The sequence below is a fragment of the Triticum aestivum genome, chromosome 1A (genome assembly GCF_018294505.1).
Source record: "Triticum aestivum cultivar Chinese Spring chromosome 1A, IWGSC CS RefSeq v2.1, whole genome shotgun sequence".
In the NCBI taxonomy this organism is placed as follows: domain Eukaryota; kingdom Viridiplantae; phylum Streptophyta; class Magnoliopsida; order Poales; family Poaceae; genus Triticum; species Triticum aestivum.
The window spans coordinates 231273981-231346069 of record NC_057794.1 but is presented as its reverse complement, the minus strand read 5'-3'; the positions used below and the strand labels follow the sequence as shown (position 1 = coordinate 231346069).

General features: G+C 44.8%; 1 long non-coding RNA gene across 3 annotated transcripts; it reads right to left on the bottom strand.

Annotated features, from left to right (window-relative positions):
- Positions 1-24496: 24496 nt before the first annotated feature.
- LOC123043916 (uncharacterized) lies at positions 24497-28344 on the bottom strand. 3 transcript variants are annotated; one of them, XR_006419724.1, is made up of 3 exons: positions 27688-28344; positions 24926-27319; positions 24497-24746 (listed from the first exon to the last, which is right to left on the bottom strand). It is a non-coding gene; the product is annotated as an uncharacterized lncRNA (long non-coding RNA). The 3 variants fall into 3 exon arrangements; XR_006419723.1 differs by having other exon boundaries at positions 24497-26209; positions 27184-27319; XR_006419722.1 differs by having other exon boundaries at positions 24497-27319.
- Between the last annotated feature and the right edge of the window lie 43745 nt (positions 28345-72089).

Sequence of the window (72089 nt, the reverse complement as noted above, 5' to 3'; positions counted from 1 at the left end):
TCCTTCACAACAAGAGATGTCTCCAAGTTAAAAGAGCATGGACAACTGCCTCCAACTCGAGGTCATGACTGGGGTAGTTCTTTTCGTTGGGCTTCAACTGGCGAGAGGTATAGGCCACAACTTTCTTCTCTTGCATCAACCCTGCACCAAGACCTTGAAGGGAAGCATCACAAAAAACCTCGGGCGGTTTGGATTCATCAGGAGGAGTCAGAACTAGAGCAGTGACTAACTTCTCTTTCAGGGTGTTGAAAGCGATGTCACATTCAGGCGACCAGACATACTTCACATGCTTCTGGAGAAGGTTGGAAAGAGGCTTCGCGATCTTAGAGAAGTTCTCAACGAACCTTCGACAATAGCTTGCGAGCCCAAGGAAGCTACGGAGTTGCTTCACATTCTGAGGTGGTTCCCAATTCACAATTGCGGGCACCTTCTCAGGATTAATAGCTATGCCCTTAGCGGAGATGATATGCCCAAGGTAGAGAACCTCATCGAGCCAAAACTCGGACTTAGAAAACTTCGCATAGAACTGATGTTCTCTGAGTTTATCGAGCACCAATCTCAAGTGCTTGGCATGATCCTCCTTGTTCTTGGAAAAGACCAAAATGTCATCGAGGTAGACCAAGATGAAGTCATTTGTGTAGGCGTTGAAGATGAAGTTCATCATGCGAGAGAATGTTGGGGGAGTGTTGACAAGGCCGAAAGACATGACCGTGTATTCATATGAACCATAGCTTGTTCTGAATGCTGTCTTGGAGATATCTTCTTCAAGAATGCGAATCTGATGATAGCCCATACGGAGATCAAGCTTGGAGAATACTTGAGCACCTTCGAGTTGTTAAAACAACTCGTTGATGTTGGGAAGTGGGTACTTGTTCTTTATGGTCTTCTTGTTCAATGGACGGTAGTCGACACAAAGTCGGTCCATTCCATCCTTCTTCTTGACAAAAAGAACACCACAACCCCATGGAGAAGAACTTGGTCGGATGAGACCCATACGCTCTTGAATATCGAGTTGCTTCTTCAGCTCCTTCAACTCTTCAGGTCCAAGATTGTAAGGATGTTTGCAAACAGGTTCCGTGCCAGGCTCAAGATCGATGACGAATTCAACTGCCCAGTGCGGAGGCATTCCTGGAAGCTCTTCTGGAAAGAAGACTTGATATTCGCAAACGACTAGAATCTGAGAGATGGCATCGAGCTCGCCCTTCTCATTGAGAGAAAACAGTCGGATGGTATCATCACGAGCGGCAAAGACGGTTACATCCTCAAACGAATGTGTCAATTGAATCTGCCTGGCAGCACAATCAAGATGAGCCTTGTGCTTAGAAATCCAATCCATTCCGAGAATAAGATCAATATCCAAGTTACCAAGGACCACTGGAGAGGATAGAAATTTATAGTCGCCCAACGTGATAGAGACATCGGGAGCAACCAAACTAGAAGTCATAAGCTTTCCGGGAGAAACAACTTGCATGACTTTGGGCATAACCTCAGTGTCAACATTGTGCTTCGATGCAAATGGGAAAGACAAGAAAGAATGCGATGCACCAATATCAAAAAGTACTTTTGCGGGAACATCGTTAACAGGAAGGTTACCCATAATCACATCTGACGAGTCCTCTGCCTGAGCTGCGTTCATCAAGTTAACCTTGGCGTGCTTGGGATTATGCTTGACCACTGCGGTGCTAGCAGATCTCACAGGAGGAGGAGGAGGAAGACGCCTCTGATTGAAGCATTAGTTGGCATAGTGACCCTTCTGCTGACACTTGTTGCACGTGACCTCTGAAAGAGGACGGTGATACAGAGCACTTGATCTTGCAGCTTGAGACGAAGTCTTGTTCTGAAAGCCTGGGTTGGGTGGGTGGGAAGATCCATTGCCACCTTTGCTCTTCTGTTGATAAGGCTGGCGGAACGGAGGAGGAGGAGGCAACCAATACTTTTGCTGCTTAGTTACCACCTGAGTTGAGGAAGAAGGAGTTGCATCCCTGACTCGTTTCTTGGAAGCATCACACTTGAGTTGAGCAATCTCTTGTTTCAGTGCCATGTTGTAAATCTCATCGTACTTCTGTGGCTCGAAAAGCACAAGAGCTAGTTGAAGATCTTCTCTGAGGCCACCTCTGAACTGATAAATCATGCTCTTCTCGTCGGGGACGTCCTTCTTGGCAAAACGAGTGAGCTTCTGGAACATGATGTTATACTGGTAAACAGCCAAGCTGCCTTGCTTCAGATTGCGGAACTCCTCACGCTTGCTCTCAACAACACTCTGAGGAATGTGATGAGCTCTGAAGTCTTGACGGAATTCATCCCAGGTAATCACACAACCTCCTCTGGAATCTTTGTATTGCTGATACCATTCTGCAGCTTGGTCTTTGAGTTGGAACGAGGCAAACTTGACAAAGTCCTCATGCCTGACGTTGCTGCACTCGAAATGCTTGCAGATATCCACGAGCCAATCATCAGCGTCTGTTGCCTCGACATAGTTACTGAAGGTCTTTGGCTGGATAGCGAGGAACTGGCTGAGTGTAGCAAACTGATTCTGATTGTTGCCATGGCCTTGATTCCCTTGGTTGCGCTCTTGCAAAAGTTGCATGATCAGTTGCATGTTTGCATTGGTAGCGGCCATCACAGCTTGCCATGCCTCCGGAGGTGGAGGTGGTGGTGGCGGATCAGGATTCGAACGCGTAGGAGGAGCCATCCTGAAGAGGGTGACATCCGTTAGCATCTTGACAGACATATATTCAAGCTGAATCAAATGGATCTAAATTGCAACATATAGTCTTAACATCCAAACAAAATGAACGAATGCATTCCAATTGAAATGGCCACACTTCCATAAATTGAGAAGCCACTTAGATAGAGGTAGAAAAATAAAACAACAAGGTACGGACAAGAACAAATACTTGGTGAGGATTACCCAATCACAAACCAAATATCCGCGGAAGAAATACTAGAGCTACAAGAATTCCCACCTATGAAACTCCTGAACCTTTCTGGTTATGCAATCAGGTGTTGGGGATACAGGGGAAGCATAATATCTCACCCAAAGCTAGCAAATCCTACATCCAGCTGTATCCATCCTTCAACACATAACCAAGAAACCTTTGGAAATCATTTACCTCAACCTTCGAAAAGCATCCGTTATACGAGTTATGGCGATACTCCCGAACTCCCACCCTAGTATTGGGTGGCGTCGAGGTTATCTCACCAACAACTGCATAAAAGAGATTTTCGATGTCGGCGAAACTCAGGTATTCCAGAATTGCAACGATAAAATTGTGACGACAACACCTCGGAGCTCAACTCCCGGGGACACTGCCACAACCCCTAAATGTCAGGAGGCACCAAGAACAATGTTCTTGTCACAAAACCATCGGAACGATTCCAAGATACCCGCGTGATCCTAAATTTTTTAGTGAAATTTGAGAAGAGAAGAGTCAAAACTCTACGTCAAGATGCCTCACCAGAGCGATGAAGGGACTGCGGAGTAAAAAGAATCCTACTCTCCGATATATATAATCCTAAATGACTCAACACATTTTTCTAGACTCAACAACGCCAATGATTTGATCAAGCAGGGGGCTCCTAAGGTCGGGGAAGGCTCTGATTACCAACTTGTAACGCCCACGATGCGGCTATAACTCCCACGTGTCGAATCATGACTTGGAGGCATAACCGCATTGTAAGCAATGTCACAAGTGAGGTAATCTTCACAACAACCCATGTAATGAATAAGGAAAAGAGATACATAGTTGGCTTACACTCGCCACGTCACACAATAGCATAAATATCATTACATTCATCCAGATACAATCATGGTCCGACTACGGAACCAAAATAAAGAACAACCCCAAATGCGACAAAGTCCCCGATCGCCCCAACTTGGCACCACTACTTATCGTCTGGAAAGGAAATGTAGTATCGTCCTGAGTCCTCATCGAACTCCCACTTGAGCTCAGTCGAATCACCTGGAGCGGTATCATCGGTCCCTGCATCTGGTTTTGAAGTAATCTGTGAGTCACGGGGACTCAGCAATCTCACACCCTCGCGATCAAGACTATTTAAGCTTATAGGAAGGGTAAAAGGTATGAGGTGGAGCTGTAGCAAGCGACTAGCATATATGGTGGCTAACATACGCAAATGAGAGCGAGAAGAGAAGGCAAAGGCATGGTCGAGAAACTATGATCAAGAAGTGATCCTAGAACAACCTACGTTCAAGCATAACTCGAGACCGTGTTCTCTTCCCGGACTCCACCGAAAAGAGACCATCACGGCCACACACTCTGTCGATTCATTTTAATTAAGTTAAGTTTAAAGATATCTACAACCGGACATTAACAAATTCCCATCTGCCCATAACCGCGGGCACGGCTTTCGAAAGTTCAAGTCCCTGCAGGGGAGTCCCAACTTAGCCCATCACAAGCTCTCACGGTCAACGAAGGATATTCCTTCTCCCAAGACAATCCGATCAGACTCGGAATCCCGGTTACAAGGCATCTCGACAATGGTAAAACTAAACCAGCAAAACCGCCCGAATGTGCCGACAAATCCCGATAGGAGCTGCACATATCTCGTTCTCAGGGCACACTCAGATGAGACATCCTATGAGTAAAACCAACCCTCAAGTTGCCTCGAGGTGGCCCCGCAGTCTACTCAGTTCGGACCAACACTTAGAGGAGCACTGGCCCAGGGGGGGTTAAAATAAAGATGACCCTTGGGCTCCGGAAACCAAAGGGAAAAGAGGCTAGGTGGCAAATGGTAAAACCAAGGTTGGGCATTGCTGGAGGAGTTTTATTCAAGGCGAACTGTCAAGGGGTTCCCATTATAACCCAACCGTGTAAGGTACGCAAGATCAAGGAACATAACACCGGTATGAGGAAACTAGGGAGGAAAGAGTGGAACAAAACACCAGGCATAAGGCCGAGCCTTCCACCCTTTACCAAGTGTATAGGTGCATTAAAATAGACAAGATAATATAATGATATCCCAACAATAAACATGCTCCAACAAGGAACAAACTCCAATCTTCACCTGCAACTAGCAACACTATAAGAGGGGCTGAGCAAAGCGGTAACATAGCCAAACAATGGTTTGCTAGGACAAGGTGGGTTAGAGGTTTGACATGGCAATATGGGAGGAATGATAAGCAAGGTGGTAGGTATCGTAGCATAGGCATAACAAAAGAGTGAGCATCTAGCAAGTAAAGATAGAAGTGATTTCGAGGGTATGGTCATCTTGCCTGCAAAGTTCTCCGAGTTGACGTTAGCTTGATCCTCGTAAACGTACTCAACGGGCTCCTCGATCACGTACTCGTCTCCCGGCTCTACCCAAATCAAGAACACGAGCAAAAAGGGAGACACAATCAACCACGTGCAATGCACAAGCAACATGATGTGAAACATGTCATGATATGTGGGATGCGATATGCGATGCATATGCATGTTTTGGAAAGGAAAGATGGAACCTGGCCTCAACTTGGAAAACCAAGAGTGCCACTGGAAAGAGGAGTTGATTTCGGTCGAAATCGATATAAAGATCACCGGAATCGGATGCACGGTTTGCAAATGGCAAGCAAAACAAATATGGCACCGATCTACGATTAACAACATGAGGCCATCTAAATGCATCAAGAACAACATGCTACAGCACTCTAACATAACAACAAAATACATGGCAGGGATCCACTCAAGATTCTTGTCAAAAGATGAACACTGAGCTACGGCTAATTCACTTAATAGCAGGTTCAAACAAGCATGGCAAAAGTGCAAAAGATAACATGTTACAGACTTAGTGAAATTAACATCATGCCAGGAATTTAACATCAGGAAGCAATGTTTAGAGCACGATAACAACATGCTACAGGAACATATCATGGCAAGGCAAGGCATGGCATGAAGCTACTCAAAGCATACAACAAAAGTCCCTTACCGACCATAAGCCAAAAGGGATCCGAAAATACAATGGCAACCATGTGAACATAGCAATTAACGTTAACAGATTCAGACTTAGTGAAAAATTGGAACATGGCAAAACAGATATTAAGTAGGCATGTTTACGAGCTCGATGCACTCACCACAAAGCATTGCATGATAAACTAAGCATACACCCAGCAAATAGACATGGCATAGAAGCTAAACATGGCAAGAACAACAACATAGCATGCATGGATCAACAACAACAAGCTCGGCAAAAATGCTTAACATGTAAACATTCTGCCAGGAACATTTTATAGCAAAAGTAGAGCTCGATTGACTCAAGCTAGGGTGCTCCATAATTGCAAACAAAGGCATGGATGGATAGAGCACCACAATATCTACAAAACATCCTTACTGATCACGCTCAAAAGAGGCATGGATCACTCGGTAGCAACAAGAATACATGGCATAAAAATAATGACAGGACAGACTTAGAATATTTCGAAGTCCCTGAAATCAGCAACATTACGAGAGCTACTTTGCATGCTTGTGCTAGTCACCACAGAGATCACAAAAATGCATGGCATACACCCCTGTAAAGATGGCATGGCATACTTCAAAACTCGTGTGGGGCTCAAGTTCATAGGAGGGGCACATTAATCATGGCAAAAATGACAAATGAGCAATTGCTGATAAGAATCTGAAACTAACAGAAACTAGCACTCTTCCAATAGCATTTAGGGCATCAAGATGAGCTCAAATGAACATGATGCAATGATATGAAATGAAGTACTCGTCGAGACGAACATTTTGATATGCTACACGTCCAAAACGGAGCCATGGATGCAGAGTTATGCCATGATGAAATATGCATAAAAACTAGGGTTAGGGTAAAAGTCAACTGATCCAGATCCAGATCCAGATCGCACGCGTCTCAAGGTGCTCGCCGGAGAGTCGTCGGAATCGGACTTGGGGGCGCCGAAGTTGACAAGGAAGAGGTGGGGTGGCTGGATCCGGGCGGAGAGGGCGGCGGAGGAGTGCGGTGGAGGTCGGCGCCGGCTCGGGCGGCGAGGGGGGCTTGCCGCAGTCGGAGCTCTCCTCCGGTCGGCAAGGAACGCGGCGGCCGGCCGGGGCGAAGTGCGGCGGCGCGGGGCGCGCGGTAGGTGGCGGCGGGCGACGTGGGCCGCGGGGGCCGGTTCCGGGCTCGGCGGGCCGCGGCGGTGGGAGGTGGCCGGCGTGCCACGTGTCGCGTCTTGGCTGGCTGGGCGTGGTTGTCCGGCGCGCGGAGAGGAAGGGGGCTAGGTTAGGGTGCGAAATGACCCGGGATTTTCGGAGGGGAGGCTATATTTATAGGTAGAGGGAGCTAGGAGGCTCCAAATTGAGCACGGTTTTCGGCCACGCGATCGTGATCGAACGATCTAGATGATGGAGGAGGTTTAGGTGGGTTTTGGGCCTCTTTGGAGAGGTGTTGGGCTGAAACACACACGAGGCCTTTTCGGTCCCTCGGTTAACCGTTGGAGTATCAAACGAAGTCCAAATGGCACGAAACTTGACAGGCGGTCTACCGGTAGTAAACCAAGGTTGCTTGGGAAGTCTCGGTCCAATCCGAAAACGTTTAACACCCGCACACGAAAAGAGGTAGAAAGGGGCACCGGAGGACATAGGAGCGCCGGAATGCAAAACGGACAACGGGGAAAATGCTCGGATACATGAGACGAACACGTATGCAAATGCAATGCACAAGATGACATGATATGAGATGCATGACAAAGACAAAAGCGACACGAAGACAAAAACCCGACAATGAGGAAATAACACAACTTAGTGCCGGAAATGGCAAGAGTTGGAATACAAATATGGCAAGTTACATACGGGGTGTTACATTATGGTTAATGCTTGCTTATGAGATTTTCCGTTTCTTGGTTGGTCGCCTCTCAATCTTCTGCTAGCCTTCATTTTGCACTAAGTATGATGTCTACTTGTGCATCCAAAATCCTTTAAACCAGTTTTGCCACATGAGTCCACTATATCTACCTATATGCGGTATTCTTTTGCCGTTCTAAGAAAATTTGCATGTGCCATCACTAATTTTCAAAATAAACTTCTCTTTTGTGTGTTCGTTTCGCTCGCGGAGCGGTGAGGGGTGGCTAATATTTTCCATGCTAGATGTGTTATTCTCAAGATGAGTGTTTATTCACTTGTCATTTCACGAGAAGAAGGCAAAGGTATTAGAGATGCCCAGTCCCGAAATAAAAAAATGAATTTACTTTATGTTGTCACATAATAAATTCCTTGGAAAGTGTTGGTATGGAGGGCAACCGTGGATACGGCTAGCGATGGAAAGTGAAAGTATGGTGGAAAAAGGAATAAACTTTATTTTCTGTTTTGTAACCGCCTATGATATATCAAAGCATGGAAAGTATTGGGAACCCTAAGTCATTTTTGTTGGTGGGATGGATACACCACCCAAAAATTTTTTATCTCTAAGTTTTTCGCTTTGAGCTCTGGCACATCTGCAAATCCCTACTTCCCTCTGCGAAGGGAGCTTTCTTTTACTTTATGCAATTTTTATTTTGAATTTGAGTCTTCATCTTCTCTTATAAAAGCACCAACTAGGAGGCAATATGATCGTACTTGATTATTGGGTGTAGCTAATATGCGAGTGGTGTTTCATGAATGGATCAACGATTGAGCATGACGGGCTAGGGATAACTTATTTTAGCGTTGGTATTTTGAAAGACATGGTTGCTTGTTGATATGCTTGAGTATTTAAATTATCATGTCAAAACTAGACTATTGCTTTGAATAATATAAACTCCAAATGTCCATGTTATAAAGAAATATGATATGACATGTTAGGCAGCATTCCACATCAAAAATTCTATTTTTATCACGTACCTACTCGAGGACGAGTAGGAATTAAGCTTGGGGATGCTGATACGTCTCCAACGTATCTATAATTTTTGATATGACATGTTAGGCAGCATTCCACATAAAAAATTCTATTTTTATCACGTACCTACTCGAGGACGAGTAGGACTTAAGCTTGGGGATGCTGATACGTCTCCAACGTATCTATAATTTTTGATTGTTCCATGCTATTATATTATCAATCTTGGATGTTTTATAATCATTTTATAGTCATTTTATATCATTTTTTGGTACTAACCTATTGACACAGTGCCAAGTGCCAGTTGTTGTTTTCCCATGTTTTTAACATTGCAGAAAATCAATACCAAACGAAGTCCAAACATGACGAAACTTTAAAGAGATTTTTTTGGACCAGAAGGAACATAATGGGCCCTGGCTGCGCTTGGGGGTGCTCCGAGGACAACACAACCCACCAGGGTGCGCCAGGAGGTCCAAGCGCACCCTGGTGGGTTGTGCCCACCTTGGGTGCCCCTCGGACTGCCTCTTTGCTCTATAAATACCCCAATATTCCCAAAACCCTAGGGGAGTCGATGAAATATTCATCCTGCCGCCCAGAGTCCAGAACCACCAGATCCAATCTAGACACCATCCTGGATGGGGTTCACCATCTCCATTGGTGGCTCTCCGATGATGCGTGAGTAGTTCTTTGTAGACCTTCGGCTCCGTACGTAGTTAGTAGCTAGATGGCTTCCTCTCTCTATCTCTTGATTCTCAATACAATGGTCTCTTGGAGATCAAAATGGTGTAACTGTTTTTGTGGTGTGTTTGTTGGGATCGATGAACTTTGAGTTTATGATCAGATCTATCCTTTTATATCCATGAAAGTATTTGAATTTCTTTGATCTCTTTTATGCATGATTGCTAATAGCCTCATATTTCTTCTCCGATATTTGGGTTTTATTTGGATAACTTGATCTATTTATCTTGCAATGGGAAGAGGTGCTTTGTAGTGGGTTCGATCTTACGGTGCTTGATCCCAGTGACAGAAGGGAACCGACATGTATGTATCATTGCTACTGAGCATAAAACTATGGGGTCTATCTCTACATAGATAGATCTTATCTACATCATGTCATCGTTCTTATTGCATTACTCCATTTTTCCATGAACTTAATACACTAGATGCATGCTGGATAGCGGTCGATGTGTGGAGTAATAGTAGTAGATGCAGGCAGGAGTCAGTCTACTAATCTTGGACGTGATGCCTATGTAATGATCATTGCCTGGATATCTTCATGAGTATTTTAAGTTCTATCAATTGCCCAACAGTAATTTGTTCACCCACCATTTGCTATTTTTCTCAAGAGAAGCCACTAGTGAAACCTACGGCCCTCGGGTCTCTTTCTTATATATTTTCCTTTGCGATATACTTTTATTTGCCTTTTATTTTCAGGTATATTAATCCAAAAATACTTTGTTGCACTTTATTTTATTTGCGATCTATTTATTCAATCTATTACAACTTTCTCCCATCCACGCACCAATTTCTGGCGCCGTTACCCGAAAGGGATTGACAACCCCTTTAACACGTCAGGTTGCGAGTGGTTGTTATTTGTGTGCAGGGGCTGTTTACATTGTGTTGCTTGGTTCTCCTATTGGTTCGATAACCTCGGTTTCATATCTAAGGGAAATACCTACCACCGCTGTGCTGCAGCATCCCTTCCTCTTTGGGGAAATACCGACGTAGCTTCAAGCGACATCAAACACCATATGATCTGACTATATATATTAACAAAGCCCGCAATACATCAAGATGGTGACATCTCAAGAACATGAGAGAGAGAGAGAGAGAGATTAAAAACATAGCTACTAGTACAAACCCTCAGTCCTGAAGGTGGACTACTCCCTCCTCATCGTGGTGGCCGCCGGGATTGTGAAGATGGCCACCGACTGATGATTTCCCCCTCCGGCAGGGTGCCGGAACGGGGTCTAGATTGGTTTCCAGTGGCTATAGAGCCTTGCGGCAGCGGAACTTCTAATCTAGAGTTACCCCGAGGGTTTTTGGAATATTTGGTGATTTATAGGACAAAGAGGGGGTGCGAGAGGCCACCGAGGTGGGCACAACCCACCTGGGCGCGCCTGGGCCCCCAGGCGCACCTTGGTGGGTTGTGCCCCCTTGGGGCACCCCCCCAGGTGCTGCTCTGGCCCAATGGATGTCTTCTGGTCCATAAAAATCCACAAAAAGTTTCGCGGTGTTTGGAATCCATTTGATATTGATTTCCTGCGATGTAAAAAACAAGCAAAAACAGCAACTGGCACTGGGCACTGGGTCAATAGGTTAGTACCAAAAAATTATATAAAGTTGCTACAAAATGATTGTAAAACATCCAAGAATGATAATATAACAACATGAATACTTCATAAATTATAGATACGTTGGAGACGTATCAAGGAGTAGGGGGAATTTCGTGGCCCCTTTTAGGAGGGGTCCCAAACTAACCTTAACTTTGTTTCCCCATAGATACGGACTCTAAAAACAGCCTATCACTACTAGGAAAAGGCCTACTAGTGGCGCAGCAGTTTTGCCTACTAATGGCGCACTACTGGTGCGCCACTAGTACCACGCCACTAGTATTTTTTACTAATGGCGCACCACTGGTGCGCCATTAGTATACCAGATACTAATGGCGCACCTGTAGTGCGCCATTACTAACACAAGGGGAAAACACTAAGGGAAACAGAAGAGAATCACTCAAACCAACGAGATTAGGTCACACATATGCTAGATCCTCGAAACACAAAAGGAGATACAAGATCCACGATCAACAAGGGATGATACAAAGTTAACCAGTTCTTCTCTGAGAGGAGGTCTTGAGGTCTTCCCGTTAGGGGTCTTGAATCCAAGTGGATCTTCTCCGAAGAGCCGACGGTCCCTCGCGATGGAGTAGATCCGGATGGATGAGCGAGGCTCTATCTCACATATGAGCTATCACAACGCCAACCCTAAAATGTAGGTGGGAGAAGAGTATATATAGTCTCGGGGGCAAAATGGTACATGGGCCTCGGTCCAAGTCACTGCCGCAGGTAGGGCCGGAAGTTCCAGGTGAGGCCGGAAGGTCCGGGCGCCGGAGGTTCCGAGCCAGGTTCCGGGGAGGGTCTGGCCTAAACAGAGGGTTGGCACAGGAGGAGCAGGGCTGGCGTCCGGTGGCCAGAAGGTTCGGGTGAGCCAGAGGTTCCGGGGGCCGGAAGGTCCGGGCCTAGTTTCGGGCAGGTTCCGGGCTAACCAGAAAGTGGACACGTCCGGGCCGGTCGGTGTCGTCAGAGGCTGGAAGTTCTGGGTCGGCCGGAGGTTCCGGGGGCCGAAAGTTCCGGGCTCTAGCCGGACGTTCTGAGCTGGACAAAGAGTTGATGCATGTCTCTTCTTCTTTAGCTCTCGGCTCCATGTCTTGTGCATTGTACCTGATCACACATAGCGTCTCGGACTTAGGCAATAGCCATGTCTCACTCGAAGGAGGGGAAAACTCAAGTAGGAGTGATGTCAGCTCGGATTGAATAGCACGAGCTCTTGCTCTTGTCATGGGGTCAATTGGATCTTGGATAGTCGAGGTAGTGTCCATGGGGATGGTCGTAGGATGCTATGTCATCTCCCCCTCCCCTTGGAAAAGATCCAACCTCGGATCGATATCCTCATCACCATGGTACGGGGAGAGATCTTTGACGTTGAAGATGTCGCTCACGGGTACTTGTCGCGTGGGATGTCGATCTTGTAGGCGTTGTTGTTGTAGCGCTCAAGCACCTTGGAGGGTCCATAGGCTCGTGGTAGAAGTTTGGACTTGCGTTGTGTATGACGCCTCGGTCAAATTGCCATGGTCATCCAAGAAGTAGGTGGAAAACGGACATAGGAACAACATCACACTCCAAAGTGTCTTCGTATGCTCCAATTTTGAAGGAGACTTGGACAATGTGCTCGACTTTCATCTTGACCAATTGGAGCTTGGAACATAGTTCTTCACTTGCTAAGTTATGGCAACTCCCTCCATCGATGATGACCTTCACTAACCTTCCATTGATGTCGGCCTTGGTGTGGAAGATATGACATCTTTGGTCTTTGTCTTGTTGATGGTGAAGCGTCAAGACCTTGGAGAAACAAGAGCGGGGCTCGGATCTTCATCACAAAAGACTTGATCATCTTCATCTTCGTTCACTTGCCGGTGCATGGCCACTTGCTCAAGGGCTTCCATTTCCTCTTCACTCATGGAGTCATATGTACCATCATCATTGAAGATCATGGTGCGCTTGTTGGTACGCTCAAAGGACTTGTGGCCTCGGCTGCCGCATGTGAAGCATTTGAAGGAACTTGTCTTGATGGTCTCATCGGTTGGGTTAGATGATGATGAAGCTCTTTTCTTGATGTTGCTTGTAGTAGGAGGACGACTTGAGGTTGTTGAAGTTTTCTTGTAACTTCACTTGTCGCCGTTGCTTGTAGATGGCTTGGTTGAGATAGAAGTTGTGGGAGTTGTTGAAGCTTGGGTGTTGGAGAAGCTGTAGCTCTTGGAAGAGTACTTGGCATACTTGAAGTCATCTTGCACTTGCCGTTCTGCCTTGGTAGCTTGATGCACTAGCTCGATGAGGTTCGAGTATGGTTGGAAGTCGGCGATCTTCTTGATAGGATGATTGAGTCCATTCAAGAAACGTGCCATAGTTTGCTCATCATCTTCTGCGACATTGGCTCTTATCATGGCAATCTCCATTTCTTTGTAGTGTTCTTCAACGCTCTTTGTTCCTTGTTTGAGAAGTTGGAGGTTCCTTAAGAGGTCGTGGTTGTAGTAGGTTGGCACAAAACGTGCTCTCATGACATCCTTCATTTGGGCCCAAGTAATGATGGGTGGTTCACCTCTTGTCTCACGTCGCTCAATGACTTGTTCCCACCAAATGAGGATGTAATCTTGGAACTCAAGGGATGCCATCGCGATCTTCTTCTCATCCACATAGTTGTGCAAACGAAAGATCTTATCGACCTTCAATGCCCATGAAAGGTACTCTTCGGGATCATTTCTTCCGGAAAACTTGGGCATGGTGAACTTTAGCTTGCCGTAGCGTTGCTCTTCATTGTGTTGGGGTCGGGGATGATGATGCCCTTGACATGGAGGGTTCTCAACCTCATGTTGCTCTTCATTGTCTTCTTGCTCTTTGTGAACTTCATGTTTTTCTTGAGCTTGTGGAGGAGCTTGTCGAGCTTGTGTGGGAGCTTATCGAGCTTGTGGAGGAGCTTGTTGAGCTTGTGGGGGAGCTTGAGGAACTTGACGATGCGCTCTTGATTGATGAATTCTCTCTTGAACTTCTTCGCGAAGCGCTTCTTGTTGCTCACGAGCTTGTCAGTTGTGCGTGGCTATGGCTCAACTTGAATCTCGGAGGGCACGTTGCGCCTCAAGTGCTTGATTTTCTCGTTGTTGTTGTTCTTGATGTTGTTCCTCGACATCTTGTGTATCTTGGTTTTGTTGCGCTCGCTCTTCCTCGTCTTGTTGGTGTTGGCGTTGCCGCTCTTGTGCTTGCGTGAAAGTAGCTTGGTTTTGACGGTGTCGATGCTGTTGAGCGCGAGCTTACTCTTGAGTCGTAGTCGTGTAGAGGATTGCGGTTTTCTTGACGTTCTTGGAGTACTTGAGTTGGAGATGGTGTCGTCAGAGTGTCGACTTGAGAGGCTCCGTCTTGAGTAGAACGAAGTGGTAGAAGAGCGGTTGACCAACAAAGCACGAATCTCGTCCATTCTTGCGCCATTCTTTTGTTTGTGTTCGTTGAGCTTGTTGTCGAAGTAGTCTCTTGTACGTTGCTCGGAGAGTCACAAGTCGGTGGCGAGGTTGTCGATGCGTTCATTCATTGCTTGTTGCTCTTGATGCAAAGCTTGTTGTGCGCCAAATAGGTGGCTCTTTGTGACGTAGGCGGACATATCGTCGTCTTGCTCGATGAAGAGTGGGTTGGTAGAAGTACTTGGACTATCCATCATTGCAAGCAAATATGTGAGTGGGAGAAAGAGAAGAACTTATACCAAATGTACCTTGACCAATGTTGAAGATGGATCAATGATCACTCAAATGTGGAACAAGGAAATATCACAATTGGTACCAATTCTTGTCGGTTTCTCACACCTACACAAGTAAAAGCTTATAGTGGAGCTCGATTAGGATGGTGGCACAAAATTTGATGCAATTGTTAGTGAGCCTCAATAATGTTGGAAAAGATTCACATATTTGCAAATGCAACAAGTAGACCAATAGTAAGATATGGTACATGGAAACTCACACACGGATAGAAAAATGGGGTCGCGCAACCAAGGAATGAGCCAAAATGTGGAATCCACGAAAATACTCTTGTTGCACAACACTAGAGAGACGCTGGCACGATTGCACCATAGGCGGATACAAGACTTGTGCACAACCTACTAAGAAAAAATGTAACAACTTCTATACCAAGTATGCTATATGTATGGTATTCCGATGATATGATCCAAGATGATCTAGTATGACAATCTTAATGTAGTATGATGCTATGTTTCTTGCTTATAAGCTCTTTGCTTATCTTTCCTCTTTTGCTTGAAAGCTTGGATGGCTCTTTCTCTTTTGAGCTCTTTTCTCATGCAATACTTCACAAACCAATATAGCAATTGTGTATGCTTATGACAACCTTGTGACACAAGAGATGATACCAAGATATGCACCACAATGGTATGGTATGTATGCAATGGGAGCTATGATCACTAATGTGCACAAGTAACGTTGCCGGCAATACTCAAAGGCTAGTATCGATAGGAAAGGTACGCAAAATGGTCTATGGGGTTATCAATGCAATGGCAAGAATGTACAATAATGAGATATCACGATACCAAGATGATACTCAAAGTGGTCGTCATTGATGACAAGTCTATGGCGAAGATGAGCAGCGGTGATGTCGATGTTGAACCATTCCTAGTTAGCCGAAACACCCTAGGAAACGATGAACCACAACTCAAATTCACAAAACCAAATGTGTCAAAATTTGTCAGAGTGCGGAGCAGGTAAGCGATGGTGGTTGCAGAAAGCGATGGTGGTTTGCAAGTGCGTATGTGGAATGTGGAAATGATAATGTGGATGATATGGTGGAGGCCCTAGGCAAAGATGTCAAAATGACAAAAAAATTATGGTGTCCAAATGTGTTGGAACCTATCTATGTGGATTGGGGATGTCAATAGCTATCCAACGAGCTAAAGAACGTAAAAATCCGAGTCCGGAAGTGAAAGTTATGGTCAAAACTGTCAATCAACCGGGGCTAGAACTGGGAGGGGCGGTTGTACCGCTCCAGGAGCATCCTGGAGTTCCAGATTTGGCTGGCAGAAGTATCAGGTTATGGGGGAGCGGTTGTACCTCTTTCGTTGGGAAAAATTCTCAGATATAGATCGGGGATGAACTTGGGGCGGAAATGGATGATTTCGGTGGCCAAATTATGAAGATTTTGAGGATGGAAGGTGGGGAAACTTGTGGGGAAGCTAGATCTACCTGCTACACACGAAATCCATGGATCAAATCCAACAAAACTTCATCACACCAACAAATAACAAAAAACAATTGGGGCTATTTTTGGTGGGGATTTTTGAATTTAGGACGAAAACAAACAAAAGAAGGCTAGAAAACAAAGAGGAAAGCTCCAAAATCGTGATCAACGTGGCTCATGATACCAAGATGATGTAGGGTGAACCCTATGTGGCCGATCTTTCATGAAAGAAGCGGATTCCTCGATGAACACAAAGAGCACAAGGGAGAAACAAGGAGGGAAACACAAGAGAATCACTCAAACCAACGAGATTAGGTCACACATATGCTAGATCCTCGAAACACAAAAGGAGATACAAGTTCCACGATCAACAAGGGACGATACAAAGGTAACCGGTTCTTCTCCGAGAGGAGGTCTTGAGGTCTTCCCGTTAGGGGTCTTGAATCCAAGTGGATCTTCTCTGAAGAGGTGACGGTCCCTCGCGATGGAGTACATCCGGATGGATGAGCGAGGCTCTATCTCACATATGAGCTATCACAACGCTAACCCTAAAATGTAGGTCGGAGAAGAGTGTATATAGTCTCGGGGGCGAAAGGGTACATGGGCCTCGGTCCAAGTAACTGCGCGCAGGCAGGGCCGGAAGTTCCGGGCGAGGCCGGAAGGTCCGGGAGCCGGAGGTTCCAGGCCAGGTTCCGGGGAGGGTCCGGCCTAACCAGAGAGTTGGCACGGGAGGAGCAGGGCTGGCGTCCGGTGGCCGGAAGGTCCGGGCGAGCCGGAGGTTCCGAGGGCCGGAAGGTCCGGGCCTGGTTCCGGGCTAACCAGAAAGTGGACACGCCCGGGCCGGTCGGTGTCGTCGGAGGCCAGAAGTTTCGGGTCAGCCGGAGGTTCCGGGGGCCGCAAGTTCCGGGCTGGACAGAGAGTTGACGCTTGTCTCTTCTTCTTCAGCTCTCGGCTCTATGGCTTGTGCGTTGTACCTGATCACACATAGCGTCTCGAACTTAGGCAGTAGCCATGTCTCACTCAAAGGAGGGGAAAACTCAAGTAGGAGTGATGTCACCTCATATTGAATAGCACGAGCTCTTGCTCTTTTCATGGGGCCACTTGGAGCTTGGATAGTCGAGGTAGTGTCCATGGGGCTGGCCATAGGATGCTCCGCATCATAACATCTTGATATTCAGTTTCTGTGTGTACAGTGAGCATTGATCTCTGGGTTCATTGTACACGTGCATTCAATGATCACAACTTATGAGTCGGGGTCCCCACAGCGGTGGGTGTGACAATGGTATTGATGTCCTCATCAACGTTGCTTAGTTCCAAAGGTGTGGTTGCCACGCACAAGTGTGTGACATGAGATGTACCCAGGTTCGGGGCCCTCTGTGGGAGGTAACACCCCTAGTCCTGGCGAATGGATGACATGCACTAGGTTATAGGTTTGCTCCTGGAGCTATTTGGGTGGAGGAGGAAGAAGGGGCGAGGCCTATGTCTTGCCTCTCTAGTGAGTGGAAATATGTGTGTGTGGTACTAATGATCACATCCCTGTGAAGGAAAGGCTCCTGGGGGGGGTCTTACTACCTACCCCCCAAGGATACAATGGTAAAGTTACATAGGCGAGGGGCCCTGGTGTCATCCTATGGGAGCCGGCGGTTGGGGCTGCCGGGTCCGTTGGGTCCGGTCTTGCCAAATACGTCGGGCGCGTGTCCGGCCAGTTGCCCGACACCGCGGCACGTCGGGTCTTGCGTCATGAGGTGGCTGGCGCCGCCTAGCTACAGGGTTGCAAAGCCCGGCCACCGCCCACCCCTGACGGGGGCGTAGGGCACACTGTAGCCACGCCCGCTCAGGCTGGCGTAAAGGGGGAGCACTATTGCCATGCTTAACTTGTCATTGGAAGTTATCTTCTTATGGCTAGCTGGCATGCGCCAGCCGGCTGGGCCGGGTAGCCATACCCGGCCGACTCGCGCTGGGGAGCCGGCAGGTAGGCCAGCCGGATTGAGGGGCCTGGTGTGCCCCGATGTTTTAAAAGGGGATCCGGGTTCCGTTGCCTGCCCAGGGGCATACCCCCGACAATGTTCAGTCTTATGAAATTATTGATAAAAGTGGGTTTGGAGGGGTCATGACTTTTGTTAATGTTAATCCCACTATCTCGGAAGATTATAAATGTTTTATGCATGTGGCTCATAAAGAGAATATTGTTTATGATAGCTATATTGTTGAATTTGAGTATGGTCCTACATGTAATAATTACAAAGAGGAAAATATGGTTGTAGAAATTTTCACGTTACTAAATCACCTTTCTTTGTGTTGGAATTATTAGTGCTTCCTTCTTCTTGTTTGCATATGCTAGAAATTTCTTGTCTTGATAATTTGTTTTCCTATAAAATCCCTATGCATAGGAAGTATGTTAGACTTAAAATGTATTCCTCACATATTTTATGATTCTCTCTTTGTGCTTCCATTCTTGTCTTTTATGTGAGCATCATTAATATCCCAAGCCTATCTTAATGGCTATAAACAAAGAGCTTGTTGGGAGACAACCTATTTTTTTGGTGTGCACACAATTATGCTACTGTTATGGTTGTGTTTTTGTGTTTAAATTAGTTTTTGTACCAAGTAAAGCCTTTGGGATGATTGGATGATAGTTGCTTTGATTCTGTGAGAAAACAAAAAAAATTGCGCTCAGTAACAAAATTATTTAAATTCACCGGGGCCTGATAAAATTCTGAAATTTTTACACATGATTGATAACAAATTTCCCATGTTGTCCTAATTTTTCAGAATGTTTGGAGTTACAGTAGTATGGTCATTGTTTGAATCATTACATATTGTTCTATTTTCGACAGATTCTATTTTCATTGCATTGTTTGCTTGGTTTGATGAATCTGTGGATTGTATCGTGGGGGTATAAGCCATGGGGGAGTTAGAATACAGTAGGTATTATGTGTTGGGGAACGCAGTAATTTCAAAAAAGAATCCTACGCACACGCAAGATCCATCTAGGTGATTCATAGCAACGAGAGGGGAGAGTGTTGTCTACGTACCCTCGTAGACCGTAAGCGGAAGCGTTATGACAACGCGGTTGATGTAGTTGTACGTCTTCACAATACAACCGATCCTAGCACCGAAGGTACGATACCTCCGCGATCTTCACACGTTCAGCTCGGTGACGTCCCATGAACTCTAGATCTAGCTGAGTGTCGGGGGAGAGCTTCGTCAGCACGACGGCGTGATGATGGTGATGATGAAGTTACCAACGCAGGGCTTCGCCTAAGCACTACAACGGTATGAACGAGGTGGAAATCTGTGGAGGGGGGCACCGCACACGGCTAAGAGATCAACTTGTGTGTCTATGGGGTGCCCCTTCCCTCGTATATAAAGGACTGGAGAAGGGAGGGTTGGCCCTCTCTATGGCGCGCCCTAGGGGGAGTCCTAATCCCACCAGGAGTAGGATTGCCCCCTTTCCCTAGTAGGAGTAGGAGAGAAGGAAGGGAGAAGAGAGAAGGAATGAAGGGGGGCCGGGCCCCCACCCAATTCGGAATGGGCTAGGGGGCCGCGCCCTCCACCTTGCCCTTCCTCTCCTCTATTACACTAAGGCCCAATAAGGCCCATATACTCCCCGAGGGGTTCTGGTAACCCCCCGGTGCTCCGGTAAATGCCCGAACTCACCCGGAACCATTCCGATGTCCAAACATAGGCTTCCAATATATTGATCTTTATGTCTCGACCATTCCGAGACTCCTCGTCATGTCCATGATCATATCCAGGACTCTGAACTACCTTCGGTACATCAAAACACATAAACTCATAATACCGATCATCACAGAACGTTAAGCGTGCAGACCCTACGGGTTTGAGAACTATGTAGACATGACCGAGACTCATCTCCGGTCAATAACCAATAGCGGAACCTAGATGCTCATATTGGTTCCTACATATTCTACAAAGATCTTTATCGGTCAAACCGCATAACAACATACCTTGTTCCCTTTGTCATCGGTATGTTACTTGCCCGAGATTCGGTCGTCGGTATCTCAATACCTAGTTCAATCTCGTTACCGGCAAGTCTCTTTACTCGTTTCGTAATGCAACATCCCGTAACTAACTCATTAGTCACGTTGCTTGCAAGGCTTATAGTGATGTGCATTACCGAGAGGGCCAGAGATACCTCTCCGATACACGGAGTGACAAATCCTAATCTCGATCTATGCCAACTCAATAAACACCATCGGAGACACCTGTAGAGCATCTTTATAGTCACCAAGTTACGTTGTGACGTTTGATAGCACACTAAGTGTTCCTCCGGTATTCGGGAGTTGCATAATCTCATAGTCATAGGAACATGTATAAGTAATGGAGAAAGCAATAGCAGTAAACTAAACGATCAAAGTGCTAAGCTAACGGATGGGTCAAGTCAATCACATCATTCTCTAATGATGTGATCCCGTTCATCAAATGACAACTTTTTATCCATGGCTAGGAAACTTAACCATCTTTGATCAACGAGCTAGTCAGGTAGAGGCATACTAGTGACACTCTGTTAGTCTATGTATTCACACATGTACTAAGTTTCTGGTTAATTCAATTCTAGCATGAATAATAAACATTTATCATGATATAAGGAAATATAAATAACAAATTTATTATTGCCCCTAGGGCATATTTCCTTCAGTCTCCCACTTGCACTTGAGTCAATAATCTAGATTACATTGTAATGATTCTAACACCTGAATGAAGATGGTTAAGTTTCCTAGCCATGGATAAAGATGGTTAAGTTTCCTAGCTCGTTGATCAAAGATGGTTAAGTTTTTATTCGGACTCCTCTGTAATGAGATGCTCCACCCATGTCTCGGGGAATATCTCAAGGAAAGAATCATTGCAAGTGGCTCTATCCAGCCTTACCTGAATGTTCTCCCCACCGTCTCGTTTATTATCCCACGTATATGGGTATCCCACAAAGCCCAAGTCAGCCAGCCCGCTCTCTGCCAGACAGTCCCGGAAGTCCTCCATCTGATTGAAGTTTCTCTGGTTCCCGCCTATTTGATCCGTCTGGAAAAGAGCCTCATTAAAATCCCCCGCGCATAACCACGGAAGGTTGTCTTGCCTTATGAGGTATCTTATTTCATCCCATGATTTTTGGCGTAGCTCGGTCTTGGGCTCACCGTAGAAACCAGTGAATCTACAAGTTTTGCCCTCCCAAGATAACTCAGCATCAATGAAATATTGGCACCAAGGCCTCACCTTTACCTCAATATGCTCTCTCCACCACAAGGCTAGTCCTCCGCTCCTCCCCACACAGTCCACCGCTACACCACTCTTGAACCCAAGGCTCCACTTCAATTTCTCCATCGCCCTAGATTTCTTTTTTGTTTCACAAAGGAACACCACCGCTGGGTTGTGCGACCTAATAAGGTCCCGAAGCTCGCCAACTATCGAGGTAAACCCCAACCCTCGACAGTTCCAGGCTAACAGATTCATGGTGACCGGCGGCCCTGCATCGCGGGGTCCGCCCTATCATTATTCTCAGAGATACGGTCAAACACACTCGACGTCTTGCGCCTTGCCTCGCGAATGAACGCATCATTTGATGTCTGTCTGTCAGGGTCATCTTTGGCCACCCAAATCTGCTTCGGTCCCCTCTTTCTGCTCTCCTGCTCCCCCCTTGGGTTACTCCTGTAGTGGCATCCATAATCATAATCAGGACGCGGCTTCCTCACATACGTACCCCTTCTCTTGTCTCTAGGATCCCGAGCCCTGGAGCCAGTGCCCCCATCTCGGTTCTCCCTGTAGTATGACTCCTGCTGATCATAACCGTGCCGCACATCATCCTTGCCCTTCCGCTGCCACTCTCGGTCATATTTAGCATTGCCTTGTTGCTGATCAAAGAGTTTATTCCGAAGCTCTCTCTCCCTCCTTTGTTCTAAACCATGGCGCAAATCATTCTCCTGGGGTGGATCAGACTTTGCATTTCTCTTATGAGGGCTAGTTACCTCCGTTTCACCCGTGGCCCGGCCATGACCCTCGCCAGTGCGATTGTCCGCCGTTCCATTCAAATCACCAAATAAGTTCCGCTTGACTGGGACCTTTGTCTTCTTATTGCCCGAGCGCCCCACATCTGCACTTCCTTTGCCCTTGAAATCCATATTTCCACTACTACTGCTCCCTCCCGCTCCAAGTGAGCTTTCCTTTATATTACTATTTCTGCCAACAGAAACCCTAAGCCATTCACCCCATTGGGGTGATGAGTCCACCTGAGGGTCACATCTCGCCCCTACATGCACCAACCGTCCACACTCGAAACAGAAGTGTGGTATTTTTTCATAGTGAAAGTTGAACCAGGTCCGGGCCTTGTCGTCCCGTGAGGTCCTAAGATAGAATCCTCTGACAAGTGGTTAAAAAACTAAGATTTTCGCCCGAACCCTTAGTTCATTTCCTCTTGCACGGCCCTCCTTATCCATGTCTACCTTTACCACCTCACCCGACCAGTTACCCAGCGCCTTCCCAAAGACTTATGTCCTTCTGTCCGGTGGCAGATCGATGACCCTAACCCATACGTCTATCTTGTCAAAAATCATCTCAGAGGGGCGTTTATCACCTTCATACTCCTTCATAATCAAAACATTGAAATCATACTGCCACAGCCCATTATTCAAAGCATGGCGCCAATCCCCCTCACATCCAAACTGCACTTCAAACACGTTTGAGCCCAGCTCTCTAAACTTTGCTTCCTTGTGTAGTCCCCAAGCCCTGTGCATAGTCTTCTCTAGAACACTTCTCACAAGCGGTCTCGAGGAACATACTTTGCCTACTGCCAGCCACTTGGGTGATTTGGCCACTGGTTCATCCTCCTCAAAAACAATGCCTTCCGCTTCCTTATCCAACAAAACCATTCCTCCCAATCTGGCCGAAAGACTCGACATGGGATCCGAGGTCCTGCTCTCGATTGGAGATTCAGATGCATCCCTACTCGCCGTGCCTCCCGATCTGCGCGCCACCGGTGTGGGTCTCTCCTTCCCCGTGGCCGCTCCGGCCGCGTGCGAGGCTCCCACCTTCGTCTGGTTCATCGATCCCCCTGCTCCCATCGGTTGAACAGGTGCCCTCTTTGGAGTAGCCGCCGCCGTCGATGGAGCAGATGCCATCTTCCCCGGATTTTCCTCGTCTTTCCCGAAGCCTTCTCCGCCATCAGCTCTGCCCCCTGGTGGAGAAGCAAACTTCGCCGGTCGGTGTACTGGATTGCGTCGTCGCCGTCCAGTCCACCACCGTATCTTCACCACCCCCGCACACGAAACCCTAACCCTAGCACAGGTTCGCAATCGCCAAGCAATCGCCTTCTTGTCGCCTTAGCGAATCGTTACGTGGTGGACCCTTCCTGTCGAAGTTCTCTCTCTAGATTGTTGGGATAGAAGAGAGAGAGAAAAAGAGATATGCACGTCAATCAGAGAGAGTTGGTTGTTTCCATGTTTGGACTTTGGATGAAAAATAAAGAGACCAGTTGACACATGAGGGAGAAAGACATTGAGGCGGAAACGAAAGAAAAGAGAGATCAACCACATACCAAATATTTGGAGATATCATACATGCTAGTACAAATTCCCGTACGTTGCACCGGACAAAATATTAAACATAACTTGCTCCATACGCCATTATGCAACACTTTTTAATTCAACTTTTGCAAACGTTAGAAATAAGGTTATTTCCTTTTGGACCATAAAATTTGGACGTATCCTAGCAATATTTGTCCTAACCCATTTCAGCTCCCCGATGAAAGAGTAGTTGTCTATTGAATGTCTATTGAATAGTCTTTCAATCAATTTTATTTTGTGTTATTCAGAAAAACATGAATATATATTTATTTTGAGAAGGTGTATTTTATTTTCAAGAATACTTTTTAAAATGGAATCATTTTTATGGTGACGAACATTTTTTTTTGGAATATTATATTTTTTTTGTAATTTATTTTGCACTATTTTTTGGGCTTGACCCATTGAAAGACTTGACCGACACACACAAGCACTACATGCTATTCTAAGAAATTTTCTGTTTATATAGAAACTCAATCTGCACTTGTTATAGTAAAAGCGAAAGAGGAAACACATAAAACCAATGACAAACAACTATGTATAATATAACTATGGATCAAGACAGTACATGGCACAGTAGTGCTTGCAATTTCCACAATATTATCATTTCAGAACCCACAAACATCAAATTTTAAAGCACTCCATTAACTCTTATAATTGGCAACCCCAAAAATGTATATCCTTCGAAGCTCCAAAAAAATTTACATGTGGTGAAGAACTTCTTAAGTGATGTCTTAAGTACAAACCAAACTCCAGCTTTGCTTTCTAAAAAAAAACTTCGAGCTCTACATGTTCATTGTCTCCCTGCTCACCGCCTATTAACTGTTGGCTGCTAGAATTCTCTTTGACAAATCACCTCCACCGATTGGGCTCCCTACACAAGCATATTGGTAGGAAAACAATATTAGTTATGCGTTTAGATGTCAAAAATGGAATCAGAAATTTGAGTCATTTGACATTTCGAGATGAATTGTACTATTTGACATACCAATTTTACTTTGGATTTTCCTGATTATAATTTATGAAAGTACACATAATAAATCAAATAAATACCTTGTGGGAGATAATCATATGTCTCATCGACTTTGATCTCTTTATGTGAATCTGGTTCCTTGACATCATGTAATGAAAAAACATGAGATGATGTCGAGCTAGATGGGGATGGAGGTGATGCCAATGGATCACGATCTCTCTAATTATCTGATTCGGGCACAATCGATTCAAGACATAGTTGGTGACATAGGTGATGGCTCCAGAAATACCTGATTCGGAATATTTTGTTTTTTTGAAGATTAATGTACAGACTAAACTTGGAATTTTTGAGGAGTACGAGTTTCACTATGCAATTCACTGCCGAGGCTAGCAAATGGATGCTAGCAGGAATTCTCTGTTTTCTTCTACCACATGCCAAGCCTCCTGACACGTATGACAAGTGTACCATTATTTTGAGAAAGATGCAAGGTATCACTCTAGCATCATGTCCAAGAATTACTGTAACCAAGTTCAAGCCACCATGTTCAGGTATATGTAGTCAGCAACATGAAATTTCTTGGTTCAATCCTTGGCTAGTAGCACCAATTTTTCAGAAAAAATAAACTGAAACAAGGGCTTGTATTGCTGATTAGCTGAAACGTAATGCAAAATAAATCAAAAAACAGAGGAAGTAGTTGGTTTAATGCCTCCAGCAAAGTAAAAGTCAGAAGGCCACGTGTCATGATTCTTTAGACGGCTACTGAAACATATGAATTAAAAATAAGCCATTAAAGTTTTTGTTGTTTAAGCTATTATAAAGTAACATCTCAGCATTTAACTCCGTGTTAGCTATTTGATGCTAATGTGAGCATGATATGGCCGAAACTCTTTCTTTTCTGGAATTGTATGGCCAGAAGATGAGCAATGATCCATACACCACTATATGTGCTAGTGAACCAATGAGTGGATGTAGATACGCACATGCAGCCATGCATGTCCCAAACTGAAACGCAAGTCATTAGTCTTTTTTTACGCATCAATCTAGGCATCTAGGTTTTGCATCAGGGTTGCTTGTAAGTTGCAATGAATTTGAGAACTGAAGATTCAATGGGAAGCACATGAACATACAGAGAACTAAGGGGGGAAACAGAATCTGAAGAGCAATCGGAAGTAGCGCCAATTTTTCACAAATAGCAAACTGAAACAGGGTCTTGTATCACTGATTAACTTTCAAGGCGAGACATACCTCTGGTGTAGCCACCTCAGACGATGGACGGCTCGACGGATGTTCTTCTTTCGCCGGTGGACCTGACATTGGACGGCTCGTCGGATGATTTTCCTCCGCCGGCGACATTCGACGTTACTCTGAAAGTTGCAATGCGACATGATTTGATGGAGATTCTGGTCGAGGGACGCATCATGATGGTCGAGGATCCTTCCCCTCCATATTTCCACATCTGAGAAACATTTTGATAATAGTTGTGGCCACGGTAATCTTTTTATTCCACCTTTGGGTCTCTTTGATTCAAAATCTTTTCATGGAAAATTCAGAGGGTTGAGTTCATATGCTTGTTTTTCTATGGGCCGCACCTATTTGTATGAGTGAATTAATCCTATTGGAAGAGTTGTACAAATTCTTTTGCACTACATTTCTTTGGAATTTTTTTATTTGACACTAACCTCTTGGAACGACCCTTCATTTTCTTTTAGAGCATCTAACTAAAATAGCTCGCTTGCAGATTTAATGAACAATCAAATGAGAAAATGCCACATCTGAACCAAAGGATCACATACTGTAAGGGGGTCATGTGATGGCATTGAATGGAACTAAATTTTGCCGTGCATACAGAGCAGATGTTTGTTCGTGCATTCGGGAAAGCAAGTCCGGTCATGGGGCAATGAAGATGGATGATGCTAAGAGGAAAATAGATCAACGGGGACAAAAATTAATGGCAAAGCATTCTCAGTGGAAAAGTGTCAGAAAAAACAAAGAATTGAACCAGAACAAAAGTTAACTATGCATGTAGTGTCTTCCCAAGCATTCACATGCATAGCTGAAAATGCAGTGTGAGTAAAAACTTGCCAAATGCGAATGATCCATAAAAAATATGTATTGGTTGAACTATATGATAAAACACACATCTTAAAATATATTTTTTCTCGACATGCATACATATTGTCCTGAATGTAGATGCTCCTAAAGAAATCCTGACATGAACATCCATGTCGATGGTCCTAAAGAAATCTTTGCAGCAGCAGAACTTGTCATGCAAAATTCAGACAGGGACAACTTCTCGCCTACACACACATGCACATTGTCTGTTTGGGTGATTCATTACCTCATAGTGAAGGAGCGAAGTGGCTTTTGATCTCATCAGAGAGAGGATGGTGGACGAGCTTCAGTAGCAGACGGCCGTTCAGACATCGCTAAGATCTCCCGTTGCTAACTTTCATTGCTTTCCTGACCCCATGATTCTGAATATGCATGCCATAGCAGAAAGTAATATGTTCAGTACAGGTGAACTAAATCAACACATCTATATTTTTGAGGTATAACGCAACTCTATGTTTAGTTAAGGTTGCTGCTCCTTTCCTATGATATTTAATTTATTTCTGAGATATAAGCATATGGCTTACTAAGTCTGAAGTGTGAACTGTTGCCACCTCTTGGGCAGGAACCACAACACAACATAGAGCAAAATAATTCTACTGTGTTTTTCAGATCGTAAGCTTCAAGAGTAGCTTCAGAACCAAATTCATTTTCAATGAAACGCTCCAGCAAGAGAAATTCACTTGTTCAGAAACAAAAGAATGAGCAAAAGTTAGAACACAGACACGCATACCTGTAGGCGCTTCAGCCGTGTACGGGAGAGCTCATAATTCTTTGCTCCAAGGAAGGAAAGCAGTGGTGACCGTGCCCAAGGCAGAGGATATCAGGATGTGGTCGTGATGCCCCTGGCCGAACTACTGTCAACCTCAGGTGACGTAGATTGGTCCTTGATATAGATGAATGAGATGTTCATAGAGGTCCTAGCTGGCGGCGAGCGAGAGGCTGAAGGTGCGGCCTCCATGGCCGCTGCCCATGGCGTGCACAAGGTTGAGGTCGGTCATGGCGGCGGTCGGCCATCAATCTGGCAGCTTGGCAGAAGGCGACCATGAGTTCTCGGTAGGTGCTGGTGGGCAGTGCAGGCGGGGCGGCACAAAAATAGGAGCTTCAGGAGGAGGCGCAACGCTCGCCCCATGGACGGCCGGCGATGGACCCAAGCTGGGCAAAAGGAGAGGGCAATGGATCGGGGCAAGCTTGGGTGGTCGCTGCTGACCATAGGGCGGAGAGAGAACGAGGGGAACAGAGTGGAAAGAGGAGGAAGGCGGGCTGAGGGGTAGCGCCGGCGTGGCCCTCATCGGCGGCGGCCGGTCTCGGGCGGGAGACGCGGAGTCGGGTGGTTGGGATGGGGCGTCTCTCGCGTGTGGCGGCGCAGAGGCAAAGTTGGGGAGGAATACCCTAGCGAATCATTTTTTTACTTTGGCGGATGGACTGTGGGTTTAATACCTAAAAAGCACAAGGACCTTTGTGTAAAAAGGCCATAACGGTGAACCCCCCAGACTCAACGCGTGCTTTATTATTATTAGGAAAAGACCAGTAGTAGTGCTCCTTTGGCTTGTTGCTACGCCGCTCATATTTTTTCGTTGCAACTTGAGTACTTGGTTGCCAGCGCACGTGAATTCCTTTGTGTGTTAGGCTCACGTCTCTAGTATGTTCTGGCGTAGGACCAACACTCAATTATTTTGAACGAGTTTTCAGCTTGCATTAATTAACGTGATTGTAGCATTTTTTTCCACATACATAAAGCCACGCAGCTCCGCATATTTCTACACCGTGTATACATACGTTCACCTGGCAATCGCTTTACCCAACTTTTCGAGCTATTTGACATCATCGGTTGCTGATCACCGTCTGTTGTATGGTAAGAACTTGCAAGACTTTGATTTTTGCTCTACTGTGAGCGTTTTACCATGACATGCCAGTAGTTCATAGGAACGTTATTGTTGGATTTTGTTTCTTGTTTCTACTAATCATGGCAGGTTCGAGAGTCAGTTGGGCTTCATCAATCATGGGAGACGTGCCATCACCTCAAAGAATACAACCACCATCACAAGAGGTACAAAGAAATCAAAATGCGCACAAATAGTTTCTTGTTTCCATGCCACCTTTTAATGGTTGTTTTTAAGCCTGATTTGTATATTGAATGGGACTTCCAAATAAATGATATATTTGCTTCCCACATTTTTTCTGAACATAAAAAATTTAAGGTCGCGGTTGGTACTTTCACTGGTTTTGCTACTGTTTGGTTGAGTGAACATTGTCAGTTATACCTTGATTATGTACCTACTACTTGGGATGATTTAAAACTTGTTATGAGATATAAATTTGTCAATGTTTATTATACTCATGGCATGATTAAAAAAACTACAATATTTAAAATAAGGTAGTGACACTGTAACAAAATATTATGATAATTTACGAACTACCTTGTTGCACTCCTTTTTAGAATAAAGTAAAGATGATTTTATGGATAGATTTTGGGGAGGATTAAACCATGATATTCAGCAGATATTAATTCATGAAGAGTGTTATCCTATGGACCATTTGTTTCGTCTTGCTTCTAAAGCTGAATAGGAAATAAAACGGCGTGTTGTCCATAATGAGAATAAGCACAAGGTGCATATTTCAAGCGATGATATGGTTGTTCCTTCAACTACTAGGCGTACTATGACAACCACATCCGTTGTTGTGAGGACTACATCACCTCCACCATGTGACACATCACCTCCGAGAGTGCCTACATCATTTGAGTTGATCATAAGAGGTAATGACAAAGGTACCGATCTTCCACCTCCACATGAGTATGATGAATGCCTTGTCCATTTAAAGGAACTATGCGATTAGCTACCCACTACTTTGATCACACCAGCTATTTTAGAGGACTATGTTCATGATTTGACTTCGCCATGTGATCAAACAATTTTGAGTGAACCCATTGAATTAACTATTGACGTGAAGGAACCATCTGAATCAGGGTATAAATCAGATTTGGATCAAATACGTTTGAAAATAGTTGTTCTAATGTTTAATCATTTTGATATGACCTCTAAACTTGGTGATGGTTCATCAAGGTTGGGATGGTTTAATTTTAGTGATGAGCATTGCCAATATTTTATTATGATTAAGAGCTTCACTTATATGTGCAAAATGAGTTCAATATTTTCATGCCTTTGACTTCTTGTGTTAATATATTGGCTTTATATTTCATGAATTTTGAAGGGTGCTCTTGTATAACCGTGTCACATGTGCCACAACTGGGATCAGTAAAAATGAATGACATATACATATACAATATGTACACCTTGCCTCTTTTGTTAGCCATATTTTAGATTAAGCAACCCGAGGACGGCTTTGTTTTCAAGAAGGGGAGGATGATGAGGACATGGCTAGCACAGTTACACCCACAACCCCTACTACTATACCTATTGGACCAATTAGTAGAGCTCATGCACGCCAGTTAAATTATCAGGTACTTCCGCTTCTTGGTAATGTTTCTAATGTTCATGAGAATGTGATGCTGCCTAACTTAGATATATTTGTGTTGGTTACAGTAGAAGCACCTAGTATGGACAAGAAGAATGAACACTGGAGCATGATCAAGCTTTGTGATGAAGGTGCATGCGAAGGGAACATGAATTGTGTTTCTGGTGGAGATTTCCGTACTTTGAAGCCACTGTGATGACATACAAGAAGATGGACGAAATATACAAGATGGCATTTCATAAATTTCGTCCATAGCTTATTATTGGTGTTGCGCCACCTTATTTGTGGGCAAGGCCCATGTAATTTCGAAATACTACTTGATAGGCTATTTTTAGAGTCTGTATTATAGGGGAAACGACTCAGGAGGTGTTTTAGTCCCACCTTGCCAAGGGTGGACAAAATCCCCTCTCTTTTCCCCTATAAATACAACCCTTAAGGCATCCTTTAGACCGGGGTTTTATTTAGTTTAAAGTTAGCCACTGCTGCAACTTCATGAACTTCGTTTGTGTTCAACGACAAGACCAAGAACGCTTTTAGAACCCCACTTTTATCAGTACTTCATATATACTCGCAATATTCAGATTGCTTTATCATATTCTTGCTTGTTCTTCGATTGCTTGTCGGAATAGACCTTCTTGGTCAGGTTGATCGTGCTCTAGCGTGGTCAATAACCTCTTGAAGTTGGTTTAGTGATTGCTAAGGCGCAACGTCGTGCAAGTTTGTAGTCGGATCATCAAAGTCGTCTCCACCAAATTGATAGTTATCATCTCATCGAAAGAGTGGGACCCTCGCCTCTATCAGTAGGCATGTATTCCCTATATGTTCTTGCGATAAGAACTTGCATGCCATCTTTTTTCCTACCCTCCCGTGGCAGCGGGGTCCATAAGGAAACTAAGGGATATTAAGGCCTCCTTTTAATAGAGAACCGGAACAAAGTATTAACACATAGTGAATACATGAACACCTCAAACTACGGTAATCACCAGAAAGATTCCCAATTATTGTCACCTTGGGGTATGCGGAGCATAACACATGGTAGGTGCATACAACTTGCAAGATCATATCAAGAATACAAATACATTCATGAAAACATAAAAGGGTTCAAATATGAAATCATCGCAATCGGGCCCTCATGACCAGCATTAAGCATAATAAAGTCATAGCAACATCAATCTCAGAACATAGTGGATACTAGGGATCAAGCCCTAACAAAACTAACTTGATTACATGATAAATCTCATCCAACTCCTCACCGTCCAAAAAGCCTACGAAGGAATTACTCACTCCTGGTGGTGAGCATCATCAAATTGGTGATGGAGGATGATTGATGATGACGAAGACGGAAGATCCCCCTCTTCGGAGCCCCGAACAGACTCCAGATTTGGCCTCCCGATGAAGAACAAGAGGTGGCAGCGGCTTTGTATTGTAAAACGCGGTGAAGCTTCCTCTCTTATTTTTTCTCGGGAAATAGGAATTTATAGTGCTGAGATTAGGGTCAACGGAGCCACGTGGGACCCACAATGCACCAAGGGGCGCCCTGGTGCCTCGTGGGCACCTGGTGGCCCCCTCCAGTGGGTATTTTCTCTAGTATTTTCTATTTATTCCATAAAAATCTCCAAAGAATTTTGTCCAATTCCGAGAACTTTTATTCTGCACAAAAACAACATCATGGTAGTTCTGCTGAAAACAGCGTTAGTCCGGGTTAGCTTCATTGAAATCATGCAAATTAGAGTCCAAAACAAGAGCAAAAGTGTTTGGAAAAGTAGATACGATGGAGACATATCAACTCCCCCAAGCTTAACTCATTGCTTGTCCTCAAGCAATTCAGCTGACAAACTGAAAGTGATAAAGAAAAACTTTTACAAACTCTTTTGTTCTTGTATCTATGTATATGCTTAAATAATACCCAGGTTTTCAGCAAAGATATAACTAACCATGCAAATGATTATATTCACTCATATCAATGGCATAATCAACTAGCGAGCAATAATAAAACATCTTAAATGCAAACACTTCGTAAAAACAATCATGATATAATATGATAACATCGTATCTTGCTAGCCCTTTGTGAGACCGCAAAACATAAATGCAGAGCACCTCCAAAGTTCAAGCAACGACTAAACATTGTAATTCATAGTAGACAAGATTCAATCATGATGCACACACCATTAATTATACATAATGCATGAGAATGACAATAGTGCTCTCAGGACTGGTGCTTGTTTGAGAAGGTGATGTCTAAACAATAAAAGTAAAATAACATAAAAGTAAATAGATAGGCCCTTCGTAGAGGGAAGCGGGGATTTGTATAGGTGTCAGAGCTCAGAGCTTAAATCAGAGATAAATATAATTTTTGGAGGTATAACTTTCCTGTAAATGTTACGACTGAGAATTTTCAATATCTTCCATGCTAAACAAATTAGCAATGGTTCCCAAGTGGTAAAAGTAAAGTTTACTCCCCCTCCACGAACAAACACAAGTCATGGCTAGCCGAATCCTTGGATGCCCTCCATACTAACAATTTTTCGGGGGAGTTTGTTTTATTATTTTGCAATTTTAATCATGGGACTGGGCATCCCGATTACCAGCCGCTCTCATGCAAGGACATGTGAATAAACACTTATCATGAGAATAACTCACTTAGCATGGAACATACTGATTGCCCCATGTCACTCCATGAGCGGTACGGGCAGACAAAACAGATGTTCATTTGAATATTTAGAGGTGGCACATGCAAATTTAGTTGGAACGACAGAGTAATACCGCATATAGGTAGGTATAGTGGACTCATCTGGAATAACTTTGGTTTAAGGATTTTGACACTCAAGCGGTATTCTTGCTTAGTACAGGCAAAGGCTAGCAAATAGGTTGAGAAGCGACCAACTAAGAGAGCGAAAACGGTCATAATCATGCACTATGAATAATTAACATTGAATACTATCATGAGTAGGATATAAGCACCATGAACATAAGTATCATGGAGGCTATGTTGGTTTTGAATCAACTACATGCATGAACTTGTGCCAAGCCAAGCCACTTGAAATGTTCAAAGGAGGATACTATATCATCATACTACATCACAATCATTTTAATGCATGTTGATACCCAAGATAAATCATTATCCACTCCTAGCTACTTAAGCATGGCATGAGCAACTATAATCTCTAATTGTCATCATAAACATGCTGAATCAAGGATACCAAGTTAAACATATTTACAAAAACAAAAACAAGTCGAGTTCATACCTGCTTTTCCTTGCCACGGTCACTTCATCAAATATCGTCATTATTGCCTTTCACTTGCATGACCGAATGATATGAAAATAATAATAGTGCAAGACTACCGTGGACTAAGCTGGAATCTGCAAACATTTTATTCAAAGGAGAAGACAAAATAATATGGGCTCTTTGTTAGATCAATGATAATGCATATGAGAGCCACTCCAAATTTTCATCATGGTCTTCTCCTCGTAATGACTCAACAAAAGAAAAGAATTTCAGAGAAACACACTAAAATATTTTTGAAGTTTTTGATTTTTTTCTTGAAGAAAGCAAATTACCGAAGGAGAAACAAAAACGAGAAAAACTATTTGCACGGGAAAGCTCCCAACTAAAAGAAGAAACGAGAAATATTTTTGGGTTTTCTTTTAATACTACAACTAATTAAACTAGAAAGAAAAACTGAAAAGAAGTGAGAAATGTTTTTGGATTTTCTCAAATTTTTCAAACACATAAGAAGAAAGCGAGAAAATAAAACTAACATGGATTATACAATGAAAGAGGATGAATACCGACAACTGTAATGAAATGTGTGAGCATGCATATAATGTCGGTGGGAAAATGTACTCCCCGAAGCTTAGGCTTTTGCCTAGCTTGGTAATCACCATCACTGGTTTGGGTAACAATCAAAGTGGTAGCTCATGGAGGCTCTTTGTGCCTCCTCATCTGCCTGGCGAGTGGCTTCTAATGCTGCGTTGTGCTCACATGCCTCACTCTCGTAAATGTATATCTTTGTTTACTCTGAATACCAAAGAGAGCTGGTGCATGCAAGATAACAGATATAATGTGTTTTTGTTGAACATTAGCTTATATTCATAATCCAGAGCTATATACTTAACAAACTGATGGTGTTGCATTGCATCAAAGTCTAGATTGTCAGGTAAGATAGGATCATTGGGAATAGGTGAAACTCCTAGGCTTGCAACTACGCGAGATGCATAAATTCCTCCATAAAAATGACCACTCCTTGCGTTGCGTTGCAACCTCCGTGCAACAACCGCTCCAAGATTATATCATTTAATGACTATTAAATCAGTATGTATGAGGCTCAAAATAGGAGCACATAGTGTACTGCAGTCCTGTTTACCCATGATGCATTTGCCATTAAATAGTGCAAAGTAACGGATAGAGGGAAATTCTATATTTTTTATTCCAGCTTGCGTAACTCCCCTATCCTCACCACAGCAAAGGCTACTCCAGAACATCTCATAATCAAATTTTGGTGGTTCATATAATGAACCACAATATGGAATTTTGCATGCATAAGAGAATTCTTCTGGAGGGATATTATAAGCTCGGTCATATAAGTAAAACAAAACTCTAGAAGTGTCACATCCCTAGCTCTAGTATGCTCTGAGCTAGCTAGTCATGTGTTGCATCATGTTTAAATTCAAATGAAATTTGAATTGAGGAATTTTCAAAGCCTCAAAAACCTTTTAAAAATGATCAACATTAAAATCTTCTCAAAGAAGCCCAAGAAAATGTTCCTGTTAAACCTTGAAAAATATTGGCAAGAATAAAATTCAAACCAATATTTTTGGAGGCTTTAAAATAATTGTTTTGGGCCTTTGAATTAAATTAATAACATATTTGAGTTGGACTTATTTCTGTTATATAAGAGATACAGTTCAAATAATTTTTGTAAGTTTTCATGTGGCCTCGGACAAGTTTCCTGAGCTCACATAAAAATTTACAGAAAGTTCTAAATGATTTGATGCTTCAAATCAAATCAAACAAATTATAGAAAATAGAAAAACAGAACAAAAATAGATATAAGACAGAGAGGGAAACCTTACCTGGGCCTCACTTGTGCTGGCCCAGCCCACCTGGCTCGGTGCCAGTCATCCCTAACCTCTGCCAGTAGGCAGAAGAGGGACAACGCACGGCGCGCGCGCGGGCGCCGCGCCACCAGGCTGCCTATCTATGTCGCCTAGCCACCGCGACGTCTCGCGTCCTCTCCTCAGTGCCGCCTCGAACCCCCTCGCTCTCTCCCTCTCCCCCGTTCCCCTCCTCTGTCTCGCTCTCTCACGCCGACCGAGCACGCCCGTCATCACTGTCGCCGTCCATCGTGGCTACCGAGACCCCCTCGTCCAACCACCGTATCCCCGAGCTCCGCCGTCCCGCTCTTCCTCTCCTCGTCGACGCACGCAACTCCAGGAGCAGCAGAACGCCGCCTCTGTCGTCTTCATCACCGCTTCTGTCCGGTGATCCCCGTGGTCGATTCGCCATCACAAACGCCTCCCCGAGTCCGTTGAGACCGCCGACGAACTCACTGTGAGCACCTGCCCCTAACACCCCTCCTCTATGCCCCGGTTGCGCCCCCTAGCCGCCATCTCCACCAAGCCCGAGCGCTCTGCTCCGCCGGCGACACCGCCGTCGTGGCCATAGCCACGCGGGCTCGAAACCGAGCGTGTCACTGCATTTGCCACACTCCCAGGAGGCCATAGCCCCTCTCCGCGCCCCTGTTGTGCATCCCAGTGCCGAACCCGAGCACGCTCGAGCTCCGGCCGCTGCGGCCGAGCTCCCCGCCGTTGCCTCCGGCCGCCCCAGGCCCGGCTGGCGCCACCGTGTGACGCGCGCTTGCCTGGGCTCTCGAACGACCCCAACCACACTGTGAACAGGGCCGCAGAGCCCGTTCCCGCGGCCCTCCGCCGCGTCTGGTCAACGCCAGCGGCTAAACGCCGATGGTTTAGCCCTGGTTGACCAGGGGTTTGACCCCGCTGACCAGGAGGTTTAACCTCCCCTGTGTTACTGACGCGTGGGCCACCCCCACTGACACTTTTAATTAGTATGAGTTTAACACTAATTAACTTAGGTTAGTTAGTTAGTCACTAACACGCGGGCCCCGCCCTGCTAATTAACCTAGGGTTAGGACTAACAACAATTAGTTAGTCTAATGCCACTGACACGCGGGACCCACTGGTCAGATTTGACCAGGAACGGTCATGTTGACTTGCTGACGTCACACCGACATCATGCTGACGTAGTAATTGCTTTTCTGGTTTTCTTATTCAGAAATGATTTAGAAATTCCAGAAAATAGTTAAAACTTCTCAAAATCATAGAGAATCAACCGTAACTCCAAATGAAATAATTTATATATGAAAAATTATCAGAAAAATCCAATCTATCCATTTATGCTATTTGCATGCATGTTTGAGCAAGTTAACTTCACTATTTAGGATGAAACATGATTAGGGCAAATTTGAAAATAGGTTTGGAGTTGGAATTTGATGTAGTTTTGAATTCCACTTCAATTAAAATGACTTTCTATTGCATTAGCCCAAATCACAGCATATTGCCATGTCATGATCATGCATCATATTGTTGCATTGCATTGATTGTGTTTCCTCTCTATTGCCGGTATTTGTCCCCCTTCAGTAGATGTTGTTCCGGCGATGAGTTCGATGACACTGACGAAGAGATATACTTCTTCGGAAGTGCCAGGCAAGCAAAACCCCCTTGTTCTTTCCGATACAATCCCACTCTCTCGCTCCTGCTCTCTTTTACTGCATTAGGACAACAACGTTTCAACTGTTACATGCTGCGGCAGCTGAACCCCTTTCCTCTGCATGACCTGTCATTGCCACAGTAAATAGATGAAACCCACTAGCATGAGTAGGAGTTGTTTGAGCCCTGATGTGCCTACTCATTCATGTTTGTTTGTCATGCCTACTACTGCTTAGAGTTGAGTTAGGTCTGATTCATCGGGATTGAATTGGAATGTGGTGAACATGTCCTACTGTTGAGAGCTAAGTGTGTGAACACGATTTGGTAAAGGTAGCGGTGAGAGGCTAGGTAGGAGTACATGGTGGGTTGTATCATTGCAGCCGTCCTTAGGAACTGAGTTCTGTGTTTGTGATCCATGAACATCTACTATCACGCATTGGAATGCTTAAGTGCCCCTCTCGACTTATTAATCAACCTGATCTCTGTCCAGGAGTTGCAACTAGTTTCTGGTGTGTGTAGGTAGTGTTAGTAGTCTACCAAGTGGCACCCGGTACGGGTGGGCTTGGGACAGACTAGGGACAGTGGCACGGTGTACCAAGTGGCACCCGAATGGTGGGCTTGGGAACCCTGCTCACATCGTTTGGGGCCGTGAGCGACACCCCGGCCGGATCTCCTTGCGGATGGAACCCGAATAGGCGATAAACCTGGACTAGAGACTTGTTGGTTAGTCAGGTCGTGGCCAACTCCCTTGCCCGGCTTTCGCTTGAAGGTTGCCGAGGTACATGACGTGTACAGGGCGATAAGTGGCGAGAGCGTGTGTGAAGAAGTACACCCCTGCAGGGTTATCATTATCTATTCGAATAGCCGGATTCCTCGGATATTGAAACTTGGACCCCTTGCATAGTTCATAAACAAGTGAAAGTGGATACTCTAAAATGCGCAAGATAAGCATGAGTGCTATGGATGGCCTTCTTGTAGGGAGACGGGAGCGGATCCATGGTGGTGTATTGATATGGTGAATATGTCGACTCGTGTGCGCCACCCCAAAAGAGTTACTCGCAGTCGTAGTATAGGATAGCCACTGAGTCAAAGCTGGCTTGTTGCAGTCAAACTCCACCACCCCCTTTATTGATACCGATGCATATGTAGTTAGTTTTGATGTAAGTCTTGCTGGGTACATTTGTACTCACGTTTGCTTATTTTATGTTTTGCAGAGAGACTTCACTCTCGCTAGTAGTTCCACGTGGAGTTCGACGTTTAGCTTGTTACCTCAGCTACAATCTTGTACCCTTGGGAGGGTCTTGTAGATAGTCAGGCTCATCAGCCTTCTTCATTTTTAGCTGTCTGTACTCAGACAAGTTAAGCTTCCGCATGTTCTTTGACTTGTATGCTCTGAATGTTGGGTCATGAGACCCATGTTTGTAATATCTCGCTCCTTGGAGCCTAATGAATAAATACTCGAGTCGTAGAGTTATGTTGTGATGCCATGTTGTATTTACACATATCGAGCATATTGTGTGTATGATTGAAATGCTTGGTATGTGTGGGATCCGACAACCTAGTTGTTTATCCTTGGTAGCCTCTCTTATGGGGAAATGTAGTCTTGTGCTTCCATGAGCCATAGTAGTCCACTACAGCCCAGTTCACCGGAGTCCTGCTAGCCCAGCACTAATGCTCCGGAGCACTTGACTGGCCGACATGTGATTCACTTCGTTCCTGTGTCTGTCCCTTCGGGGAAATGTCACGCGGTGACATCCGGAGTCCTGCCTAGCCCGCTACAGCCCGGGTTCCCGGAGTCCTGTTAGCCCAGTGCTACAGCCCGAATTCACACACTGCTGACCGACATGCTCGATGTTGATTCATGTATGCCTGTCCCCGTAAGTTAGTGCCACTTTGGGTTCACGACTAGTCATGTCAGCCTGAGTTCTCTATCATATGGATGCTAGCGACACTATCATATACGTGAGCCAAAAGGCGCAAACGGTTCCGGGCCATGGTAAGGCGACACCCGTGGGAATACCATGCGTGAGGCCGCAAAGTTATATGAGGTGTTACAGGCTAGATCGGCGTGACTTAGAATCGGGATCCTGACAACTTTGGTATCAGAGCCTGATTGACTGTAGGATTACCAAGCCAAGTTGGTCAAAGTCGTGTCTAGAAATGCTTTAGTTATGTAAGGGAATTGATTGTGCAAGGGAACGTAAGGCTCTTTTTACTCCTTATCCTCATGATCTTCTGATCTGAGTCATCTTATCTTTTCTACGGGGTTAAGAACTAGGCTTCTCTTCTATCTCTCAGGATGACGTGTTACTAAACCGTAGTTGCCTAGGATTGTTGAATTTAAGCCTCAGTTCAGTTCCTACTACTTCCATATGTTCATAGCTGGCCTCAGAACCTTGATAGTGTGATGTTGAGTGGTTATGCCACCATTTTTGGAGGATGTCTCAAATCATTTTGAGCAATTACAGCCGTTATGCTGTCCGAGTCATCCCAGGTCTCTAAATAGTCTGATGCACTTGCAAATCTTTCCTCCATGTTCCCGTTGTATTTTGGGCCAGATTAAGCACACTAATCGGTGTGTTGAGGTACTCTGTTGCCTTGATGTGTATGTTGGAGTTAGTATTATGACCCTAGGTGTCCTCGAGAATTTAGCAATGCTTTCGTATCCCCAGTGTGATGATTCTGGCCATCATTCTTGAAAGCATCCCGTGATGCCATTTAGTAGTAGATATTCTATTTCTGGGTTCTTAAGCCCAAGATTCACCCTACTTGCTTCATGTTGGTAGTGTTGCTAGTTCCTTTAGGATATTAGTAACCTTGCGATAGTCCTCGAGGTTTGTGGTATTTCCTTCTTCCAAATACCATGAAGTGCTTGTGGCAGAAGTTCTTTTGAACCAAAAGATCACAACCAGAGTGCTCTTGATGAGTTCTCCGTTCTACATTGTGACTCTGCCAGTACTACCTTTCTGCATGGGTTATCCGGAAGAAATATGTTGAACTCGTTTGGCATACTAATCTATGCATCCACAACTCAGAAAGTTATTACGTTCCTTTGAGTTGTCCCTCTCTTTAGTTGTATCATGATCTCTGTCTATCAATTGATAGTTAAGAGCATGTCTTGCATTCATGCTCATCGATACCTCTTATTCTTGTGGTCTGTCAAGCCATTCTATTCTGGAATGACTAGGAGAAACAAACTCCAGTACCTCATCCATATTTAGGATTGGTCAAAGCAGTTGTATTCCGCAGGTCAAAATGCCAATCCAGTTTTTGATTCTGTTCTACCCTGAAGTATTGCCCTCTTGATGTCAGGAATGTCATGAGAATTGCACCAACTCTTATGAATTCTTGATGCAGTGATACTTCTCGCCATCATCATTCGTTCCTCGGTTCTGTGTTGTTGCAACCGGAATACCGACAAGTGAACTGTGATGTGTGAAATCAATACTCCTAGCAACCCCGTTGCTTGGTGGTTAATGGACGGTAATCTCATTCTTGGTGTGTTGATTATGGAATCATCGTTCTAAGATTGATCATGCTACCTAGTCCATTTTCCTGGTGCACTCTTCGATCAAGAGTTGGGATTATGTCTATCCTTGCTTATTTGATCATATAATCTTGCCTAAAGAGCAAGATTGATCTCGAGCTTAGTAACATGTCGGTGGTTCGTAATTTTCCTAATATCTTCTCGGAAGTATTACCAAGTTGTCACCTGACTGCTATGTGGAGTTCGTGATCAAGTTGGTTTTTCCATAAACCACTCTTTCTCTAAGAATTTGTGTTGGATACCCCTGAGCTAGTTGGTTAAGCCAAACAACAACTTGGAGAGTTGGAAGATAAAAGCTTGCCTAACTTAGTTCGTTCCAAAAGGATATCCATGTGTTTGTGTGTTAGTTGAAGAAAGATGATATCTTCATCGATTGGTCCCTGTGATCAGTTGTTGGACCTATTGTGTTATCAAAACTTTGATTTGAGTATGGGCTATCACCAAATCAAATCAGTACCAACGATGTCATAATGTTGTCTTACTTGTGGTTGATCCCTCAAGCATACATCATTACATCTTTTGGCCTGATCAATGCTATCATATTGTTCACATAACCATGTAACCCCATCTTATGGAAATCTTGATAAATTATTGTTGAGCCCATCGACAATGTCTTTATCTCCTCCATGATTCATGTTGAACATTAAGCTAGTGTTGGAGACTTTTGGAAGCATTTCTTCATGCTAGCTCATGAAGCATATGTTCGGATGAAAGAAGTGACTTCCCCGAATACATGTGCACTTGATGCAAGTTGACGCCATGAATTCGAGAAAGTCAATGTTGCTTCCTCTGGAATCATCCCAAATCAGTCATGCATAAGTGCGAAGTATTCTATGGTTTGTAGATTAATTACCTCCACTCCATATGTATTCCCTAGCACACCAAGCCACTAACTGATTTGTTCAAGGAGAAGAAGTTCCTTCATAAGAGCTAATCATATGACTTATGCAAGGACTTTGTTATCCGCGATGATGGTTCCTCACCTGAACTTTGGTAGTGTTTTATTGTAAGACCACTCTGTGGTCATGCTTTGGACAACATGTTCACATGTGTGTAGAAGAACCAGCTCATGTTTTGGAGCTTGCTATCGTAGTTCATCTCCCCATAGTCTCGAAATGTTATCTCGTCGACTTATGTTGCAACCTTTCCTTTTCAGACATGTTGTTTGAAATATTCTGTTACCAACCAGATCTGAATCTCAGGCAGATATGATGGTTGGAACATTCCCACCATTTGCATCTTGTTCCCAGCTTGCACCCCATTGTGCCAATCCTACCATGGGTTGCCTCTCGATAATTACTACTCAGGATTATCTTCAAGGTGGACTTACCATGGGTTCCATCTGTCTCCGATGTTAAGTCGAAATCATCCATTGCGTTGTCTTCAACAAGGTAGCCCACATCATTCATTCTAGCCCGAATATGTCGTTCCCTTGAACTCCGTCAAATGATCATTTGTGAATTGCCTTAGGCTGGTATGAAGAGTTTCAATGATCTCTGAATCAAAACTAATTCTTTTTGCCACTTAAGGGAATAATTTTACGAGTCACCTCTCCCAAGGTGCCCCGTTATGGGATCATGGTAATTGTTTCCTCACTACTTTGAAACCCTCGACAAATTGTTTCTTCCGTCCCTCCTGATGCATGTTTTTCCTCTCAGCTCCAGAGATGTTTCTACGTCTCATCCCGTGAGTTGATCTTGTGATCATTAAGATGATCCTAAGTTGCTCGAACCTCAAGAAGATAGATTCTTCTAAAATTCTCCCTTTCTTCTCGTTGTCATGTTGGATATAGATGAAGTTCTCAAAGCAAAGACGTCAAGGTCAATATGAAGCAATGAATCAACATCCTTGAGAAGGACATCTGGATCATGAAGATTGTGTTAGCTTGTGTCGCTCTATCTTTTTACCTCACGACTTGAATCTCGGGACAAGATTCTTGTTTAGTGGGGGTGAGTTGTCACATCCCTAGTTCTAGTATGCTCTGAGCTAGCTAGTCATGTGTTGCATCATGTTTAAATTCAAATGAAATTTGAATTGAGGAATTTTCAAAGCCTCAGAAACCTTTTAGAAATGATCAACATTAAAATCTTCTCAAAGAAGCCCGAGAAAATGTTCCTGTTAAACCTTGAAAAATATTGGCAAGAATAAAATTCAAACCAATATTTTTGGAGGCTTTAAAATAATTATTTTGGGCCTTTGAATTAAATTAATAACATATTTGAGTTTGACTTATTTCTGTTATATAAGAGATAAAGTTCAAATATTTTTTGTAAGTTTGCATGTGGCCTTGGACAAGTTTCCTGAGCTCACATAAAAATTTACATAAAGTTCTAAATGATTTGATGCTTCAAATCAAATCAAACAAATTATAGAAAATAGAAAAACAGAACAAAAATAGATATAAGACAGATAGGGAAACCTTACCTGGGCCTCACCTGTGCTGGCCCAGCCCACCTGGCTCGGTGCCAGTCATACCTAACCTCTGCCAGTAGGCAGAGGAGGGACAGCGCACGGCGCGCGCGCCGGCGCCGCGCCACCAGGCTGCCTACCTATGTCGCCTAGCCACCGCGACGTCTCGCGTCCTCTCCTCGGCGCCGCCTCGAACCCCCTCGCTCTCTCCCTCTCCCCCATTCCCCTCCTCTGTCTCGCTCTCTCACACCGACCGAGCACGCCCGTCACCACCGTCGCCGTCCACCGTGGCTACCGAGACCCCCTCGTCCAACCACCGTATCCCTGAGCTCCGCCGTCCCGCTCTTCCTCTCCTCATCGACGCACACAACTCTAGGAGCAGCAGAATGCCGCCTCCATCGTCTTCATCACCGCTTCTGTCCTGTGATCCCCGTGGTCGATCCGCCGTCGCAAACGCCTCCCCGAGCCCGTTGAGACCGCCGACGAACTCACTGTGAGCACCTGCCCCTAACCCCCCTCCTCTACGCCCCGGTTGCGCCCCCTAGCCGCCATCTCCACCGAGCCCGAGCGCTCTGCTCCGCCGGTGACGCCGCCGTCGTGGCCATAGCCATGCGGTCTCGAAACCGAGTGTGTCACTGCGTTTGCCACACTCCCAGGAGGCCGTAGCCCCTCTCCGTGCCCCTGTTGTGCATCCCAGCGCCGAACCCGAGCACGCTCGAGCTCCGGCCGTCGCGGCCGAGCTCCCCGCCGTCGCCTCCGGCCGCCCCAGGCCCGGCTGGCGCCACCGTCCGACGCGTGCTGGTCTGGGCTCTCGAACGAGCCCAACCACACTGCGAACGGGGCCCCAGAGCCCGTTCCCGCGGCCCTCCGCCGCATTTGGTCATCGCCGGCGGCTAAATGCCGGTGGTTTAGCCCCGGTTGACCAGGGGTTTGACCCCGCTGACCAGGAGGTTTAACCTCCACTGTGTCACTGACGCGTGGGCCACCCCCACTAACACTTTTAATTAGTATGAGTTTAACACTAATTAACTTAGGTTAGTTAGTTAGTCACTGACACGTGGGCCCCGCCCTGCTAATTAACCTAGGGTTAGGACTAACAACAATTAGTTAGTCTAATGCCACTGACACGCAGGACCCACTGGTCAGATTTGACCAGGAACGGTCATGTTGACTTGCTGACGTCACACCGACATCATGCTGACGTAGTAAATGCTTTTCTGGTTTTTCTTATTCAGAAATGATTTAGATATTCCAGAAAATAGTTAAAACTTCTAAAAATCATAGAAAATCAACCGTAACTCCAAATGAAATAATTTATATATGGAAAATTATCAGAAAAATCCAATCTATCCATTTATGCTATTTACATGTATGTTTGAGCAAGTTAACCTCACTGTTTAGGATGAAACATGATTAGGGCAAATTTGAAAATAGGTTTGGAGTTGGAATTTGATGTAGTTTTGAAGTCCACTTCAATTAAAATGACTTTCTGTTGCATTAGCCCAAATCGCAGCATATTGCCATGTCATGATCATGCATCATATTGTTGCATTGCATTGATTGTGTTTCCTCTCTATTGCCGGTATTTGTCCCCCTTCAGTAGATGTTGTTCTGGCGATGAGTTCGATGACACTGACGAAGAGATATACTATCTTCGGAAGTGCCAGGCAAGCAAAACCCCCTTGTTCTTTCCGATACAATCCCACTCTCTCGCTCCTGCTCTCCTTTACTGCATTAGGACAACAACGTTTCAACTGTTACATGCTGCGGTAGCTGAACCCCTTTCCTCTGCATGACCTGTCATTGCCACAGTAAATAGATGAAACCCACTAGCATGAGTAGGAGTTGTTTGAGCCCTGATGTGCCTACTCATTCATGTTTGTTTGTCATGCCTGCTACTACTTAGAGTTGAGTCAGGTCTGATTCATTGGGGATGTATTGGAATGTGGTGAACATGTCCTACTGTTGAGAGCTAAGTGTGTGAACACGATTTGGTAAAGGTAGCGGTGAGTGGCCATGTAGGAGTACATGGTGGGTTGTCTCATTGCAGCCATCCTTAGGAACTGATTTCTGTGTTTGTGATCCATGAACAGCTACTACCACGCATTGGAATGCTTAAGTGCCCCTCTCGACTTATTAATCAACCTGATCTCTGTCCAGGAGTTGCAACTAGTTTCTGGTGTTTGTAGGTAGTGTTAGTAGTCTACCAAGTGGCACCCGGTACAGGTGGGCTTGGGACAGACTAGGCACAATGGCACGGTGTACCAAGTGGCACCCGAATGGTGGGCTTGGGAACCCTGCTCACATCGTTTGGGGCCGTGAGCGACACCCCGGCCGGATCTCCTTGCGGATGGAACCTGAATAGGCGATAAACCTGGACTAGAGACTTGTTGGTTAGTCAGGTCATGGCCGACTCCCACGCCCGACTTCCGCTTGAAGGTTGCCGAGGTACATGACGTGTACAGGGCGATAAGTGGCGAGAGCGTGTGTGAAGAAGTACACCCCTGCAGGGTTATCATTATCTATTCGAATAGTCGATTCCTCGGATATGGAAACTTGGACCCCTTGCATAGTTCATAAACAAGTGAAAGTGGATACTCTAAATGCGCAAGATAAGCGTGAGTGCTATGGATGGCCTTCTCGTAGGGAGACGGGAGCGGATCCATAGTGGTGTATTGATATGGTGAATATGTGGACTCGTGTGCGCCACCCCAAAAGAGTTACTCGCAGTCGTAGTATAGGATAGCCACTGAGTCAAAGCTGGCTTGCTGCAGTCAAACTCGACCACCCCCTTTATTGATACCGATGCATATGTAGTTAGTTCTGATGTAAGTCTTGCTGGGTACATTTGTACTCACGTTTGCTTATTTTATGTTTTGCAGAGAGACTTCAGTCTCGCTAGTAGTTCCACATGGACTTCGATGTTTAGCTTCTTACCGCAGCTACGATCTTGTACCCTTGGGAGGGTCTTGTAGATAGTCAGGCTCCTCAGCCTTCTTCATTTTTAGCTGTCTGTACTCAGACAAGTTAAGCTTACGCATGTGCGTTGACTTGTATGCTCTGAATGTTGGGTCATGAGACCCATGTTTGTAATATCTCGCTCCTCGGAGCCTAATGAATAAATACTCGAGTCGTAGAGTTATGTTGTGATGCCATGTTGTATTTACACATATCGAGCATATTGTGTGTATGATTGAAATGCTTGGTATGTGTGGGATCCGACAACCTAGTTGTTTATCCTTGGTAGCCTCTCTTATGTGGAAATGTAGTCTTGTGCTTCCATGAGCCATAGTAGTCCGCTACAGCCTGGTTCACCGGAGTCCTGCTAGCCCAGCACTACTGCTCCGGAGCACTTGACTGGCCGGCATGTGATTCACTTCGTTCCTGTGTCTGTCCCTTCAGGGAAATGTCACGCGGTGACATCCGGAGTCCTGCCTAGCCTGCTACAGCCCGGGTTCCCGGAGTCCTGTTAGCCCAGTGCTACAACCCGGATTCACACGCTGCTGACCGACATGCTCGATGTTGATTCATGTATGCATGTCCCCGTAAGTTAGTGCCACTTTGGGTTCACGACTAGTCATGTCGGCCCGGGTTCTCTGTCATATGGATGCTAGCGACACTATCATATACGTGAGCCAAAAGGCGCAAACGGTCCCGGGCCATGGTAAGGCGACACCCGTGGGAATACCGTGTGTGAGGCCGCAAAGTGATATGAGGTGTTACAGGCTAGATCGGTGTGACTTAGAATCGGGGTCCTGACAAGAAGTGCGAGGATGAAACTCAAACTTTTTAGTGAATGAGAGGGTAAGGTTGTAGTGCTGTGTGCACTTATCTACGATGAAGGGAGCGATCTTAGTGTTATGAATATATTCATCAAATTCTTCTTTAATACTCGCGCCTATCATGAACTCGTCGCATGGCTACCTACATGATTTGGTATCGGATACCCGCACCGAGCTTGCCCTTGGTTCAACATAAGCATGTCGTATCGAGCTCTCACTCAACGATCCCTCCGAGGATCTCCTCCTCGAAGAACTTGTTGTGGGGTGGAGATCCTAAGTGGAGATCTTTCACGAATTTTAGGGATATCCACGAAGAATGCGAAGAACACGAAGAACAAGAGGGGAAATCACACTCAAGAACAAGTCCAATCACACATCCACTAGACCAACAAACACATGAGATTCACAAGGTACAATAATAATCAAAGGGAAACAACATACAGGGTAAAGTTCATCTCAAATCCAAAGGGGATGGGGTCTTGATGATCTAGATAGATCCTTCCCTCAAGGGGGTCTTGAATCCCTAAGGATCTTCTCCAATGGAGGTCTTGAATTCCAATGGAGTCTCCTCTCTCTCTCAAGAGGAATCCCACAAGGGGAGGTACATGAGCTAAGCTCTAATGTCTAGATCTATTCCTAGATATCTCCAAATGGAGGAGGAGTATATATAGGTCCAAGGCATGAAGAGATAAGGAGGGACGAAATGGGGATACATGAGCAAAGCCTAACAGCCACATGCAGGAGGCCCTGTGCACATGGGGTATGTCGAGCCCATACGCACGGGGTGTCCAGCGACCTGACTCCTTAGCTCGTGCGCATGGGCTTGTACCGTGGGCACGGGGGTCCCATGTGCATGGGGTCCAGGGGCCCATGCACATGGGGTGTCCGGAAGCTCGCAACATGTCGGATGCCCTTCGGTGCAGGTGGATCCTCGCCTTCTCCTTGATGACTCCTTCCCCGTTTCCAGGCTTCTCTCATGGATGGTATAGGCGCTCGCTTATGGATGACCTCCTCCATGGCATGTTCATCATTGGGCTCAAACCTATATAGGCACATGGTAGGATAGTCAAGTAGTATACCATCCTCAAGGGAACTAAGAGGACACACATTAAGGATGGAATTCACCTTAGTGTGATTGAAGCAGGAGTTGGGCATGTCTCTTAGCAATGGGACTCTTGACATAGTGATGTCCATAGGATGGTCCACATCAGAACTCCTCCTAAAGAGGTTCATTTTTGTACGAACAAAATTCTGAAATTTTTTGCCACAAAATGATGTCACAAAACATCACAAGATTGGTAGCAACTATTCATATGGATGTCTAGAGGCTATATCAATCATTCAAACTACTTAGAACTTAAAGAATTCAACATGCAAGCTCATTTTCAGTAGCACCAAGAGCAACTAATTATGCAAAATATAACCACTAGAGCAAACACTAATTGGAGCAATGGAGGAGTCACATACCAAGTAGCAGTCCCCCAAAACTATTTTGGAAACGAAGGTTCGAGTAAAGAGATCAAAAATCTTAGGTTTCGGTGCAAGAACACGGGATAGAGAGGTATCAAGAATTTTTTCTAGAGGTAAGAGACGAAGTTAGCCAGAGGAATAAGTAGGGGGTCCCTGTGGGGCCCACAAGCCACCAGGGCCCTCTCACGGGGGTGGGCGTGCCCTGGTGCCTCGTGGGCACGTGGGGCATCCCCCTGGGATGCTTTCAGTGCCAAAAATTCTTAAATATTCTATAAAAATTCATGTAAATTTGTTATACCATTTTGAGCACTTTCCTTTTTGGGCACTTTTTATTGCACGTATAATTCAAAAAACAGGATAATTATGGCATTTTATTGCATTTAACTAAAAATAATAGAAAACAAAAAGTGGGTACAAATGGTTGTGCTTACTAAATTGATCGACCACATGCCCCTAAAAAAGAAACCATTAATAAGGTTGAACAAGTCTTATTAACAAACTATTTCTAAGTAACATGAAACCGAAGAATCTTAGTAAAACACTAGGTTACCTTTATGGGGATATGCATCTCCCCAATTATAAGTGTTCCATATTTCTTTTTGATAGTAGGAAGAGGGAGTTGAATACTTCCAATAGTAATTGTTGGAGTATTATAAATAACATGAATACCATTTACATGAAATTGTTTCTTTGGAAAGTCTATTGTAGGTTCATTACCATTGATATGAGAAGTGACCTTGATTTTGTTGCAATCGATAACAACCACTACAATATTCAAAAAGGGTCTACCATGGATAATCGACATGTTGTCGTCCTCGGGCATATCAAGTATAACAAAGTCTGTTAAGATAGTAACATTTGCAACTACAACAAGAACATCCTCACAAACACCGATAGGTATGGCAGTTCATTTGTCATCCATTTGCAACGATATTTTAGTTGGAGGGAGTTTATTCAAATCAAGCCTTTTATATAAAGAGAAAGGCATAACACTAATGCCGGCTCCTAAATCACATAAAGCAGTTTTGACATGATTTCTTTCAATGGAGCATGGTATAGTTGGTATTCCTGGATCTCCTAGTTTCTTAGGTATTCCATCCTTAAAAGAATAGTTCGCAAGCATGGTGTAAATTTCAGCTTCAGGTATTTTTCTTTTATTAGTGACAATATCTTTCACATATTTAGCATATGGGGCCATCTTTAAAATATCAGTCAAACGGGTACGCAAAAAGATTGGCCTAAGCATTTCAGCAAAGCGTTCAAATTCTTCCTCATCCTTATTCATAGATGCTTTAGGAGGAAAGGGCATGTGTTTTTTGAACCCATGGTTCTATTGTAGGGTGGAACCCTAAGATGGATCTTTTCGCACTCGGAGGGGGAAAAGGGATGAACACCAAGAACACAAAGAGGAATTTACTCCAACAAAACCCAATCACACATCCACCAGAATTGCAAACACATAGATCCACAAGAATACAAGCACAATCAAAGGAAACAAGCACTAGGTAAAGTTCTTCCCACTCCTAGGAGATGAGGTCTTGATGATAGTCTTCTGTAAGAGGAGGCCTTGAAATCCACAAGTCGATCCTTTCCAAAGAGGTCTTGGACTCCAAGAGAAGGGTACAGATGAGCAAAGCTCTCTCAATGTCTATCCAATACTTCTCTAACCCTAAACATGACCCTAGGTATGCATTATATAGGTAAGGGGGCAAGGGGGACGAAGTGGAGTCCCAAAACAACAGCCCTCAGCCGACCATCCTGATGGTCCCATGCGCATGGGGTGCTTCAGCGGCCCAGGCCCGTGTGTACGAGGTCTGGAGCCTGTGCACACGGGGGTGCGTGTCTCATTTCTAGAAGCCTCCTGGGTGGCCCGTGCCCATGGGTCTCAGGGGGCATGTGGGCACGGGGTCGCCTGATAGGTGCAGAACTGGTGCTTCATTGGTTCCCGTCCTTCCTCGTGGCCTTGGGGTGCTCCTCCTCTTCCTTTGTGGTGTTCCTCAGCAATTTGGTGGCATAGGTCTTCATACCTAAGAACACATAGCATGTTTTGGTGAGGTAGCAACAAATTTTCGTTCATGTCCATATCTATCTCAAGTAAGAGTGAGTTCACCTTGTTCCCGATAGCACGTGCTCGAGCTCGAGCTCTTGTCATTGGTCCATGTGCTACTTGATGCATTGGTGTAGAGTCCACGGGGATGATGGAAGGATGCTGCGCATCATCTCTCTCCTTGGGAGATATCCATCCACGGATCGTGATCTTCATCACCATGGTATGGGGCCAAGTCCTTGACGTTGAAGATGTCGCTTACATTGTACTTGTCACGTGCGATGGCGATCTTGTAGGCGTTGTCATTGTAGCGTGCTAACACCTTGAATGGTCCATCGACTCGTGGTAGTAGCTTGGATTTGCGCTCGTTGGGGAATCAGTCCTTGCGGAGATGAAGTCATACTAGGTCACCCGGTTGGAACACCATTTGTGTCTTGTTGATGTTGAGCTTGGTGGCGAGTCATTGTACTTGCCACTCTATCGTGGACCTTGTATTTTCATGCATATTCTTGGGAAAGCGTGCCCTTGCACTCGAGTCCATGTTCGCGTGTTCTTGTAGTGGGAGAGGTAGAATGTCCAAAGCGGACAATGGGTTGAAGCTGTAGACGACCTCAAAGGGCGATTTGCCGGTAGTATAGTGTCTTGCTCAGTTGTAGGTGTACTCGGCGATGGGTAAGCACTCCTCCCACTCCTTGATGTTCGTCTTGATCAACATGCATAGGAGAGTAGATAGCGTCCGGTTGGTGACTTTTGTTTGGCCGTCGGTTTGGGGATGATAGGCCATCGAGAATAGTACCTTGATGCTGAGCTTGGCGCATAGGGTCTTCCAAAAGTAGCTTAGGAACTTGATGTCACGGTCCAACACTATGGTCCTTGGAACTCAATGCAACCTCAAGATTTCCCTACAAAGAATATTTGCAACATGTGAAGCATCGTCTATCTTATTGCATGGGTTGAAATGTGCAATTTTAGAGAATCTCTCCACAACAACAAATACGGAATCCTTTCCATTTTGAGTCCTAGGCAAACCAAGCACGAAATGAATACTAATATATTCCCATGGTTGATATGGAATTGGAAGTGGCATATGTAAACCATGAGATTGAGCTTTTGACTTAGCTTTGCGGCATGAAGAGCATCGGTTTGTGAAACATGCAACATCGTGGAACATATTTGGCCAAAAGTACTTGAAGGAGAGTGTGGCAAAGGTCTTGTCACACCTGAAATGTCCCATAAGTCCTCCACCACGAGGCCCTTCCAAAAGTAACAAACAAAGATAAAACTCGGGTATACAAAGTTTGTTAGCGCGCATAAGGTAGCCATTCTTGAGATACTAGTTCTCTCAAAAAGTGTTAGCAAGACATTTGGCATAAGGAATCGCAACATAGGATCATGTGCATAAAGATCTTTAACATGCTCAAAGCCAATAACATTCAACTCAAGTTGAGTAACTAACATGCACTTGCTGGAAAGAGTGTCCGCCATAACATTTTCTTTACCCTTCATGTACTTGATGACATAAGGAAAAGATTCAATATATTCACACCATTTAACATGCCATTTATTCAACTTGGTTTGACCTTTAAGGTACTTTAGTGTCTCATGATCAGTATGTATGATAAATTCATGTGGGCGAAGATAATGCTCCCAAACATGCAATAGTCCCGCTAAAGCATACAATCTTTGTCGTAAATGGGATAGTTAAGTTGAGCTCCAGTCACTAAAGTATGCAATGGGTCGCTTTTCTTGCATCAAAACTCCACCAATACCATTACCACTAGCATCACAATGGATATCAAAAGTTTTGTTGAAGTTTGGCAAGGCAAGAATTGGAGCATGTGTAAGCATAGATTTGTGCTCACCAAATGCGGTAGATTGAGATGGTCCCCAAACAAAGGGTGCATTCTTCTTACTCAAAGAATGCAACAGGGAAGCAATGGTGCTAAAGTATTTCACAAAGCAACGATAAAAACCGGCTAGAGCAAGGACTACGCACTTGTTGCAAATTAGTGGGTTGTGGCCAAGTTTTAATTGCTTGAATTTTAGACTCATCAACATGAACACCCTTTGAAGACACAACAAAGCCCAAGAAAACGATCTTGTCAACACCAAAAGTGCATGGTTCCATATTGGCATAAAGTTTCTCTTTTCTAAGAGTTTGCAAAACGGCCCTAAGATGAGTAACATGATCGTTGAGGGATTTCCTAAACACAAGAATATTGATACATCTCCAATGTATCTATAATTTATGAAGTATTCATCCATGTGTACAACTATTTTATATGGTTTTGGTATGATTTGGATGGAGCTAACCCGGAGTAACGCTGTTTTTAGCAGAACTACCGTGGTGTTGTGTTTTGTCCAGAAGTAAAAGTTCTCCAAATGCAATGAAACTTTTTGATGTTTTTTTGCAACAAAAGAGGCACTACAAGCTTCGTGGGAGGGCCAGAAGAGCCATGAGGAGGGCACAAGACACCTGGGCACGCCAGGAGGCCCAGGCGCGCCCAGGTGGGTTATGCCCACTTCGAGGCCCATCTTCGTGTGATTCTAACGCTAAAAAATCCTATAAATAGAGAAACCATAAAAAATAACCCTAGATCAAAAGTTATGTCGCCCCAAGCCTCTGTAGCCACGAAAAAGCAATCTTAAACCCCATTTCGGCACTCCGCCGGAGGGGGAAAACATTACCGGTGGCCATCTTCATCATCCCGACAGCCACCATGATGAGGATGGAGTAGTCCACCCTCGGGGCTAAGGGTTTGTACTAGTAGCTATGTGTTTAATCTCTCTCTCCCTCTCTCTCTTGTATTCTTGAGATGTCATGATCTTGATGTATCACGGGCTTTGTTAATATAGTTGGATCGTATGGTGTTTCCCCCTCTCTATCTTGTTGTGAATTGAGTTTTCCCTTTGAGATTTCATTTTATCGGATTGAATACTTTTGTGGATTTGATAGCACTTGATGAGGACATGACTACCTTGGATACAACCAAAAATATTGCATACATATATATTTGTCAGGTGATTTATAATGCAAACTAGGCAATAATTTATTTATGTCATCCAGGACAAAAATACTTCACAAACTTTTGTGTCATGTCTAATTGCAGGTGTATTGGACATTTGTACAATACACATATGAAGATAAGGGGAAAAGAGAAGTTTAGGTGATGTCCAAAAAGTCCTCTCACGTCACTTTTGGGCTAAGAGAAGATAGAGTCCAAGTCTCTCACGTTCTGAATTCAGATTCAGAATGCACAGACATACCTAACTCAAAATGCCAAGAACTTTTTCATATGGACTCCGAGTTGGGGTAATTCTTTTTTGTTGGAAAGTAGATTCCATGCTCTTTCCAACCCAATTGGATTCACCTTGAAATTCGTCCGGAGCATTGAGTTATCAATGAAACAGTCTGATGTTGCAGCAGAATCCAAGTCAAACTACAAGTCCAAAGGTGTTACATCACCTCCACTTGGGACCATGAGCCTTGTACGACCTAGGGTTAGTTTTGGTTGCCTTGGGACATTCTCCCACCTCCTTGGCCGCCACCTCTTGCTCCTATATAAGTAGATCCATCTAAAAGCTTTTTTCATTGGGTTTTGTTTAGATTAAAAGTTCGCCATAGCTGCAACCTCGCGTACTTCATTTGTGTTCAATGACCAGACCAAGGCATCATAGAACCCCACTTTCATCAATAAAGCTTTTCTCTTATATTCGTAATATCCAGATTGCAATAACAGTTTCTTGCTTGTTCTTTGTTTGCTTGCTGGAAATAGACCCTCCTGGCCAGGTTGATCGTGCTTCGGTGTGGTAAATAATCCCTCAGAAGTTGGTTTAGCGATTGCCAAGGCACGACGTCTCGCACGTTCATAGTCGGATCGTCAAGGTCGACTCCCACAAAAAACGATAGCTATCTCATCAAAACATTGGGACACCCTCGCCTCTATCAAGTGCTATCAGTTTTCAGGTTGCTCAGTGTGAATTTCCAATTTTCCATAGATTAGATTTATTTTCTTGCCTATTGTCCAAGAAAAAGCCACACAAAAAAAGTTAGATATGTTTATCCTTTGTCCAAGCCAGTCTGAGCCTTTGCAATTTTCTTTTCATTGTTTGCATTATTGAATTATCAGTTGCATCATTGTGTGGAGTTGCTGATCTTAGTGTCTAGTTCGTTTAGAGTTTCGAGTTCTGTTCACATTAGTCACGCCACCGCTGCATCACTATTCCTTCCGCTGTCCACCATCCCATCCATCAATTTCCACCACGTGCTACCCATCTTTCATTGTCATAATCATAGTTGAGGTCGTTCACATCTTCGATTGATCCAATCTGCATCTTATCTAGTTTGTTCTAGAAAGAGGGAGAGAGAAAAAAAGAGAGAGAGAAAAAGGTTAAAAAAAGTCAGAGAAAAAAGGAGGAAAAAGAAAAAGAAAAAAGTGTGAGGAAAAAAAGAGAGAATAAAAAAACAAAATTTGGATCAATCCAGAGTCAATCTCGTAGCTGAATTCGGATTGGAATCTGTTTGTGCACTGTTCAGTATAACAGACATATCTTCCTCATACGAAATCCGTTTTGACCACATGAGTTCTCGAATTAAATCTAGCGATGAGCCGCATCTAAATAGTTGTAGAAGCTTGTTCAATATTTGACACCTCAAAATCGGCTTCTAAATAGGTCTTTTTGCCCTTCGAAGTTCGCGAACACAACTTGTTCTAGTTTTTCAGGCCAGTTGTAGAATTTTTTTGACTCCTCTATCAACTCAGAATTGAGTGATTCTTTTTGCCTTGGAAAGCTTGAGTCAGTGCCATTCTTGAGAAAAATTATCAGAAAATTGGCACAAACGTCTCCAGAGGAAAGTTGTTGTTGGTATATCCTGCTTGGCAGTTGTTTCACATCATTATCTTTACAGCAATTGTGAACTTCACTTTTATTTTGCTGTCCAAAGCTACTTAATATCCTTTATTGACGCTAGTTGTGCTACGCCGTGACCTCATTAGTGTTCCAGGCTCATGTCTCTAGTCCGATCTAGGCTAGGACCATCACAGTACCGTCATTGAGCATTTATTCAACATTGCATCTCTGAATTGATTATTGCTAATCTTTTGCTATCATATATTTAAGCCTTCCAAGATCCACATATTTCTACACCGTGTATACATATGTTCGCCTAGAAATCGCTTTACTCAATCTTTGGAGTTATTTGACACCGCTGGTTGCCTGTCACCACCTGCTGCTTGGTAAGAACTTGTAAGATATTGATATTTGCTTTACTGTGAGAGCTTTACCACCACACCCTAGTAGTTCATAGGAACATTATTCTTGAATTTTGTTTCTTGTTTCTACTAATCATGGCAGGGTCCAGAGATAGAAGATACATCTTCACCATCACGAGAGGTGGGACAACACACACAAGCACATGGTTAGGTTATCTCTTTACCATCATTTGAGGGTAGATTTAATCCTGCTATTTATCTAGCTTGGGATCTTGAAGTAGACCAATTTTTTAGTCACCATGTTTTTTGAAACTTGAGAGAGTATGAGCTGCCACTTGATCATTTACTGGTTTTCTTCTGTTTGGTGGAGTGTACATTGTAAGAAAAACATTGATAACCAACGCACAACTTGGAAAGATTTGAAAGCTGTAACGAGACAACATTTTTTCCTCCTCACTATCGTCATGAATTGCTTCGCAAATTGGAACAATTAAAACAAGGCAGTAACACTGTTCATGCTTACTACCAAGAGTTTAAATCTTATATGCATCATTGTGACATAGAAGAATCTGAGGATGATACAATGAATATATTTTTTGGTGGTTTGAACGATGATATTCGTGCAAGATTTCAGTATATTCCTTGTTGCATTAATGGTATGTATGTTCGCGCTTGTACCTTTGAGAGACAGATATAGGAGGATGCATTGGGTGACTACAACAACTACTATTCTAGTTCATGCTCACCACCATCAGTTGGTTCCTCCACCGTTGCACCTACTAGAGCAGCCACACCTCAGATTGAGTGTCATAGCCCTAGATTCATGTTTGTAAATAGTGGCATTGCATCCGTGCATCATGTCTAATTTTATCTGAAATTTGAAATGAGGACTAATAAACCCAAGCTTCAAATGAAATTCAACTAGGGTCAAAATTAAATCTTTTCAATCAACCCAAAATGCCTTTGGAAAAGCTCATCATTTTTGAATTGGATAAAAACCTCTGCCAAAAATGGTGCACATATTCCTAAGACATTTTGGATTTTTGAATTAATCCATATTGTATTTGAATTGGGCAATTTAAATACTATAAATATTTTAAATGCTCAAATTATTCTGAAATGATTAGAGGGTGTTGGAAATAATTCAAAATGTGATAGAGGCAATGGCATCCTGTCTTTTGATGAGATGGTGGCTATCGTTTTGGTGGAAGCCGACTTTGATGATCCGACTACGAACGTGCGAGGACGTTGCGCCTTAGCAATCGCTAAACCAACTCCGAGAGGTTATTGACCACGCCGGAGCACGATCAACCTGACCACGAAGGTCTGTTCCTGCAGGTAAACGAAGAACAAGCAAGAAACTAAGATTGCAATATGGATATTTCAAATATAAGAGGAAAGCTTTATTGAACAAGGTGGGGTTCTGTGACGCCTTTGTCTGGTCGTTGAGCACAAACGAAGTACGCGAAGTTGCAGCTATGGCGAACTTTAATCTAAACAAAACCCAAATTCTAAACGACACCCTAAGGGCTGTATATATGGAGCAAGAGGGGGAATCTCGTGGCCCTTGGAGGAGGGGTCCGAAACCAACCCTGACTCTTGTTTCCCCACACATATAGACTCTAAAAACAGCCTATACTTAAGTATTTCGAAAATACATGGGCCTGGCCCAATAATAAGGTAACGCAGCACCTAGAATAGCCTCTAGACAAAATTTATGAAGTGGCATCTTCTATATTTCGTCCAAGGCTTCATGCACTCCTTATGGTGGCTTCAAAGTCCTGAAATCATCACTTGTAACTCCGTTCTTGATCCCCTTGCACATGCCATCATCTCCATGCTTGGTCTTGCTCCAATGTTCATCCCTCTTATCCATGCCAGGCCCTTCATTTGTAAGCAAAACAAATGTATCCAATTTAGGCAGCATCATATTCTCATGAACATTAGAATCATTACTAAGAAACGAAAGTACCTGATAATTTAATTGGCGTGCGCGAGCTCTAGTAATTGGTCCATTATGTATAGCAGCAGGGGCTGTGGGTGTAACAATGGTATTGATGTCCTCATCAAAATGTGCCCACAAGTTATTTCAGGAATTTTTGAAATGAATTAGTATTTTTACTAATTCAAAACAGAGGAATAAAATAGAAAACTGAAACAAAATAAAGGAGAGAGAGAGAGAGATAGGTAGACCTACCTGGTTACCTAGCAGCCCAACGACCGGCCCAGCCCGCCCCTGCAGCGCCAGTCGTCCCCAACCTCCTGCCAGGAGGACTGGGGCGTGTGCTTGCTGCGTGCTGGCCACGTGCCACGCCACCTCCTGCTTCCTGCCGCTACCCCGACGCGGCTGTGAGCGCCACACAATCCCCCTCGACCCCCTCGACCTCTCCCTCGTCCTCACGTCTCCTCTGTCTCTCTCCCCCACTCTCCTCGCTCGCGTCCAAGAGCGCCGACAAGAACCACTGTGCCCATCGCTCTCCCCTGCCCCGTGGACATGCCCCTGAGCTTCTTCGTCTCTCCTTCGACCTCTTCCTCGGCTCGAGCAAGCCCGGACGCTCCACAACGTCGACTACACTGTCGTCTTCAAGCTCGGATGCCGGAGATCACGATCACCGCCCCGCGGACTACAGAGCCTCCCCGAGCCACCAAGCCCTTCATACGATGTGATGTGAGCTGTCGGTCTTTCCCCATAACCCCGCCTCCATTTGGTTGGCATATGTAACACCTCGGATGTAACTTTCCATATTTGTAACTCCAACTCTTGCCATTTCCGGCTATGTGATATGATATGTCCTTCGTGGTTGGGTTTTTGTCTTCGTTTTGCATTTTGTTCATTTCATTCATTTCATCTCATGTCATCATGTGCATCTCATTGGCATTCGTGTTCGTCTCATGCATCCAGTCATTTTCCCCGTTGTCCGTTTCGCAATCCGACACTACCACATGCACCCGTTGCACCCCTCTAATCTCGTTTTGTGAGCGGGAGAAAAACGTTCTCGGAATGGGTCGGGATTTGTCGAGTGACCTTGGTACATCACCGGTAGGCCGCCTATCAAATTTCGTTCCATTTGGAGGTCGTTTGATGCCCCAACGGTTAACCAGGTAACCATAAAAGCCCCTCTCTTGTTGCATCCCAACACCCCTCCAAAATAGCCTACTAACCCATCTAAACCCCCCTCCATGCTCTCCGTCGTTGGATCACAATCGTGTGGGCGAAAACTGCACCTCACTTGGACACTCCTAGCTTCCCCTACCTATAAATATGCATCCCCCCTTACAAATCTCAGGCAAAAACCCTAGCCACCTTCCCTCTCTGCACCGGATGTGTCCGCGACGGCCGGACACGCCCGCGCCATCGCCCCGCGCCGCCCTCCTCAAGGTCCGGCCCAGATCAGGCCGGATCCACCGCTCCTCCCACGAAGGCAACCTCCACCGGCCACCTCCTCCCTCGCTGGCATCGAATTCCAACCGCCTCGGTTTCTGTTTCGCGGAGGAACACTAGATCCGGAGTGCTAGTTTTCCTCTAAAGTCCCGAATCTGTAACATTTTATGCCCCTGTTCATCATGTCATATCTCCCTGCTCATAAATCCAGTTTGCGCATATGATATATCAAAATGTTCATCTCGTGATGCTCTTCATGTTAATCTCATTTGCATGCATGTTACTGTCCATATTGATGCCCTAATCTTTGTTGCAGGAGTGATATATGATGTTGTCTACTGGAATTTAATAGAACATGGTGATTTGTCATTTTCATTGCATTTTGTGTGTGGATCCTATGAGCATGATGTCTACATGTTTTATGAGCACCATCATGCCATATTTATAGGGGTGCAAGTCTTGTATTTTTGTGAGCTATTTAGTAACTAGCACAAGCATGCAAAGTAGACTATGTGATGTTGCTGATTTCAAACACTTGGAATATTTTGCAGTCATTTCCTGTTACATTTTGATGCCATGTTGCCATGTTGCTACCATGAGATACATGCACATTTTGAGGTAGTTCAGTATGAATGTTTTGAAGATGTGGTCTTGCTCTACCCATTCATGCCTCTGGATGAAATTATGGATTATTCTAGCTTGTTATTTCCATGCTCTATTTTTGCTAAATATTGTTCCTGGCAGATTGTTAGCATGAGATTCATTTTTGCCATGTGTTTTGCTAGTGATCCATGTACCCTATGAACTTCCTCTTGCCATTCTTAGCTTTATGAAGATGTATAATTCATGTTGGTTACCTTGTTATTCCATGAAATGCTTTGTGGTGAGTGGCATGAGCTTGCAAAGTTGCTATCATGAATCAGTTTTCTGCCATGTCATGTTTTCTTCCAAGTCTGAAACTGTTCATATAACTTGCCATGTTTGCATGGGTGCCACATTATTTTCCATGCATAGTTCATTAAAGTTCAGTAAGGGAGTTTTATTCTATGCCTTTAGTACTAGCATGCCATGCCTTTGTTTGCCATGATATCTTCCTGTAGCGTGTTGTTTGCTAGCTCTAAACATTGCTATATGATGTTGTTTTGACATGTTTAGTATTTTCTCTAAGTCTGTGAATTTGTTATCATTTGCATTTTTGCCATGCTATTTTGAGCTTGTTCTAGTGAGTTCTAGCAGGAGCTTAGTGTTCATGATTTGTAGATCTTCATGTGTACTTGACTGCCATGGGATTTGTTGCTATGTTGGTGTGCTGTAGCTAGTTTCTTGTTGCATTTTAAATGCTATGATGCTGTTAAGCGCAGATTTGCATCATTCTTGTGTTGCTTGTCATTTGCAAACCATGCATCCGTCTCCGGTGATCCTTATATCGATTTCGACCAAAATCACCCCATCTTACCAGCGTCATACTTGGTTTGCAAAGTTGATTCCTCGATCATCCTTTCCCTTCCGGAGTACCCTTATGCATTGCACATCATATCTTGCATTCCATGCCATGTCTTGCATCATGTTGTTTGTGCATTGCACCATGATTGATTGTTGTTCCGTTGCTTGTGTTCTAGCTTTGGGGAGAGCCAGGAGACGAGTTCGTGAACGAGGAACTTGTTGAGTACGCTAACAAGGAGCAAGCTTTTGACAACTCTGAGAACTTTGCAGGCAAGATGGCCATTACCCTCGATATCACTTCTATCTTTGCTTGCTAGTTGTTCGTTCTACCGCTATGCCACGCTACCTACCACTTGTTTACCATGCCTCCCATATTGCCATGTCAAGCCTCTAACCCATCTTCCTAGCAAACCGTTGTTTGGCTAAGTTACCACTCTTGCTCAACCCCTCTTATAGAGTTGCTAGTTGCAGGTGCCTTGCAGGATGTTCCATGTTGGAACATGGATATGTTGGGATATCACAATATCTCTTATTTAATTAAGGCATCTATATAATTGGCAAAGGGTGGAAGGCTTGGCTTTTGCTCGGTGTTTTTTCCACTCTTGCCGCCTTAGGTTCTGTCATAGCAGTGTTATGTTCCTTGATTTGCGTTCCTTACACGGTTGGGGTTATGGGACCCCCATGACAGTTCTCTTTGAATAAAACTCCTCCAGCAAGGCCCAACCTTTGTTTTACATTTGCCTAACAACCTATAACTTTCCCTAGGGGTTGCAAACCCAAGGGTCATCTTTATTTTAACCCGCCGGGCCAGTGCTCCTCTGAGTGTTGGTCCGAAACGGGCAGCGTGCGGGGCCACCTCGGGGAAACTTGAGGGCTGGTTTTACTCGTAGCTTGTCCCATCCGGTGTGCCCTGAGAACAAGATACGTGCGACTCCTATCGGGATTTGTCAGCACATCGAGCGGTCTTGCTGGTCTTGTTTTACCATTGTCGAAATGTCTTGTAACCAGGATTCCGAGACTAATCGGGTCTTTTTGGGAGAAGGAATATCCTTTGTTGATCATGAGAGCTTGTGATGGGCTAAGTTGGGACACCCCTGCAGGGTATAAACTTTCAAGAGCTGTGCTCGCGGTTATGTGGCAGATGGGAATTTGTTAATATCCGGTTGTAGAGAGCTTGACACTTGACTTAATTAAAATGAATCAACTGCGTGCGTAGCCGTGATGGTCTCTTTTCGACGGAGTCCGGGAAGTGAACATGGTTTGGGTTATGTTTGAACTAAGTAGTTTCAGGATCACTTCTTGATCACTTCTAGTTTCACGACCGTTGCGTAGCTTCTCATCTTACTCTTGTTTGCGTATGCTAGCCACCATATTTTCTTAGCGCTTGCTGCATCTCCACCTCATTACCTTATCCTACCCATAAGCTTAAATAGTCTTGATCTCACGGGTTTTGAGATTCCTGAGTCCTCGTGACTCACAGATACTACCAAAATAGTTGCAGGTGTCGACGATACCAGTGCAGATGATGCTACCAAACTCAAGTGGGAGTTTGACGAGGACCTTGGTCGTTACTATGTTTTGTTTCCTGATGATTAGTAGTGGAGCCCAGTTGGGATGATCGGGGATCTAGCATTTGAGGTTATCTTCTTTTCATTTGGATTTGACCGTAGTCGGTCTATGTGTGTATTTTGGATGATGTATGCATTAATTAAGTATTATGTGAAGTGGAGATTGTAAGCCAACTCTCTTTATCGCTTTCTTGTTCATTACATGGGATTGTGTGAAGATGACCCTTCTTGCGACAAAACCACAATGCGGTTATGCCTCTAAGTCGTGCCTCGCACGTGGGAGATATAGCCGCATCATGGGCGTTACACCGTAGCCGTCACCCCCTTGCTTACCGTAGCCGCTGCCGCACGGGCTCGTCGCCGGCGAAGTCCTAGTGACCAAATGGTACTGGGTGTGCGTCCGTTGCACTCGCAACGTCCCTTAGAGCAACGCTAGCGCGATAGCCAGCTCATTTGCAAGTCGCGACGCTAACCCCGCACCCACCCGAGATACGGCCGCCTCCTTGCTCGCCATCGTTGCTGATTCTGACCACCCCACCATCTCCAGCTGCTACCAAAATGATGCGCCTCGCCGCGCCGGGGCGCGTCCGTAGAGACTAGCCACGCGAGCTCTCATCGCCGGAGATGGCTGGATAAGGAGCGCTGCCGCTGCCGCGTTCTGCTTAGCACCTGTGACGCCCCCGATTTGACCGTACACTAATCATACACGCAAACGTGTACGATCAAGATCAGGGACTCACGGGAAGATATCACAACACAACTCTAAAAATAAAATAAGTCATACAAGCATCATATTACAAGCCAGGGGCCTCGAGGGCTCGAATACAAGAGCTCGATCATAGACGAGTCATCGGAAGCAACAATATCTGAGTACAGACATAAGTTAAACAAGTTTGCCTTAAGAAGGCTAGCACAAACTGGGATACAGATCGAACGAGGCACATGCCTCCTGCCTGGGATCCTCCTAAACTACTCCTGGTCGTCATCAGCGGGCTGCACGTAGTAGTAGGCACCTCCCGAGTAGTAGTAGTTGTCGTCGACGGTGGCGTCTGGCTCCTGGGCTCCATCGTCTGGTCGTAGCAATCGGGTATAGAAAGGGGGAAAAGAGGGAGCAAAGCAACCGTGAGTACTCATCCAAAGTACTTGCAAGCAAGGAGCTACACTACATATGTATGCACTGGTATCAAATGGAATAAGGGTATCATATGTGGACTGAACTGCAGAATGCCGGAATAAGAGGGGGATAGCTAGTCCTTATCGAAGACTACGCTTCTGGCCACCTCCATCTTGCAGCATAAGAAGAGAGTAGATGGTAAGTTCACCAAGTAGCATGGTGTAGCATAAACCTACCCGGTGATCCTCTCCTCGTCGCCCTGTTAGAGAGCGACCACCGGGTTGTATCTGGCACTTGGAAGGGTGTGTTTTATTAAGTATCCAGCTCTAGTTGTCATAAGGTCAAGGTACAACTCCAAGTCGTCCTATTACCAAAGATCATGGCTATTCGAATAGATTAACTTCCCTGCAGGGGTGCACCACATTTCCCAACACGCTCGATCCCCTTTGTCCGGACACACTTGTCGGGGTCATGCCCGGCCTCGGAAGATCAACATGTCGCAGCCCTACCTAGGCACAACAGAGAGGTCAGCACGCTGGTCTAACTCCTATGCGCGTAGGGGTCTGGGCCCATCGCCCATTGCACACCTGCACGTTGCGTATGCGGCCGGTGAGCATACCTAGCAACCTCCATTACAAAGGAAGTTGCGTTACGCGGTCCAACCCGGCGCGCGCCGCTCAGTCGCTGACGTCACGAAGGCTTCGGCTGATACCACGACGTCGAGTGCCCATAACTTTCCCACGTAGTTGGTTAGTGCGTATAGACCAATGGTCAGACTCAAATCAAATACCAAGATCTCGTTAAGCGTGTTAAGTATCCGCGAACGCCGACCAGGGCCAGGCCCACCTCTCTCCTAGGTGGTCTCAACCTACCCTGTCGTTCCGCCTCAAAGTAACAGTCGGGGGCCGTCGAGAACTCAGGCCTACCACTACCTGGATGGAGCCACCTGCCCCTTTAGCCCCCACATCAGAATCACCTCCGGGTACTCAACAAGCCGACCCGACTTTAGTCACCACCTGTATAGTATGTATATATTTATAAGCATATACCCGTGATCATCTCCCGAGTGATCACGGCCTGATAGTATAGCATGGCAGACGGACAAGAATGTAGGGCCACTGATGATAAACTAGCATCCTATACTAAGCATGTAGGATTGCAGGTAAGGTATCAATAGTTGTAGCAACAATGACAGGCTATGCATTAGGATAGGATTAACGGAAAGCAGTAACATGCTACACTACTCTAATGCAAGCAATATAGAGAAGAGTAGGCGACATCTGGTGATCAAGGGGGGGAGGGGCTTCCCTGGTTGCTCTGGCAAGGAGGGGTCGTCAACACCGTAGTCGATCGGGGGTACCGGCAGCGGTCTCGGGGTCTAACGGAAAGAATTAACGGATAGGGAACACAATAAATAACAGATCAAACAAAGCAACACAAAGCATAACATGGCAATGCGCTGTGCTAGGGTGACCTAACGCAGTATGAGGTGATACTGGTGAAGGGGGGAAACATCCGGGAAAATATCTCCAGTGTTTCGCGTTTTCGGACAGATGAATCGGAGGGGGAAAGTTGTGTGTTCCCTATGCTAGGGATGCATGGTGGACGAATGGGCTGTGTATCCGGATTCGTCTCGTCGTTCTGACCAACTTTCATGTACAAAGTTTTTCCATTCGAGCTACGGTTTATTTTATATTAATTTTAAAATATTTAATCATTTTCAGGATTTATTTAATTATTTTAATTTAACATTATCTAGAACAGTGCATGCTGACGTCAGCATGACATCAGCAGTCAACAGGGGTGTTGACTGGTCAAACTCACATGTGGGTCCCGTTCGTCATTGACTAGACTAACTAATCATGATTAATTAGTTTAATTAGTCGTTTAGTTTAATTAATCAAAATTAATTAAGTTAATTAATTCTTTAATTAATTAATTAATTGTTTTTATTATTATTATTTTAATTATTTTTATATGTTTTTTGAATTTTTGGAATTTATTTAATACAAAATTATATTAAATATAAATGCTATGGGTACACAAAAGTGAACCCAGAGGTGTGCTAGTGTGGCTGTTAATGGGCCCAGATGACTGCCTAGTCAGCAGTCAACTATGGACCAGTTGACTGGTCAAACTGACCAAGGCCCCCCATGTCATTGACAGAGCATTTTAACAGGGGCTTAATTTAACTAATTAAGTTAGTTTGCTAGGGGGACCCACCTGTCATTGACACATTAGTTAACCAATTAATTAAATTAGCAGATTACTTAATTACTACGGTGGGGCCTACATGTCACTGAGTGATTAAGTTTATTTAGCAGCTTAAATCAGTGGTTAAAGAGATGGGGCCCATTGGCCAGCGTCCCAGGAGACGGTGGCGTCGCCAGTGACCACTGCGGGCGGCGGTGGCCATGGAACTCGTCGCTCTGGCGACAAATCGAGCGGCGGAGGGCCGGGACCAGAAGAGGATCGCGTCGCGCGTCCCCTAAACCGAACAATAGGGTTTGGGACAGCCGGAGGCGACCACTATCGACGGTGTCGGGCAGCGACAGTGACTGGTTTCGCCATAAATGGAGCTACCGACCGCGGGGAGGAACGACGGGGAGTCGACACAGTCCAGCAGTGGTTGTGGGCGGTGCAGACGTGCGTGCGTGAGCACGCTGTGAGGGACAGGGGCGCGTCCATGGCCCCGGGGAGCGCACCCAGGCGCTGGTGGGCGCGGCCGAGGGCAGGTGCGGGCGTGGCACGGGCGAGCGGCAACGCACGCGTGGCGGGCACGGACCGAAGCGCAGTCGCGGATGTGGTGGCAATGGCAGGGCGCATACGGGCAGGGAAGTGAGGGAGGGCGGACGGGGCCTCACCGGCGTTGTCGGGGGTACAGGGCGGCGTGGCTCGAGGTGGCCGCTGATCAGGATGTTGGGGACGCGACGACGATGGCGTGGTGAGGTGGCGGCGTTTGGCGGCGGCGTTGGCGAGGCTCGGTGGTGCCTTTGGGGAGGAGGACGGGGACGAGCGATGGGGACGAGGAGGCGGCGGCAACGGGGCGGCACGGTCGGGGCGGAGGAGGTCCGGCGAGGGAGATATGAGGAGGTCCGGTGAGGTCTTCGGGGGGGGGGGCGGTGGTGGCATTGCAGCATCGACGAGGTGGCTGGGGCACGAGGGAGCGCGGGGATCGAGGACGGCAACCGAGCGTTGGCCTGATATCAATCCCGATCGGGATGGGGGGAAAGGGGATCGTGGGGGGAGTGGTGGTCATGGGGGCTAGGGTTACGGGAGCGTGGGGGGGGGGGGCTTTGTAGGTAGGGTGGTTGGGCCAGTTCGGCTGGGCCGGTTGGCCCAGTAGGCCGGGGGTTTCTTTCTACTTTTTTACTTATTTTTTATTAATAGTTTTCTATTTTATTCTCTATTTATTTTTGTTCTATAAAATACAGAAACAATACCTAAATTAGTGTTTATTAATATACTACTATCACATTAAATTCTTATCCTAAAATAAAACAGTTTAGTATTTTATAAAAATCGAAAGGCCCTTATTTGATGGGTTTAACTATTGTTTTAATTATTTTAGAGCCTTTAATTACATTATAAGGATGTGGATTCTCCACCATAATTATTTATGATTTAGTTTACTTGTTTAGAACATTTTAGTTTTAAATGTTTGAAAACTTTTCTAGTTTGACTTTATTTTAAAATTTGAATTTGAATGAGTTTTGAATCATCGCGAGATTATCAACAGTAATCATGGTGAGGTGGCAACATTAGTCGAGGGTTACTGTAGCTTAATTATCCGGGCGTCACAATTCTCCTCCACTACAAGAAATCTCGTCCCGAGATTTAAGAGGTGGAGTAAGGGGGGAGGGATTTGGTTACGAAATTCCAACGGATCTTCTCGGCCTTGGTTGCTCTTCTCGAAGTGGTCGATCCATTACATTGACGTCTTCATTTCTCTGCTTTAGGTCATCACGATGAAGTCGGCATCCTTTCTTCGGGAACTCCATCGTACTTACGAAAGAATAAAGGGGTGGGTATTCCAGGAGAATGGACCTCCACAAGGTTGACTATCTGGTCGATAACCTCGGGGAAGGTGGCGGAAAGTAACTCTCAAATTGGAACTTAAGAAAACACCAAGAGCAAGTAAGACGGTGCAATAAGAAGTTTCGAGAGGATAGGCAATCGTTCATTGCCTGAAACAAAATGTGTTAGGGTTCATAGCAATGGGAATAAGTATTGTGTCTGATACCAGAATTGGTGATCTTTCGGAAGGTGGCTCATGAATTACGTACGAGGCCACACGCGAGGAATAACCTTAAGAACAGGGGGTGTATAGTATAGCCTGGTTTCAATCCTGTGGAACTGTGGGTTATGGGCCCACCATGTGGGTTAAAAGTAGGAAGGTGGTGATGTCTTGCACGATCATGCAAGTAAGGCATGTCAGAGGGTAGCCTGTCAGTTATATGTCAGCAACAACGTCGGTACCAAGGGCGAGGGACAAAGAGAACCATTTTCCTGCTCGTTGAAACGAGGTGGACCAATAGGCAAAGTTCTCATCCATCGGTGGTTACCGAAATGTCATCAACAATAGTAACAGGGTCTTACTGACAAAGTTGTACATCGAGGGTTTACATAAGCAAGAGAATATTACTGCTTAGCTCATATGGTTCACAAGAAAGTTTAAACAAAACAATGGAAAGGAAAAAATGATTATCATATTAAACAGAAGAATGGAAAGGAAAATGTGTTTAAACACATATTTCAGGGGTATATCCTTCCCAAGGACAAGTAGGGCATGATATCCATGTCAGGATATAATGTAGAAAACTCTTTAGGTAAGGTGAGCGAAATTTCATGAATTTACCCATACAACGGTGTTTGGATATTTGAGCAGGAAACATTTAGCATCTGGGCTTCAAATGTTCTTGTTGAAAATCGGAGTACAACCAACATGCTTCGAGATAGCACTGACATGGTCTTCAAGCAAAGGTCAGACTTTGGATACACGAAGGATTCCTCGGGAACAACTTGTAGAATAAGTCTTACAATTCCTCATGGAAGAGTGGATAACCTTACTGAAAAGGGAACTATATCAATAGGTCCTTCGGGCAGGTGTGTTAGGATGACATCACCTTATCGGGTTAAATACCGATGTTATAACTCTTGGGAACATGTTCCAACCATCATATCTGACCGAGATTCAGTTCCGATTGGTGTTAGGATACCTCAGACTCAGCATGCCTGAGAAGAAAAAGGTGCGACACAAATTGACGAGATGACATTGTAAGATCCTCGGGAAATGAACTATGGAAGCGAGTTCTGAAACAAGAGTTCATCATTAATCCAAGGGAATGATGAGGTGGCTGATGGGCTAAGGTCAATTCATCGTGATTTCCAAAAGATGGCTTTCCACAATTATGTGAACAAGGAGATAACTTTTGTCAGATCAAATGATATTATGAGGTATGCTCGAGGAAAACATACACAATTTAACAATGATAGAAGGGTGCACCCAGAAATCAGGACTAGGTGGCACGATCAATGTTTGAATGATGATTCAATAAGAAAGAGACTTAGAATGTAACTATCGACCATTAACTTCAAAGCAATAGGTTGCTTGAATTACAGAGTCCAAGCATCATCGTTCACTTGTCGATATTCCTGGTTAGGCAATACGGGATCAAGAAAGAATGGTGCTTGTGAGAAGTATCACTACACCAAGAATTCTTAAGAGGTGGAGCAATCCTCACAACATCCCTGACATAAAAGACAGTAATACTTCAAGGTAGGACATAACATAAGTCGGATAACAAGGGACTCAATGTATAACACAAAACAAGAACAAGTTTTGTGTTGAAGGGAATGCAAGTATGTTGTCAATGTTAATACTAATCATCGAGGGGAAAGGATGGTATTTCCCATCATGAATTTGATTAATATCCTGGAAGAGCTCAGAATGTTGATGATGATCATGACACAATTGTCGAGAGATTTCATGAAGGTGTAATCGATCGGCGATGACTTCAAGTCATAGGAATGATGAAGCGAAAGGTTATTGGAACCACAGGTACGTCACAAACTCGGAATCAAGCTTGCTGTTCAATGTGAAACGATATGACGAGGAAAGTCAATGTAAGCTTAGCTCGTCGTCGAAAATTGTGCTTCGGGAAGATGGACCAGGTAGCACAGTTGAAAATTGCATGATAATGATATAGCCGATGAGGCTAGGAATGACTTGAAGGGTTAATAAACTCATAAGCAACGAAGATTGAGTTATTGAATCGGAGTGCGGAATTGATCACTTATCGGTGTCCTTGAGTGTCTAACAACCCAGAACCCGGGGAAAATTTGATCGATGAGAAATAATACTTGAAGAAGAATTCATAAGAAGTAATGTTGGTTCTGCGATATTATCTAGATACCATGATGTAATACTCGAAGGTAGATCATAATAGAGGTTGGACAGATGTATTGATCCACAGAAGACAAGTGCTTAAACTTGCCCGAGAAATGGGATTAAGGAAGAACATATGTTCGGAACCACGATTGCAAAGGATCAATTCACCGATACCAAAGGATATTATATCAAGGAAATAGTTATTGTTACAAGAAGCTTCCATGATAGGATCTACATTGGGTCCATGGGCATGAACACAAAGGTTCAAGGCCGACTCCCACTTCCTCCATGCATAACCTTCCATTCACCTCTCGTATTTCAAAAATGACATTAGTTGTTGAAAGTTTTACCTGGTGCAATACCAGATAAGTATGACCTGTGAAATCTTTCGGGTTTACACAGATTAGGGAAGGCATTGGTTCAACCCATCAAGGCATCATGGAACATATTCCATGAACTTTAGGATCAATTAACACATGCTCAAAGCGAAGCATGATTGACAAAGGCATAGGATATAACTCGCCAGAGACAGAAGACACAATTGACCAAAGGCATTATGTATTAGGGGAGAAACTCTCAAGGTTATTTGATATAAAGGACACTATCGGATAATAACCAAGCAATTGGTCTCGCGGACCACAAGGAACCTGAGGTGAGTATCGGTACACAATCAGAAGGAAAAAGAATGCAAAGGTATCAGATTATAGAAACCACTGACTAATTCAAAGCTCAAACGCAAAAGAATTATGATTTTCAAATCAAGGGACTAGAAGCAAACACTCTGATTAAGAATGGATGAGTTGAATGGACTTTGGGGTATACTCGACGACAACTTGATTGGTCAAGGACCAGCTCATGTTCAAAATGACGACTAAGTCGGAAGGATGGATTATAGGTGATTGTGGATAGTGAGCATTCACAACATATTGAATTCAAGGGGCCTGAAATGATAATGACAAAGGATACTAATGAATATTGCTAGTCATATGGAACACAACCATAATGCAAGTAGACAAGTATTTGTAGAGAAATAGCGGGCAAAGGATTACCGGATGATCAGATAGTATTTCAATGTATCTTGTGATGAACAACGGGGGAAGACGGATACTCGGTAAGTGAGAGAAATTATCTGTAGGGGGTATTCATGCGGCAAGGAACTGCAAGGGGGTATCTCAAAGGATTCTCAGAACAATAGAGACAATTTCAGGGTATCTTGTAATAACAATATCAACAGGAAATGATTGTATGAAGGACAAGTGTATGTGGTTATCCATAGGGGGTTTATCGACGGAAGGGAATTGCAAAAGCGCTGACACAAAGTATCGAGAGAACATCGCAGAGTATCTTCGGGATCCTTCGGTGCACCAAGCAATCATCTGGAGTGAGGGCTCTCCAGGAGGAAGTAGTTACGAGAACCTAGTGTTAGAGTTAGCAAAATCATTTAACCCGAGTAGAAGAGATATCAGAGTCCCAGAGTATAGACGAGGAATAAAAGATTCTAATACCACCCAATGGCGACGTGGGCCCGTAAGCCGCACAACCATGTTAGTAAAGGTTTTAAAATGTCTAGACTCGACTCCGGCCAAGGAGTGTGGAAGGGTGATTCCTACAGGCAGTCGGCTCTGATACCAACTTGTGATGCCCCCGATTTGACCGTACATTAATCATACACGCAAACGTGTATGATCAAGATCAGGGACTCACGAGAAGATATCACAACAAAAATCTACAAATAAAATAAGTCATACAAGCATCATATTACAAGCTAGGGGCCTCGAGGGCTCGAATACAAGAGCTCGATCATAGACGAGTCAGCGAAAGCAACAATATCTGAGTACAGACATAAGTTAAACAAGTTTGCCTTAAGAAGGCTAGCACAAACTGGGATACAGATCGAAAGAGGCACAAGCCTCCTGCCTGGGATCCTCCTAAACTACTCCTGGTCGTCGTCAGCGGGCTGCACGTAGTAGTAGGCACCTCCCGAGTAGTAGTAGTCGTCGTCGACAGTGGCGTCTGGCTCCTGGGCTCCATCGTCTGGTCACAGCAATCGGGTATAGAAAGGGGGAAAAGAGGGAGCAAAGAAACTGTGAGTACTCATCCAAAGTACTCGCAAGCAAGGAGCTACACTACATATGTATGCATTGGTATCAAATGGAATAAGGGTATCATATGTGGACTGAACTGCAGAATGCCGGAATAAGAGGGGGATAGCTAGTCCTTATCGAAGACTATGCTTCTGGCCACCTCCATCTTGCATCAGAAGAAGAGAGTAGATGGTAAGTTCACCAAGTAGCATCGTGTAGCATAAACCTACCCGACGATCCTCTCCTCATTGCCCTGTTAGAGAGCGACCACCGGGTTGTATCTGGCACTTGGAAGGGTGTGTTTTATTAAGTATCCGGTTCTAGTTGTCATAAGGTCAAGGTACAACTCCAAGTCGTCCTGTTACCAAAGATCACGACTATTCGAATAGATTAACTTCCCTGCAGGGGTGCACCACATTTCCCAACATGCTCGATCCCCTTTGTATGAACACACTTGTCGGGGTCATGCCCGGCCTCGGAA